Source organism: Castanea sativa, chromosome 6 (assembly GCF_040712315.1).
Source record: "Castanea sativa cultivar Marrone di Chiusa Pesio chromosome 6, ASM4071231v1".
NCBI lineage: Eukaryota > Viridiplantae > Streptophyta > Magnoliopsida > Fagales > Fagaceae > Castanea > Castanea sativa.
Genome location: NC_134018.1, coordinates 40,241,185 through 40,313,273, shown reverse-complemented (window position 1 = coordinate 40,313,273; position 72,089 = coordinate 40,241,185). Strand labels below are relative to the sequence as shown.

General features: G+C 36.9%; 2 protein-coding genes and 1 pseudogene across 2 annotated transcripts; all 3 read left to right on the top strand.

Annotated features, from left to right (window-relative positions):
• Window positions 1-27,183: 27,183 nt before the first annotated feature.
• Window positions 27,184-27,849, top strand: LOC142639946 (uncharacterized). The gene has a single exon (XM_075814068.1). It carries the CDS (start codon window positions 27,184-27,186, stop codon window positions 27,847-27,849), a length of 666 nt encoding a protein of 221 aa, XP_075670183.1.
• A 1,225-nt stretch (window positions 27,850-29,074) lies between these two features.
• On the top strand, window positions 29,075-29,515 carry LOC142639945 (uncharacterized). Its single transcript, XM_075814067.1, has one exon. It carries the CDS (start codon window positions 29,075-29,077, stop codon window positions 29,513-29,515), a length of 441 nt encoding a protein of 146 aa, XP_075670182.1.
• Window positions 29,516-54,506: 24,991 nt separating this feature from the next.
• On the top strand, window positions 54,507-59,360 carry LOC142639943 (putative disease resistance protein RGA4; annotated as a pseudogene).
• The last annotated feature ends 12,729 nt before the right edge of the window (window positions 59,361-72,089 follow it).

Genomic DNA, 72,089 nt, shown 5'->3' with positions numbered 1-72,089 from the left:
TTAGATCACCCTCCCTCACCCTTAAATCAACTGTACGGCGGTGTCGTGGATTGTGGATCAAGCCGCCCTCACCGATCAAGCCGCCGCCATCGCTTCTCATTTGAAGACTCCATTGCCACTCTGAAGACACCATTGTCGCCGGTTTGAAGCCGCCATTGCCACCTCGGTCTGAAGCTGCCATGCCGCCTCTATCTCAACCCATCTCAGCCATGGCTTGAAGCTACAGCACCGCTTGTCTGATGCGCATCTTAGCCACGGTGCAAAGCCGATCTTAGCCACTACCGCCAATCTAAAGCCACCACCGCCGACAAAGAAAACCACCACTGCCAGATCTCTCAACCTTTCTTATCTGTTTGTTTTTGTTTTTAATCTGATGTGTGATGGTTGTGGTTGTGGATCTATTGTGGGTATTTGGTTAGAATTTATTTGGTTTATTTGGAGTTGTGTTTTAGGTTGTGGAGGATGCAGTGGTTATTGGTTGGTGGCTACTGGTTGTGGCAGTGGTTGTTGGTCGTTGGGTGGTGGCCATTGCCATTGTTTGTGTTTGGTATATTGGCAGAGTTTTGTGTTACAAATATATTATTTTAATATTTGTATATATTTTAATGTTTAGAATCAAATAATAGAATATGTGATAAATGGTGAATGGTAAAATGATGTGTTAAAAAAATAAAGTAGCCTTTTGGTATGTCAAAATGATATTTTTTATAAGAGATATGATGAGAATGCTCTAAAGCTTAGCAAGTCAAAAAAGAAAACTTGTCTGAGTTATCCTAAAAGAAGACTCTCATATGCACATAAATAATTCTTACATAAATCAAAGTTAAAAATTGGTGCCAAATATCAAATTACCTCACAAAACCTTTTTTTTAATTCTCTCCGGTAGGATATTGAAAAGATCATACATGATACATGCTTAGTAAACATGTAGGAAAAACACGTATTATTTTGTTTATATTAACTTATTTCTTAAGACACAATTAATAATAAGAATCTAAATTGAACTTTACACAATAATTTGAATTTTTGAACTTTATCTTCATTTTCCATGTCAACCACTAACATTTCCACCACCCTCACCTCCACCTGCACCACTAACTTTATTGTATTAAATTATACTAGCCTTTGAGCACACGCGCGCTCAAAATTTCTTCTTTTTTTTTTGTGTAAAGGTTAATAATTTGAATCCATTATAATTTGGAATTAATACATTTTCCAATCACAAAATACCTAAGGGTGTGATGAGTGTTATGCGTTTTAGATAAATAATTTTTTCATTATACTCATAGATATTTTTGTGATTGGAAAGTTAGTTTTCTTAATTAACTTGAATCAATGCAATTTTTTGGTGCATTACTAAAATTAATATGTACCCTTAAGCCTTTAACCCATGCAATCTTGATACAATGTCTTATATACTGCTTTTGGGTAACCCTCGTTAAAGTAATAAGCCTCATTACTTCAATCAATATTATAAATTCATTATCAATATTTACTTTGCATAGTTGTGCCGAACAAATAAATATTTCATTGATAAAATGTTGTATTCAATACAATTTCATTTGCAAAATATTATCACATCTCTTGACTTAGCTATTCAAATAATCTCCTCTCATACATAACACTTGGAATATTGCTTTAAAAATTCACTTGTATGCAAATTCACTTGGATGCAAATACATTTTGGATGCAAATTCACTTGGAATATTACTTTAATGAAAGCTTGGATTTGTGTAAGAACATAAGAGCTTGTTCATACCCCCAATAAAAATTACTACTAGATCGCCTTTACTCTAAATTAGACTAAGTGCGGAATAAGAGTAGAGGAAGAGCAATTACCGAAACTACTCTGGTGCATACATATGAACAATAAACAATAAAAGCAAAGCATAAGAGTAAGGGAAGAGAGATGCAAACACAAGATAACACCAAGACGTGTTATCGAAGAGGAAACCGAAGCACTCGGCAAAAAACCTCTCCGCAACCCTCCAAGTCAAAATCAATCCACTAGAGAATAAAGTTGGAGTACACGAATAACAAAAGACCCTCTAAGCCTAGTCTACCCAATGTACTTAAGCCCTCCAAGCTCCTACTACCAACGGACTTCTCGGAGTTATGTCTTCTCTAGTTTTCCGGATCCCGCAATAGGCCTAATTGCAACCACCAAGCCTCACTGGCTTCTTTTGGCAAATCCCCAAAGCTTTCCAAGCTCCAAAACACTCTCTACACTTTGAATAGATGTTGGTTATGTTTGGGTACAAATCTCCTCTCAAGGTATGAAAATGGGAGAGGGAAAGAGAAGAGGTTAGAATGATTTCTCACTAAGAATGAGTAGCTCTCTCTCTAAAATATGGATGTGTTTTGTTGTAGAAAACCTATCTAGAGTTTTTCTCTCTGAATGGTCTCTCATACATTTGCGGGTAATGAGAGTATATATAGTATGAATGAAGGATAAGAAAGTCACACTTAAAATCTTCTAGACAGAGAGTTTTGCGGGTATCTCACAGGTTGGCCCTTCTTGTGAGACACTTGCAAAATTGACAGCCTAGCACGACTCTTCAGCTTCTAGTATGTGCTTCTCACGTGGCTCTTTCGCGAGTAGGCTTCTCGCGAAATCCACTTGTTCATCCAATACATGCTCGATTCTTCACCAACTTAATACTAAACCCAATACAATAAGATCCCACAGAATACAAGGAACAAAATTAATACAATTACAACACTTTTTGTCATGGAATAAAGGTAACATAAAACATAGTTGTAAATCACAACTTTACATTTAAAAACTTAACTATTGAAATAATCTCCTTTCATTTAGAATATTACTTTAAAAATTCACTTGGATGCAAATAGTAGTATAGATTTTCAAGGAGCTTCCCCTATTTGGACTAGATTTTTACATGGGAAATAATATTACCATTTGCATTAAGAGAAGTCCAAACAAGGGAAGCCCTTAAATATCTATACTACTATTTGCATCCAAGTGAATTTTTAAAGTAATATTTCAAGTGTTATGTATGAGAGGAGATTATTTCAATTGCTAAGTTTTTAAATTAATATTCCAAGTGATTTTGCATCCAAAATGCATTTGCATCCAAGTGAATTTGCATCCAAGTGAATTTTTAAAGTAATATTCCAAGTGTTATGTATGAGAGGAGATTATTTCAATAGCTAAGTCAAGAGATTTTATAGTATTTTGCATATGAAATTGTATTGAATACAATTTTATCAATGAAATATTAATTTGTCTAGCACAACTATGCAAAGTAAATATTGATAATGAATTGTATCAAGATTGCATGGGCTAAAGACTTAAAGGTACATATTAATTTTAGTAATGCACCAAAAATATGCATTGATTCAAGTTAATTAAGAAAAATAGCCTCACGCGAGTGCTCAGAGGCTCTTCTATTTTTTTGGTAAATGTTAATAATTTGTATCTATTATAATTTGGAATTACCACACTTTCCAATCACAAAAATACCTAGGGTGTGATGAAAAAATTATTTCATCTAAAATGCATAACACTCATCACAACCCTAGGTATTTTGTGATTAGAAAATGTTTTAATCTCAAATTATAATAGATTCAAATTATTGTGCATGTGCTCAGAAGCTAGTAAATGATAATGCCCTATGAAATGGAAACTATCAAACCAACCAGCTTAAGTCAAAGTCTTCCGAAAAAGGGAGTAATTATAGTAAACTCACCTATAGTTTGGCCCAAAATCATTTTGCCTACCTGTGATTTAAAAAATGTTACTTTACTTACCTGAGGTAAGCTCGGTTTGTCTCCTGTAATCCACCTTTGTTAAAAATGATGGTAAATTTTTCCTGCCTTTTTATGTCTCTCTTCTCCCAAAACAAAATAAAAATATAAACACGAGAAAATGGATCAAAAAGTGGTATTGACCCCTCTCTCAATTCACACAAATCTTGAACACGAAGAACAGAAACCCAAAAAAATCAAACTCAAATCAGCCTCTACAAATATATATATATATATATATATATATATATATATATATATATATATATATATATATATTTACCTTGTTGTCTCTCTTTCAACTCAATGGTTATGAATTTGATCGGAAAAGAAAAATCAATGGTTACTAACTAAAAAGATTGGACATTCAATGAAAATGAAATTTCCACATATGGACACTCCTTCCTCCCAGCTTACCTTAAGAATTAAAGACGTTGGAATTAAAGACACACCCACCACATATGGACTGTCATCTCTTTTCTCTTTCTCCTCTGCTATCTCTTTCTCACTCTTTCTCATCTATTCTCACTCAAATGGTGGTGTTGAAGAGAATGATCAGCCACCACAACGAAAAGATCGACCATCAAAACCAAGATCGAAGGTCCAATGAAGCAAAAATAAAGGAGGGAGAGGTTAGACAAAGAGATGATGATGAATTTGTGGTGTGCTTGATTTGGGTATGATTTTTCTAGATTTCATGTTCAAGATTTCTAGGTTATGTCTGATGGTGATTGTGGGTTTGATTTAGTTTTAGTTTTTTGTTGCAAATCTGAATGTGCTTAAGAAATTTCTATTATCACCGGTAATTAATTTCCACATTCACCTATGACCAAAGACCACCGTGATTGGCTTCGCCACCCCCAACTTTGTACTACTTTCTACATTGCCATCACCCTTACCTAGACTCCACCAAATGATGGAAAAATACATGTTTGTATCGCATACAAAACATACGTAGCAGAAAATTAACGTATCTACTTCATTCGCAATTGATAACATGTACTATGTAAATTTCAGATTCAATAATAAGAGAGCGTACCTTGGTGTGGTGAAATTCAAAACAAAGGATTAGAAGCACTTGGGAACACTTTTAATCTTCACTCTGATTCCACTTTACGCCTAAGAAGTGTGGTCTCTTAATCTATTTTTATGAATTTGTTTAAGGGAGATTGAAAGAGTGTCTAACACTCACATACACACCATTTCATATTCATACAAAAAATTGTGTATGTTTGTCTCCTTTTAACTAATTATCTAATTGGGTTAGCCTTTTGGCCCTTTCCAATTAGGCTTTAGTATGTGGCTTGGAGTGGGACCAAAAGAGACCAATAAGACACTAGCTCCAATGGGTCTTGGGCTTTTCTGTCAACTCTTGACAAGTCCAAAGTTACCATTAACTATATCTAATACCACTATATAAATATAGTTGCACTCTAGGCCTTATTTATATATTATATCCTAAGACTTTATTATACATGCAACCCCTTCATAAAATATTCGTAGTAATACAAAGTCATGAATGTAAACTGCCACTTTATAAATTACTCTATCTCATCCTTGAGTACCTAGTTTAATCCTTTAAAATTATTCATTATATATTTATGAAATCCAATTTCATAAATATATATTTTAGTAACTTCTTACCAAAGTGGTTAGGCCTAACTCTCTGAATAACTGAACCCATTAAACTTATCTCAAGGGAATATTTTATATCTTGATTAAGAGACTATGAATTCCATCTTGAGAATATATCTTCCATCAACACTAAATGTTGCTGCCCAACATACTGAGGTTTTGACCGTTACTTTAGATCTCACTCCTGATATATTAAAACGACCTATATTTCATGATCAAGTCCATTATCCTCTCAGGAGTAAGAGTTCATGTAAATCGAATTCATAAAATTTATTATTCATTTGACAGTCGTTAGGAGAATAATAAATTTCACAGCGGTCCAGTTCAATATTTCTTAACTCTTAAAACATATTAACTAGAAGTCTCCACGTCCATGATCAAGACAAATCATCTTAGTTGATATGTTATAGTCTTCGCAGATGAAATGCCAAATTTCATCACCGACTACGAACTATAATTCTGAGTTTACAAAGAACTTGTGATTTATATCCTCTATGACTTTTCACATAAATCACATACTATGCATCTCATGGACTATATGATAATGTCCGAATATTCATGTTACTATTATTTTAGATAAAAATAAAACAATTTTATTAATCACAATATTAAGTCATACATCATGTCATATATAATGTCATACATAATATCATACATAGCATTATACAATAGGATTTAAGGGCACTAATCCTAACACCAAATCCCTCCAGGCAAAACCAAACCAACAAGGTTTTTGTCAACCTCTCTTGACTCTATTTTTGTTGTCCTTTGAAGTTGAGAAGTGGATTTTGATACGTCGGTGTTTTGGTGGTTTGGCGCTGAGGGATTTTATGAGAAATGGGAACTCTTTTTTTTTTTGGAATCGGGGAAGGAAAGGTAGTTGTGGTGAGTGAGGGAAGGTTGGAGTGGGAGTACATTCTTCATGTTCTAGGTGTTGAACATACAAGTTTGTGGGTGTATGTTCTAGGTGTTCAACATTTGAATGAGTTTGATTTTTTTTTTTTTTTTTTTTTTTTTGAGATAATAGGTAAGACTAAGCTAAACTCTCACACACAAGGGGAGGGAGAGATGGTTATAGAAGCTTACACTAGTGTATATCCAAAAGGGTCAAACTCTTGAATACATAGCAGAGGCTATAAACCACATTGAATGGTTTTGATTTAGTTTTAGTTTTTGCTTGCAAATCTAAATGATAGATGGGTTTGAACATTTAGTTAAAAATTGAATATTTGGTTGAATGTGTTTGATTTAGTTTTAGTTTTTGGATGAATTCTTCCTTCCTCTTCAAAATTTTTACATCAAAAACACTTTTTGATATTGTTTTATCTTGTTTTGTATGTGTTTTATTGTTTTGGGAGGAGAGTGACATAAAAGGAAAACAAATATAAGTATTTACCCATGTTTTTAACAGAAGTGGTTTATCGAAGACAAACGGAACTTACCTCAGGTGGTTAAAGTAACATTTTTTAAACCACGGATAAGCAAAATAATTTTGGGTCACACCACTGGTGGGTTAACTGTAATTACCTAGAAAAAATTATATAAACATGACACCTTTTAAATTAAAACATGAATATTATTTTTTGGGTTTTATATAGTTAGTTCAACTAATAAAATTTCTTGTCATTGAATAAGAGATTTAGTATTTGAACTTTACCTATACGACCACAAAATGATTAGTATCTTAGTTAGATGATAAGAGCAATAACCATAAAGTAGACATTATATGTTAAAATTTTATAATATTTTTGTCCTTTTTGAACTTCAATACAAACACTGCTATCTTACAATACTTTTTCTTTTCTTTTCTACTTTTAAACTTGTGTGTGTGTGTGTGTGTGTGTGTGTGTGTTGTTTGCGCAAGGTGGTTGGTTGAAATATATTCCCAGTTCCTTTCCACTTATTTAAACTATCAATGATTTTTAATTAACTAAAACGAGTCAGAATTTCAAAGTATTTCATTTGACAGGGAATATGCAAATCTATTTTCGTATATGTATAGATATCTTAAGTAGGGTTGTCCATCAACCTGGAAGACCCAATCCACCCAACTGAACCAACCCAACCTGAAGACCCATAGTCGGACCCAAATGCTCAAATAGGACAGATGTGGGTCTGTTAGTTTAAAATACCAGGTTTTCGATTCAGGTTCGGGTCTCACACTTCTTGACCCATAGAAATTGACCCGACTGCCCATAAATTTAAAAGGAAATCATTTTGGTTTCCATCATTATTCATGCCTAATACTTGAAGAGTCTGATATATTTTTGGCCAAAACTTCAGATTCTTTTTTCAAGCTCTCTCATCTCTCTCGCAAATCACTAACCCTATTTGTCAAATCACTAACCCTAGCCACTATCGTCAACTTTCCCAACTGCCATTGTCCTAGGTCGAGTCACTCTCAAGCCCCACCAATGGTGGATGTACTGATCTTGTGCAATCTAATCTTTGACATAAATTATCCTCTAATCTACTTCAAATCTCCTTCAAGGCTCTAATCTTGTGAAATTTGATGGTGGTTGAATTGATCTTGTGATGGATGCAGTGATGGTGGGAGAGGGAGTGGTCATTGTGTGGCTTGTGCCAGTAGAGTCTTATATCTCCTCTTTCTCTCTCTTCGTATCAATCTTAGATCTGGGTTTGTGGTATTTTTGGTGCTATTTGGTTTTAGTCTCAAATATGGGTTTGCTGTGTTTTTTGTGCTATTTGGTATTAGTCTCAAGTCTGGTTTTGTGTTATTTTTTGCGTGGTATTATTGATTTCTCTAGCTTTGGATTATGGTTGTGATTTTTTGTTTTCCTAAGTTGATTTCTTCTGAGTTGCTGTATTTCAAACTTGAAATTGCTCGATGACTTCGACCTACTCAATCGATGACCCAAGCCACCAGGTCTAACCCGAATGTTCGGTCGACTGCGGGTTTATTTTTTGTTCACCTGATTCAATCAGGTTGGTTACAGGTCAACTCCAAACCTAATTTGATCCAACTCGACCCATGGACACTACCTTATAAAGCTAGTGTAATACTTGTTGAGAAACTAGTATAAAAGTGACGGAAGCTTTTTTTTTTTTTTTTTTGGCTGAACGGAGGCATTTAGAAAATATGTCAACCAACAACATGCTAATACTTTCAAATTTCATTTTTCTACAGTAGCTAGTGTATTAGTGTATTTTCATTTTTCCTTGTAATCTTTAGTTTGGAAATTCATTTGTGAGAATTTCAAAAGCCTTGATCTTTGATGGTGAACCAAAAATTGGACTATCTCCAGTTTGTCCAGTTGTCATCCAGGGCCAGAAAGGTCGTCCAAGTGATATATTAAATGTTCAAAATTGCAATAGAGATCTAACCTAAGAGTGCCTCCAAAGGAGGTCATCCAAGTGCAAGAAGGTCGCCCAGCATGAAGTCACCTGGACGACCACCCAACACTTAGAAACTTTCAGAATAAATCTCTATCCAAAAACTTATAATTCGAACCACGTTCTATTATTCCAAAGTGGGAGCAAAATCCCTATTCATCACTCTAACTTCCCACTAAGTTCTTTACTTCCAATAGCAGTTGTAGAAGTTAAATTTGAACCTTTTAACTTCCACCCACGTTGGGGAAGTTACTAAACAAGTAACCACTCCAAAACTCACTATAAAAGGACTCAGCCATGTCAAATCAAGGTAAGTTTTTCACCACTTATAAAGTTGGAATTCCTGAGTTCAAGAGAGAAAACCAACTTAAGCATCGGAGGGTTCTTGGCCGGTTCATTCCTATCACCTTTGATCTTGTGCTTCCTTCTTTTCAGGCCTTCCAAACAATCTCAAGCCCATTGAATCTCGAAGCATTCAGCCTACTGATTTTCTGTGTATCATCAATCTCGAAATTGAAATCACTTGCAATCGCAGTTCAATTAATGCAGGTAAGTAGTATATTAATATATTGGATAAATTACAATTAACACCCTTAAGGTTTGGGATAAAGTCGAACAAGTCCAAGATATTTAAAAACTAATTTGATGGGACTGACGAAGTGAAACATAGACGAGGTGGCCTCACGGACGAACCTAACCCGTTATCGTCATCATCAGAGGAAGAGTTAATGCCATTAAATGCTGCCAATAAAGCCTCAACCGTTACAAGACCAGCTGGACGAACCAACGGGAAGGCATTAACGCCCATTACTCCCCTGAAGACGTTATCAGAAGAAGCATTAATGCCTCAACGGATATAATCCCCAAGGGTATATAAAACCCTCTCAACACCAAAACAAGGTACACACAAAAGACTACATCACAATTTTTACTACTTTTATTCCTGATATTTCAACAACTGTCTTTTTCCGTACTGACTTTGCCATCGGAGGCGTTGTGGCAGGCACCACACCGGTGGCCCCTCGAATAAGTTCTTGTTCGTTCAAGGTTGTTAGGGTACTGCCGGATATCATCTGGACGAATCTCAGAGGAACCGACGAGATACTGCTTCATCAGTTTGGCGCCGTCTGTGGGAACGACTTTCTCATACAACCAGAACGTGGTTCCTACCAGCTCCAGATGGAATCTAACCAGGACTCAGTGGCCTTGGCGCAGCAAGTCCGAAACCTCGCAGCCACCATCGAAGAACTCACCAGACAGAATCAAGAGATGAGACAAAGGATGCAGCAAGAGGAGAACTGGTCAAGAGCTGTCCAAGAGGACGAGGGGGATAGCCATGGAAGAAGTGACCGACGGAGAACGGTAACCCCAGAGGAACAGCATTCTGACATCCTCCAAGAGATGAGGAAGGAGATGGATGAATTAAGAAACGCTATCAAAGAAAAGACCGATCGAAGCCTGGATAAAATGGTCAGAGCGACGGACTCCCCCTTTACCATGGCAGTCCTAGAACGACCGGTACTAGCGAAATTTCGGCTACCTCAGCTTGAGCCTTTTGACGGGCTCAAAGATCCCCAAGATCACCTTAACACTTTCAAGACGACCTTAGGCCTTCAACAGCCCCCTGACGAGATCATGTGTCGTTCATTCCCCACTACGCTGAAAGGAGCTGGACGAGAATGGTTCACGAGATTGCCCACTTCGTCCATCGACAACTTTGAGCAGTTGAGTAGTGCTTTCCTGCGCCATTTCGTCGGGGGGCAACGCCCCAAAAGACCAGCGGATCACCTACTCACTATTAAGCAAGGAGAGAGGGAGACCTTGCGATCGTATGTAAAACGCTTCACTCGGGAGACTCTAGAGGTGGACGATGTAGACGATAAGGTCCAGCTAACGACATTTAAGGCAGGGCTTAAGTCCAGAGAATTCGTCGTCTCGTTAGCAAAGAATCCGCCCCAGACGATGGCAGAGATGTTATTGAAAGCTCAAAAGTACATGAATGCTGAGGACGCACTAGCGGCCATCGTAGACGAGGGGAAGTTAAAGACGGAAGGAAGGAAGGAAGACGAACGTAGGGGACAAAAGAGGGAGCGTCCAAGCCGCCGGGGAAGTGACACCGACAGACGAAAAGACGAGAAAGCTCCACGACCGGTAAAATTCACGCCCCTAATTATGCCTGTAGACAAAATTTTGACACAGATTCAGGATCAACACCACTTAAAGTGGCCGAGGCCTTTGCACTCGTCACCAAGTGTGCGGGACAAGAGCAAGTACTGCCGATTCCACAAGGACCACGGCCATTACATAGAAGATTGCCGAGATCTGAAGGGACAGATAGAAGAATTGATACAGAGAGGAAAACTTCAGAAGTACGTAAAGAAAGGGGACTCCAGCAGGTTCAGAGAGGGCGACACGAGCCAACGAGAGCCCTCGTCCAAAAACGAGAATCGCCAATCCCAACCACAAGAAGTGATCGGGGAGATAAGCACGATAGCAGGAGGACCTTTCATGGGGGGATCGTACAAGTCCCTCAAGAAAGCATACCAGAGACAAGTAAACAGTGTCCATATGGAACCCCCATTGAAACAAAGACGGACGAACCACGATATATTCTTCAGCGAAGAGGACGCAAGGGGAGTCAGGCAGCCCCATAACGACCCTCTGGTGATAGCACTCACAATTGAAGGGTTCAATACTAAAAGGATCCTCGTCGACAACGGTAGCTCTGCAGACATTATGTACCTATCGGCCTTCCAACAGTTGAAACTAGGTCCTGGTAGATTGCGTCCGTTTGAATCCCCCCTCGTCAGCTTTAGCGGTGACAGGGTATACCCCAAGGGCATTGTGACACTAAAAGTCACGATAGGCGCCTACCCGAAGCAGCAGACCCGTCATCTGGACTTACTGGTTGTGGACTGCCCCTCTTCGTACAATGTGATCATTGGTAGGCCCACGCTCAACCGCTGGAAGGCAGCAACGTCCACCTACTGCCTAAAGATAAAATTCTCAACTGAAGACGGAGTCGGTGAGGTAAAAGGAGACCAAGTCTTGGCCAGAGAATGCTACCAGGCCGTGTTGGCTGCAGGAGAAAACCACACATGGACGATCGAGAGAGAAAAAGAAGGCAACATGGAAGCCCTGGAAACGGTGGAACTCGTTGAGGGGGAAAGCTCAAAAGTGACGAGGATAGGTACAACCATAAGCCCCGAGATGAGGAATGAACTCGTCCGTTTCCTTAAAGGAAATTTGGACGTATTTGCATGGAGTCACGAAGATATGCCGGGCATACCATGCCAGGTAATCCAGCACGAATTGAAGACAAATCCCGAGAAGAAACCCGTCCAGCAGAAACGACGGGTCTTTTCCCCCGAACGGAACCAAGCAATCATGGAAGAAGTTGGCAGATTGTTGCAGGCAGACTTCATCCGAGAAGTTTACTATCCCGAATGGCTGGCCAACGTCGTGCTAGTGAAGAAAGCAAATGGAAAGTGGAGAATGTGTGTAGACTTCACGGACCTGAACAAGGCCTGCCCGAAAGATAGTTTTCCCCTGCCAAGGATAGATCAGTTGGTAGACTCTACGGCTGGACATAAATTACTAACATTCATGGATGCATTTTCAGGTTACAACCAGATAAAGATGGCTGAGGAAGATCAGGAAAAAACCGCTTTCATCACAAGCCAAGGACTCTACTGCTATAAGGTAATGCCCTTCGGACTGAAGAACGCAGGAGCAACGTACCAAAGATTGGTGAACAAGATGTTCAGCAAGCAAATTGAAAGAAATATGGAAGTGTATGTGGACGATATGCTCGTCAAGAGCAAGGAAGAGTTGACTCACCTGGACGACCTGGGAGAGACATTTAATACCCTCCGAAAATACCAGATGAAGCTCAACCCTAGTAAGTGTGTGTTTGGGGTAGCTTCGGGAAAATTCTTAGGGTTCATGGTATCCCAAAGGGGAATAGAAGCAAATCCGGAGAAGGTGCGAGCGATACTCGACATGGCATCACCCAAAACCATCAAAGAAGTCCAAAAGCTCACGGGAAGGATAGCTGCACTGAATAGGTTCGTCTCTAAAGCGACGGACAAATGTCTCCCATTTTTCAAAAAATTGAAGCAAGCGTTCGCCTGGACTGACGAGTGTGAGGCAGCTTTTCAAGAACTCAAGCGCTACCTAGGCAGCCCGCCCATCTTGAGTCCCTCAAAAGCAGGGGAAAGCCTTTATTTATACCTGGCAGCCTCATCTACAGCCGTCAGTGCGGCCTTAATCCGAGAAGAAGACAAGAAGCAGCTCCCAGTTTACTATGTCAGTCAAGCCTTCCAAGGAGCAGAGGCCAAATACCCCAGGATTGAGAAGATTGTTTTCGCCCTAATAGTGGCTTCACGAAAGCTACGACCATACTTCGAAGCACACCCTATCCTTGTAATGACGGATCAACCCATCAGGAAATCCATGAGCAAGCTTGAAGCAGCTGGGAGAATGGTCCAATAGGCAATCGAACTCAGCCAGTTCGACATCGAATACCATCCCAGAACGGCCATCAAGGCACAAGCTCTAGCGGACTTCATAGCAGAGTTCACCCTCCCAGACGATGGTGACGGCATGGACGAGGTGGAGCCGTGGACGATTCAGACTGACGGATCGTCAGCCAAAAAGAGGGGAGGAGTAGGGATCATTATAAACACCCCCAATGGAGAAAAACTCCAATATGAAGTCCAATTAAAATTCTCGGCAACCAACAACGAGGCTGAATACGAAGGCATATTGACGGGACTAAGACTTGGCAATGCTCTCCGGATTAAGAACCTGCTCATTCAGAGTGACTCGAAACTGGCGATAGGGCAGATCAGGGAAGAGTATGAGGCAAAGGAAGAGAGGATGCAGAAGTACCTCAAGTTGGTTAGACATCTAGCTCGTGGGTTCGACAAGTTGAACTTCGTCAGGATCCCGAGAAACCAGAATGCAGAGGCAGACGAGGTCGCCAAGATGGCTTCGTCCATAGAAGAACCAACGAACAATGAGATTCTCATGGAGATTCATAAATACCCTAGCATTGAGGAGGTCCCAGTATTCCCCATCCAGAACATAGGTGGTTGGATGGCACCAATCGTTTCATACCTTCAAGACGGGCATCTCCCTCATGACTCAATGGAGGCCAGGAAGATTAAAGCAAGGGCGGCCAGATTTACAATTTTGAATGGTACCTTATACAAAAGAGGGTTTTCCCTGCCTTATTTGAAGTGTGTCGACGAGGAAGAAGCTAAGTACGTCCTCCATGAACTCCACGAAGGGATTTGCGGAGACCACGCCGGGCCCAAATCCTTGGTAAACAAAGTTATTAGAGCTGGATATTTCTGGCCAACCATGCTGGCAGACGCTACAGAGCTCGTCAAAAGGTGCGATAAGTGCCAGAGGTTTGGGAACGTCCAGAGGCTACCAGCAGAGAAGATGACAACGATTACCTCCCCGTGGCCATTCGCACAATGGGGGGTCGATATCGTCGGCCCGTTACCCCTTGGAAAAGGATAGGTACGATTCTTGCTCGTCGCTATAGACTACTTCACTAAATGGGTCGAAGCAGAAGCAATAGCAACGATCACAGAGGCAAGAATCCGTAGCTTCGTGTGGAGAAATATAATTTGCAGGTTCGGGATTCCGCGAACGATCATTTCGGACAATGGTCGACAGTTCGATAGCCAGGGATTTAAAGACTTTTGCTCAGGGCTAGGTATCAGGAATAAGTTCTCGTCACCCGGGCACCCACAGTCAAACGGACAAACGGAGGTAACCAATCGAACACTGCTCAGAATCATCAAAGCACGACTAGACGAGGCTAAGGGCGCGTGGCCAGAAGAATTGCCCAATGTCTTGTGGGCCTACAGAACAACAGCGAGAACCCCCACGAGAGAAACACCTTTCAGGCTCACTTATGGCGCTGAAGCAGTAATCCCGGTCGAGGTAGGTATGTCCAGCACCAGGCGAGAAGTATTCCATGAGGAGAACAATGACGACCAGCTCCGAATCAATCTGGATTGTTTAGACGAGGTTAGAGACAAGGCCTCGGACATGATGATGAAGTACCAGCAGAAGATGACTGAATACTACAATAAAAGGGTTAGGCTCAGAAGACTGGATATTGGCGACCTGGTCTTACGCAAGGTGACGGCCGCAACTAAAAACTCCGCCCACGGGAAGCTCGGTCCCACGTGGGAAGGACCTTACAAAGTCGTGCACTACTCCCGTCAAGGTAGCTATCATCTGGAGACCTTGGACGGACAAAAACTCCCGCGACCTTGGAACATAGAACACTTGAAGAAGTACCACCCACAGATATAGATCAAGAATGTACCAATTCCTCAAAATTAATGAAATGATGGTTCAAATGATGTGTTCATACAGTTACCAAGTATCGGAGAGTTAAAAAAAAAAATGTCTAAGTAATAAGATTCCGCATCGACGGATGTACATTACTGACGAAGGCAATGAAAAAATGCCTAAGTAATAAGATTCCGCATCGACGGATGTACATTACTGACGAAGACAAAAGCAAAGAACTTTTGTCTAAGTAATAAGATTCCGCATCGACGGATGTACATTACTGACGAAGGTAATGAAAAAATGCCTAAGTAATAAGATTCCGCATCGACGGATGTACATTACTGACGAAGGCAATAAAAAAAATGCCTAAATAATAAGATTCCGCATCGACGGATGTACATTACTGACGAAGGCAATGAAAAAATGCCTAAGTAATAAGATTCCGCATCGACGGATGTACATTACTGACGAAGACAAAAGCAAAGAACTTTTGTCTAAGTAATAAGATTCCGCATCGACGGATGTACATTACTGACGAAGGCAATAAAAAAATGCCTAAGTAATAAGATTCTGCATCGACGGATGTACATTACTGACGAAGGCAATGAAAAAATGCCTAAGTAATAAGATTCCGCATCGACGAATGTACATTACTGACGAAGACAAAAGCAAAGAACTTTTGTCTAAGTAATAAGATTCCGCATAGACAGATGTACATTACTGGCGAAGACCAAAGCAAAGAACTTTTGTCTAAGTAATAAGATTCCGCATAGACGGATGTACATTACTGACGAATACAAAAGCAAAGAACTTTTGTCTAAGTAATAAGATTCTGCGTGGACGGATGTACATTACTGACGAAGACCCAAAAAAAAAAAAAAACGCCTAAGTACAGAAGAAGGCTTAAGTAATAACGTTCCCATCAAATGAGTGAACATTACTGACGGATACAAAAAAAAAAATTTTATAGCAGAACATGTGAAAGTAGATATGATATCATAAAAGCCAAAATACCAAAGGCCATTGTTTGTACGAAAAACAAAAGAGAAACCCATAAACACTGGGCTGAAAATACACATAGAAACCTTTAAAATGTTCTGGAAAGCAAGCCTTACAACGTAGGGCACAAAAAAAAAAAAAAAAAAAAAAAAGAGGAAGATAATTTTTTGCTGGTCAAAAACAGGTTCAAGTGTCCGGATCAACATCGTCTTCAGCGGGGACTTCAGGAGCAGAAGCTTCAACGACTGGAACATCAACAGCAGGAAGGCCTTCAGGAGCGTCAGCAGCCGCGGCTTGAGCAGCCTCGTCAACTGAGATTTCCCTGTCTACCTCCTCCATATCCAATGTCTCCAGGTCGATCCCAGAAGAATGCTTGAGGCAGTACCTCCTTAAAAGCTCGAATCCTTTGAAGTACCAGCTGAAGAGTACAGAGTTGTACTCCTCCGTCTGCTGGAAACCTTCAATCGCTCTGGAGGCAACGACCTTGATCTTTTCCTTCGCAGCTGCCAGCTCCCCGTCTTTTTCAAGCACGAGCTGCTGCTCTACCTTCAGCTCGTCATTTAGCTTCCTAGCTTCCTCCCTGACTTGTTGGGCACTCTCCATCGAAGCAATCAGTTCCCTCTTCAGCTTTGAATTCTCCATCTCCAAGACCTTGATCCTGGATAGCGAAGACTCAACCTTAACCTCCTGAGCAAGATACTCAGACGAGAGGTGAACAGTCTCCCCCAGCACCTAAAAATATACATGTTAGTTTATACACGGCGACATTTGGCTCAAAACAAACCAGCGTAAAAGACATGTATGTTACCTGGACGAGCTTCTGGAGATGACGACCCATCAATTCACTTGTGGGCATGCCCGAGAACACCTTTAGGTCTTCTGCAGTCACGACTCCACGAGCCCGGTCCATCGCCAGCTTCTCGTCATCCCAAATGGTCGACGAAGATGTAGCCTCCTTCCCCCTCTCCGCTGTACGAGGCCTCTTTGAAGCAGGGGTCGGGATCTCCTCTATTGAAGTAGCCGGCGAGGCCGTCCTCGTAGTGTCGGCACCCGAAACCACAGGGGTAGGCGAAGTAATCGGGGTGACGGAGGTAACTTTCCCTTTCACCCGGACCACTTTCTTCCCTATGTTGGACAAAGGTTCGTCCTTCCTGGATCGCATCTTCTCGTACATACCCTTATTAAATTTAGTCGTCATCTCTGCGAGAGAAGAAAGTATTGTAAAAGAACAGAGCAAATAAATACGAATGTAGATCTGACGAACCCAAACACTTACTCTTCTTCCCTTCAATATCGAGACTCCGGAGGACGAAGGGAGATGGATCGGGGCCTAAATTGTAAAAAGCGAGCGTCCAAGGATCTACCAAGTCGTCCCAATTTTCGATAGACTGAGCATACACAATGGCTGCCTCGACACGCTCCTTGTACCTGCTTTTTAGTTTCGGTCTCCTTTTGACTGCAAAAAAAAAAAAAAAAAGGAAGAATTAGCAACGATAACATCGGATTCAACAAAGAAAGGAAAGGAAAGGATACTGACGCACCTAAAGTCGGGGTTCTCCACCGACGAAGCAATCGGGGGATATCTCCCCAATCCTGGTTAGAGGGGGTCTCAAAGTCGTCCCCTGACACAAACACAAATCTGGACTTCCAGTATCTGAAGGACGAGGGTAAGCCCTTGACGATTCTAGTTCTTCTCTCCCAAGGTACTAGCTCATAATACCCATACTCCTTCGACTCTTTCAAACGGTACAAATAAACAAGCTCGTTTACCTTGATCATATCCCCGTTAGCAGCCAACCATATCTCCATACAGTTGACTACTATCCTCCACGAATTGGGCATGAGCTGCCCAGAAGCAATACCCAAATAAGCTAAAAGCTCCATCACAAACGGGTGAACGGGGAGCCTTAATCCACAGGTAAAAGCGGCCTCATAGAAGCACACTTCACGGGGGAAAAATTGACAAGCCCTCTCCTCGTCAGTAGGCCGACGAACCCGAACTCGCTCCGGGAACTGAAACCTTTCCCTAAACCTACCCACGGCATCGGAATCTAGCCCACACGCCTCCACGAGGGCATGGAAAGCCTTAATTTCTCTAAAAGACGACGCGGCAGTATCCCCCTCCATAAGATCACCACTAGACGATAACCCCGTCTCTAGATCACTAGACCTAACTTCAGACATCGGCCGTTGTTTCCTCACCAAACCCTCAAACCAATCAACTGACCGGCAAAGCAGGGGAAACAAATCGCCCAAAACAATGCTTAAGCTACTACCCGCAAAAACGAAACCCTCCAAATTGGGAAAAACACCTAAGGACCCTCCTAAACAAGCGAAAAGAAAGGAAATCGAAGGGCAAGTTTCTCTAACTTCTAAGCTACCGACCATCGACACCCAGACAAAGCACAGGTAAATAGGAAAGTACTGAAAAAAAACAACAAGCAGAAACCAAAAGGAAAAGGGAATCAAACGCTAACAAAGAAGAAAAAAAGAGGAAAGAGAAATGGAATAGGAAACATACCTCAAAGAAAAGAGACAAGAAGCCCAACGCGCACCAGCTCAGGGGGAAATGAAGAAATAGGTGAGAGAGAAATAGCTAAGACAAACTAAGAATTAGAAAAATGCAAGATAAAGCAAGGGAGAAGAAGTTTAAAAACCAAATGGAGGTGAAACCGAAAATCGACGGGAAACCCAAGGGACATAATTCTCCGCCAACCACATCATGCCACGTGGCCACAACCCACGTAACACCGCCACCACGCGTTCAATGCGGCACGGAATCCCAAAAAAAAAAAAACTGTTCGGTTTCCACGACCGTCACTGACGACCGTGAAACCCGGGGGGCATCTGATGGGACTGACGAAGTGAAACATAGACGAGGTGGCCTCACGGACGAACCTAACCCGTTATCGTCATCATCAGAGGAAGAGTTAATGCCATTAAATGCTGCCAATAAAGCCTCAACCGTTACAAGACCAGCTGGACGAACTAACGGGAAGGCATTAACGCCCATTACTCCCCTGAAGACGTTATCAGAAGAAGCATTAATGCCCCAACGGATATAATCCCCAAGGGTATATAAAACCCTCTCAACACCAAAACAAGGTACACACAAAAGACTACATCACAATTTTTACTACTTTTATTCCTGATATTTCAACAACTGTCTTTTTCCGTACTGACTTTGCCATCGGAGGCGTTGTGGCAAGCACCACACTGGTGGCCCCTCGAATAAGTTCTTGTTCGTTCAAGATTGTCAGGGTACTGCCGGATATCATCTGGACGAATTTCAGAGGAACCGACGAGATACTGCTTCATCATAATTGATTTGATCCATGAACCATATGCTAAATACAACAATTTCATTTCTAGGAGCATATGGTTTAGGGACCAAATTAATTATTTTTGAAATATTTTGGACCTGCTTGATATTAGCTCAAATCTTAGAAGTGTCAACTATAATTTACCCTAAATTATTACAAAGTTTTTTTTTTTTTTTTTATCTAAGTAACATTAAACCTAGTTAATTCTTAGTTCGTATACTTCTAGAATTAGTTATTCCATGTTTTTTTTTTTTGCAAATCTCTCATCGTACAAAAAAAAAAAAAAAAAACGCCTTTCAGCTAGGTAATTTATGTTAAGGATTTTTTTTTTCCTCAAAAAAAAAAATTTGTTAAGGGTATTATCGGGTGACAAATTAAGAAAAATCCCTAAAGCCCACAAGAGTTATTTAAGCTTGTAACTCATAAAAATGGTCCACACAAAAATACCAAGTCAAAATCGGTGGAATCTGGGCCCACGATGTCAGCTCAAAAAGAAAATAAGAAACATTTATAAAGCCCATGAAGGTCACAAGGCCATCTAACTAAAATGGCCAGACTGGCCCACAGGGTCCACCATCCAGCCAACAGAATTTTCGGCTGGACCAAGATATGAGTCATGGGTTGGGTTTCTTCCTTATCACTGAGTGGACCAAACCCACCGATGAAAGGTACGACCAATAAAAGTGAAAATAGGAGATGTGAATTAGAGAGAAAAAGAGGCAATCAATACCCCTTACATCAAAGTCTCTCAAATGAGCTTAGAACACTTGTGAAGCTCAAGGGCCCATGCCAAATGCTATGTGTAAAATACATGAGCTTGTAAGAAGAACCCCATGTGTGAATAAAAAACTTTATCCGAATTCACAGTTCTTTCTCATTAAACAAGAATCAGACAGTCACACTTAAATTTAGCAAATTGGGAAGGGGAATTCCCTTTGGGGAAGTAGTTTTATAGAGCTTAGTTAACCAGGTTGCTATTCTTGGGAAAAAATTATAATTAGTGCCTCATTTTAAGGATTAACACTACTCAATGGAGTAATTATGGAATACTACAATACGAGAGTACGAAAAATGTATGCTTTTCCTATCATATAACAGTGAATCTTGCTAATTATATTCATAATAGGATTTACTAATTATGTGAGAGGGAAAAATATGCATTTATAGTACTCTAAAATATTCTATAATTATCCTTGCTCAATGATGATGAATATTAATATCAATTTCCCCTGTTTTGAAATACTCAACCTACTTTCCCCTCATTTCACTGATTTTTGAGTGACGCCAACGTCTTTAAGAACAAAAAGCACCCCAATGTGAGGGATATAGATTCAGGAAGGGAGAAAAACAAAAATTCATAAACTTAGACACTTATACACATATTCTTGCACTTTCTTGCACTTTTAAATATATTCAGCAAGTATGAGGCACTTCCTATTGAGTTCTTGATTAGGCAAACATGAGTGTTTTTCTCCTTCATCATGCTACTAGTTTTCCTTTTCTTTTGAGGTTAATACCCAATTTTTCCAAGTTGTGAGAGCTGGTTGCAAGCATTTTCCTCTCTTTTTATGGTGTTTTTAGTATTACATAATCATTTCACACCATTAGCCTTCGTCATCATTCATGTGGGCGTAAGTAGAAATTTGATTCTTTGAATTAAATCCGAGTTAATAAAAAAGTCCAATCAAATCTTAAAACATGGGGGATTCAATAAAAAAACCCCAAACAATACCTAACTCATTCAATCTTAATTTTGAATTGAGAAAATATATTCAAAAATATATATTTAAATAAACACTTATTATAGGTTTAAGCATTATATGCACCTCCTTCCATGCTTCTTTACCACTAATCTATAATCTATAATAAATATAAAATATAAGTAATTTGAATTTTGGTTAACTCATAATTTTGTAGCGCATAAACTTTTGATGCCTTAAAAAAGCAAACACAATAACAAAAAGATGACAATCATATTATGTTAAATGTGCATTGCATGGATTATTAGGTAGTTAATACATACAGAACCCGGAGAAAAATGGGCTTTTGCCCTTTCTTTTTAAAATATCTGGCAAAATGCATGTGGGGACTGTAAACGACTAAATTCTTAGTTCGAAATAAATCAAACAAATAATATAGTTTCACAAATGCGAATTTGTATTGATGAATATGTGATACAATTCTCTGTGATTACAAAAGAATGATCCTCTGATTCGATCTCCTTAAAAGATTTGTTGATTGGAATTGTGGTGATGTGATTTTAATTCGAACACAAGATATCCTTCAATTTGGCTGAGAAATGGATCGAAGATCTTTGAAACAGAATTACAATGAATCTCTGGCTATGAGCTTGTCAGAAATTATTTGTTCTTCACGTTCTTCGTGTGTTCTTCTTTTTTGAAGGTTTGTGGTGGAAGTTCTTCAGGGTTTTAGAGGCTAGAATCCTTAGAGCTTCGCTGATTTGTGGTTTGTTGAGGTTTCGGGAGGCTTTTGAGCTTGATTCTAATGACCTTTGAGATCTAGACAAGTAGTTTGAATGATTTTGCTTCGAATGTTGTTTGTATTCGAGGTTGAAGTTTTTGAAGTTCCTGGAGGCTTCGGGGTTTGATTCCGGCAGAGCTTCTAGATTTCTGAACTCACAATATCTTTTTCTGTCCCCCAAATGTCTTAGGAAGGCTTCTATTTATAGGAGTTTGAGGGTGGGTGAGCGACACGTGGCGGAGTCTAATGGTGACACATGTCACAGCCTGATTGGTCCGCTTATGTCACCGTTTACACGTGTTGGATTGCTTGTATCATCGCTTACATGTACAGGGCTGCTTGTGTCATCACTTACGCATGCTAATGCGTTTCATGCCTTTATTTCAATGACACTTGGCAAATTTCTATTGGTTTCTGAATAGTGATAGCAAAACCTAGCAGCAGTACGTGACGCTTTGTAATTGGTTGTATTTTGTGGACTTGGTAGTATGATGTGTCAGCTTGTAATAGGTCGGGAATTTTCCCTCTCTACAGGGACAAAAGGCCCAAAATACATTTTTTGGGCCAATGGCTTAGCCGAGAACGTTTGATTGTCCGAGGACGGATTAATAGTAATAACAATATCGAACTTACAGCCCCGGAAGCAAATGTAACAGGTGATGTGAATGTGAATAACCCGAGGAAGACTACCTCCTTGGCTGAGTACAGCAAGGATCAAGTGGTACGTCATGTTAACTAGAATGATATTCTAAAAGGTTTTGGAGATGAAGATATGTGGAAAGAAGGGGTACAAAGAGCAAGGGGGTAAAGAAAAAGATCTTAGAAAAAGCTGCTACCACTGCATCCGCATTGAATACTCTGTGCCAAAGTCTCTGGCCGCATTTATGAGGAAGTGATACCTAAACAGTGATTTTGAGCCTTACAGCTATGATCTAGGGACTTCTAAAAGTGGGCGGATGGGACAAGTAGGAAGGTGGGGCAATCTGAATCATGAGGAAGAGGAAAGGGACTATAAGAGGATAGAAGGTCTTGTAGAGGAGGTGAGGGAGAAAATATTTGAAAAGAATCTTTAAAGTGAGAAGAAATATAAACATTTGATTTTCGGCTTGAGTCTGAAGATAAATTTCATCTTATAAACTTGTTCATTTATATGGTTTTGTGGTCTTGGGTCATTGCCATGACCATTCAAACTCATTAGAATTAAGATTTCTAGCCACACTCTACAAATTCATTGTATCGAGTTCTTTGGGCCTACGTCCTCCTTTTTGTTGGGCTTGGGCACAAAATTGTGACCTTACAATGCCTCATGTATGAAATTAATTAGGAAAATATCCCTATTTTGAAACTCGATTTTCTAAAAATCAAGTTTCAAATGTATAACTTGATTTTTGAAACATCGAGTTATAGCCAACGTGCACTTAGAAAAAAAAAATTTCTAGAACTTGAGTTCCCTGAACTCAAGCTCCATGTAAAGTACTCAAGTTCATGGAACTCAAGTTCCACTTGAATTTTTTTTCAAGGAACTCGAGTTCCATGAACTTGAGTACTTCACATGGAACTTGAGTTCCAAAAAAATATATATATATATATATATATATATATATATATATATATATATATATATATTATTTTTTTTTTTTTTTTCAGATCACTATAACTCGATTGTCCAAAAATCAAGTTTTAAATTGAAACTCGATTTTTAAAAAATCGAGTTTTAAAACAGGAGCATTTCTCTAAATAATTTCAAATATGAGACATTTTGCTAAATATTTTTTTTTTTAGAGAGCAAAAACTCATTTTCACCTACGGAACCGTTAGATAACATATAATAAGAATGCAAATCGTATGCAAAATCCCCCTCAGTAAAGCTGAATTTTTAAGCCACTTATAATCTTAATGGAACCCATTAGATATCGTTGCTAGAACCTAAGTCTTTCTTATCATTTTTTTCTCGTCGCTAGTAAAAACTTATACAAGGTTACTTGTCGGTTTCAAACATGGATGGCAGTAGAATAATGTATGTGAAAATGTATCATATTATGGGGTGCTCACCCATCACATTATACACTAATATTACTTAATTACAAATTTGACTTGAAAGTCCCCACAAGAACAGAGGAAGAACCAAAAAGCTAAAGAGAAAGATTTCCTATACACATATCTTACAAAACAAAACTAAATATTGGGGCATACGACCTCATCAAACCCTTTTTTATTCTCTAAGTAGAAAATAGAAAAAATATCATACATGCTTAGTAATATGTAGGAGAAATGAGCATTATATTTTTTACATTAACTTATTTTTAATAAATTAAGAAACTAAATTCACACAATCAATAATAAGAAATCAAATTCAACTTTATACAGTAATTTAAAGTTTTGAACGTTATCTCCATTTGCCATGTTCCATGTCAACACCCACCTCCACCCCCACCCCCACCCCCTCCTCCACCACAACCCCCACCCCCACCCCCTCCTCCACCACAACCCCCACCCCCACCCCCACCCCCACCCCCACCACCCCCACACCCACCCCCACCACCACCCCCACCCCCACCACCAACTCCTCCACCACCAAAAATCCCACCCCCACCCATACCACCAACTCCTCCACCACCAAAAATCCCACCCCCACCCCCACCCCCACCTGTACAAGCAAATATTACCATTGATATAATAGAGAGGGACATGGTAATCATGCCCAACAAAAGTAGGCCACTCGAGCTCTCTACCACAACACCCGCATCATCTGCATGGGCACCAACAAGGGCAACAAAATCTCTCGCCATTTTGGGACCTCGTTCTCTCTTGCTTGGCTGTGAAATGTTACCATGTATATATACACTCCTTTAACATTTCATTATTCATTATAAAATTATTTAGGAAATCAGTACCGTATTGAAGTTTGCTTTTATATTTCTGTACTTGCAAAAAAACATTACTTAAATTATATGATAATGACCAAGAAATGGCTTCAAAAAATAATAATAAAATCCCCAGGAAACCGAGTCCAACCACCTTGATTATTTAAACATAACACGTCTCAAATTTCAAAAGAATACCGAATTTTTTTTTTCAGGATCCAACTTCAACGCAACACCATCTATTTCTTGAAATTTTTATTCCCAATTCCTTTCCAGTTATTGGAACTATCAATGAAATTTAATTATCTAAAACAGGCTGGAAGTTCAAAGTATTTCGTTTGACCTGGCATATGCAACTCTATTCTGGTTTATTTATATATCTCAAGAAATGAATATCTTTTTTGGTAGTGAGATATGAGGAAAAATAAGACAGATGATTTTCCCACTAGAAAAACACTGCCATATAAAGCTTGGCATGTCAAACAAGGAAAATTGTCTGAGTTATCCATGTGTTATGCTATATTGCTGTTGGTCAATGACTGTTTTGTACTCATTATTTTACATTTACTTTCATGTATAAAAACATGGACATTCTCACATCAGTTATTAATATTAATGTAAAATAGTAGAGGTAAACAAATGTAAGAGGATATTTTACCACTGCTATTTAGAGCACAATTTTTTTTTTTTTTTTTTATATACAAGATAGAATTTCTATTCTAACCTAATCTAAGTATATATATGTGTAAAACTCCCTCCTGGAGACTTAAACCCCGGTCCTTACCCTTCATACTCCACAAGCATTTATATTTGTGGAATGACCACCGCACCAAAAATGTGCAGTGGTAGCACAAATTAATTTGAATAAAACATTCTAATAGTTTTTTTTTTTTTTTTTTCGTTTCAGTGAAAAGTAAAATTTCATTCGTTAAGAAAACATTACAAGTTTACAGCATTAGAAAGCACACTATACAGAAAAGGCAAACCTTCTTCCACCAATATTTACTTAATTTGTGCAACTATGCAAGCACATCTTTCAGAATAGTAGAGGTCCATTAGCTCTGAAATCGGTGTACCGTGCGGTCCTTACCTAGAATTAGGAGTTGAGAAGGGGAGGAATAATATTAATAAATAAATAAATAAGAAAAAATAATAAATCAGTACCAATGTGATAATTTCATCACCGACAGGGATCTCTGGGCTTCTGGCCTTCCCCACATTTGAATTAATTCCAGGGACACCTATCCCTCTTCCTACTGTAGGCCCTCTCCGCTCTCTTAGTCATCGCCATTTAATCAACCCTACTCTCAATCTTAAATATAAAAATTGTAAAATTTTATTGAAAGCTATGGATAAGAACTGTTTTTTGAGAGAGTTTTTAACCTAAAATTTCAGATTTCTTATTCACTACAAAATACGCGAGTCTTAGGCCGCGTTTTTTTCAGCCGCGTTTGTAAAAATGTGGCCTAAGACCCTGTTTGAGCCACGTGCATCAAACGCAGCCCAAGATTGGGCCTGTAGCTGCGTTTATTTCAGTTTCAGCTGCGTTTTCCTGGAATGGGCTAAAGCCGCGTTTTTAAAATGCGGCTTTAGACACTCTGAAATGTTTTTTTTTTATTTTAAAAATATATGTCTTGAAGCCGCATTTATAGAACACGGCTATAGGTCTGTTTTAAAGCCGTGTTTATTAAAAACGCGGCCATAGTCACCCCTGAAGCTGCGTTTATAGAAACGTGGCTTCAAGCATCCCTAAAGCTGCGTTTATTTAAATGGGGCTACAGCACCTACTATAAATTTAATAAAAAAAAACAAAAAACCAAAAGTCACTCTCCATTCGGGCTCCGTCTAATTCAAAACTCTCTTGTCTCTTCCCTTTGAACCCTAAGTGACTCCATTGCCTCCAAGCCTCCATCTCTCAAGCCCTCACCCTCCATCTTAATGACAAGTCTCACTCTCACCGTAAGAGATTTTACCAGTTGAGTTAACTGAAACCCACAAATAAAATCTATTAAGTGTTAAAAATGTAAAATAAAGAGGGAAGCAAAAAACCAAAAAAAAATAATACCAAATTATTGAATTATCTCAAAAAATAAAAAATACTTGAATAATCTCTCCATTTCTTTGCCCTAGAGTCTGGCGGTGCTGGTCTCTTAGGTAGAGAATTTTGGTTTTCTACGTTTGTAGGAATTTAGTTGCCTCCTCGTGACTCTGTTACATAGTAGGCACAGTGTTTCATGATGGATTCGTTGACTGCAAATTGGAGTCGTCTTTCTCTTTCGGAAGAAGAGGGTGACAAGTTTAATTTTTAGCGAGTTCGAATCAAGCAGGGTTGCACCCTTTCAGCAAAGTTTTTTACTAAACGCCAATTGAATGTTAAGGCTATTATCAAAACCCTACATCCTCTTTAGAGACCGAAACAAGGCTTTCAGGTTCAGGACATGGGGAACCATATCCTACTATTCACGTTTGATGATGAACTTGATGCGGATAGAGTCTTGCTTGGGGAATCCTGGACTTTTGATAAGTATTTGATAGTACTACGGCGCTATGAGGAAGATAATTCTTTGAGAACTATTTGTTTTAATACTACTAGGTTTTGGGTACAAGTTCATGACTTACCACCGCGTCATATGATTCAGGAGGCTATGGAAGCTCTATGCCAACCGTTAGGTCAGATTATTCCCTCTCTGGATAAAACTGAAGTGGATGATGGTAACTTTATGAGAGTTAGGGTGGAACTTGATATCACCAAACCCTTATGCCGAGGTAGGAAGGTTACTTTCGATGAGGGCAAAGATGGTTGGGTTTTGTTTGAGTATGAGCGTTTGCCTACCTACTACTGTTGGTGTGGTTTACTGTCACATGTTGGGAAGGATTGTGATCGTTGGGTTCGAAGCAAAGGTACCTTGGCCTCTGAGGATGTGCAATTTGGAGCATGGCTAAAAGCGGAACCTACTAATATGTCAAAATGGAAGGTGGTCATGGTGGAAGGTTTTGATAATTCGAAATCTAACTCTCCCAAGGATCATTTTGAGCATGTGGCTAGACAGGAGCAGGTGCAATGTGACGTGGATGTGCATCAGGCAGCCCTAATTGATGATTAGATTCTGATGGACAGTGAGGATATTGGGGTGCTTAATGATGGGGTTCAATCCGTGGATGTTAGAGATATTCTCCTTAATAAAGATAAGTTTAGATCTCACCTTAAGGAAATAGACACAGACATTCAATTCCAAAATTTGGTAGAACACAAGACTGTCTCTACTTTCCCTATAAATTCTGAAGTTGGTAATACAGGGGTCGTTCTTGAAGCCTTGGGCTCTGCTCTTGTTGATTCTGGCACTCATCAAGTGGGTTCGAATTTAGAAGGTCCTTCTCAGCTCTTGTGTTCTGACTCTCATTCTTCAGGACCCGTGGAGCTAGCTAGCAATGTTCCTAATAATTACAAAAGGAAATTTCAAGAGGATAAGACTCACAGTATGATTCTGAACCAGGGGAAGAAGGCACGAGGGGTACATGAGATTAAGGAATTCAGCAAGGTCTTGGAAGATGGTTTTAAATCGATGGTGGCTGCTTCGTAGCGCCGTCGAGCTCAATAAGTCTACTTAGTTGGAACTGTCGAGGGCTTGGAAACCTTCGAACAGTTCGTACACTCTAACGAGTGGTGCAACAGGAAGCTTCCAGTTTAGTTTTTCTTATGGAAACTAAACTTTCAATGGAAGAGATGAAGAAGAAAAGAGACTTAGTTGGTTTTCGGAATGGATATATAATCTCAAGCCAAGGGAAGAGTGGTGGCCTTGCGCTTCTTTGGAACCATGGCACTGATGTAGCTATTTAGGGATCAAATAAGTGGTATATTGATTCTGTAATCGATGGTCATTGGCGTTTCATTGGTTTTTATGGCCAACTAGAGGCTAGCAAAAGGGAGGAGACTTGGAGATTGCTTGAAAGCCTTGGTCGAAATAACAACTTGTCGTGGATTTGCATGGGTGATTTTAATGAAATTCTATAGGCTGATGAGACTATTGGTGGCAACTCCATACTTGAACGGCAAATGGACCAGTTTCGTATGGCCTTGAACCGCTGTTCTCTCTGTGATTTGGGGTTCCTAGGTCCTCGGTTTACCTGGCATAAGCTTTTTACAGATGGCAAAAGCATTAGATCTAGGTTAGACTGAGCGTTGGTTTCCTTCAGCTGGATTGGTAAGTTTTCTAATGCCAAATTGTACCATATTTCAAACTCTGCCTCTGACCACTACATTCTAAGCCTTCGGTTAGGACAGGTGCGTGTTCCTTTCAAGGGTCAATCCAAACAATCCACTTCGAAGCTATGTGGCTTCGTGATCCTAAGTGTCATGATGTCGTCTCAAAGGCTTGGGAGAGAGGTCTAATGTCTAGTTCAGGTTGCCCATTATCTAACTGTTTGCAGGCTTGTCGAGAGGACCTCACTGATTGGTATAAGAAGGAATTTGGGCATGTAGGGCGTCGGATTGCCCAGTTGCAGAAAAAACTTCAATTTATGGAGGCTTCAGGTGCAGCAACTAGTGAGGAGATTCAGTCAGCCAAAGCAGACTTGAACGTGTGGCTGGATGCTGAGGAGACCATGAGGAAGCAGCGGTCTCGCAACATGTGGCTCAAATTGGGCGATAAAATAACTAGTTTTTTCCATACCAAAGCCTCTAACAAGAAAGCAAGGAATTATATTATGGGTTTGACTGATCTGAATGGTGTTTGGCAGGAAGATCCTAGTGTAATTGAGGATAGCTACTAACTATTTTTCCACCTTGTTCACGACCTCTACTCCTACTCAATGGAAGGAGCTGAATGCAGCCATTGAACTTGTGGTATCCGAGCCTATGAATTATCTTTTGACTAGGGATTTTCAACCTTTGGAAGTGGCCCAATCCTTGAAGCAAATGCACCCCACGACAGCCCCTGGTCCAGATGGTATGCCTCCGCTCTTTTATCAAACTTTTTGGCTTGTAGTTGGCGATTGTGTTACTAAATCTGTCTTGGATTTTCTTAATTTGGGTATTGCTCCTCCTAACTTTAATGAGACTCATATTATTCTTATTTCCAAAATTAAAAATTCAAGCCGTATGTCTAATTTTAGACCCATTAGTCTGTAATGTGGTGTATAAGTTGGCATCTAAAACTCTGGCCAATCGAATGAAATCTGTGCTATCTACCATTGGTAGTGAAAATCAAAGTGCCTTTACCATGGTATTGGTGGCTTTTTAGACTATGCATCATATTAGCCAAAAGCGGAGAGGTAAAGTACGTGAAATGGCCTTAAAGCTTGACATGGGTAAAGCTTATGATAGGGTGGAATGGACTTGTTTGGAAAATATTATGCTTTGATTAGGGTTTTATAGAAAGTTGGTGGATACTGTATTATCTTGTGTTTCATCTATTGTTTACTCTGTGTGCATTAATGGGCAACCTCGGAGGCGAATTATTCCTTCTCGTGGTCTTCGCCAAGGAGATCCTCTTTCTCCATATTTGTTTTTAATCTGTGTAGAAGGGCTTTCAGCTTTGCTCCGACATGTTTCAGAAAGGAATTCCCTTACTGGTATCTCGGTTAGTTGCCATGCCCCTCGTATTACTCATTTATTCTTTGTTGATGATAGTTTGATTTTCTGTAAAGCAAAGTTGGAGGAATGTTAGGAGTTAAAGCGTATTTTCAATTTATATGAAGCTGTTTCTGGCCAACAATTGAACAAAAATAAAACTGCACTTTTCTTTAGTAGAAATACTCCTCAGGCCATTCAAGAAGAAATCAAAAGCCGGTTTGGTGCCCAAGTCATTCACCAACATGAGAAATATTTGGGTCTTCCATCCCTTGTAGGGTGCAACAAACGTAATACCTTCATTCAACTTAAGGAAAAATTGGGCAATAAACTTTTTGGGTGGAAGGAAAAATTATTATCTATTGCAAGAAAGGAGATTCTTATTAAATCCATGGCCCAAGCTATTCCGGCTTATTCCATGAGATGTTTTAAACTTCCTGATTCAATTTGTGATGATTTAGCAGGAATGGTGAGAAACTTTTGGTGGGGGCAAAATAATGGGGTGAATAAAACAACCTGGTTGAGTTGGGAGAAGATGTGTAGGCCTAAGGAAGAAGAGGTATGGGTTTTCGGGATTTGAAGGCTTTTAACATTGCCCTTTTGGCTAAGCAAGGGTGGCGTCTTCAAACTTGTTCGAATTCTCTTTTCTATCGAGTGTTTAAGGCGAAGTACTTCCCTAACCATGAATTTATTGATGCTAATATAGGAGGTGCTCCATCTTTTGTTTGGAGAAGTCTAATGGCTGCGCAAAAGGTTGTGAAGGATGGATGTCGTTGGCTGATTGGCAATGGTGAAAGTACTAGTGTTTGGGGCGATAAGTGGCTTCCTACACCATCTTCCTTTCAAGTTGTGTCTCCTGTGAGAATCCTTCAACCAGATGCTCGGGTTTCAGAATTAATTGATCACCAAAATGGCACATGGAAGATGGAGTTGGTTCGCCAAATCTTCTTTGAACATGAAGCTGATTCTATCCTTGCTATTCCCCTTAGTCCTTTTCCCCATGATTCTCAAATTTGGGCTTATATAGCTTCTGGGCGGTTTTATGTTGCGAGCGCATATCGGGTTGCTCTTCAAGTTGCTTCTCAGAGGAAAGGGGACTGTGGAGAGAGTTCAGACCCTCGACAAATTCATTCCTTCTAGAAGTTTGTTTAGCAGCTTCAGGTTCCAAATAAAATTCGATCCTTTGTGTGGCGTGCTTGCAGATATATTTTTACCAACGAAAGCTAATTTGATGCAGCGGCATATTCTCCAGGAAAACATATGTGGGGCGTGTGGGCTGGAGGTGGAAGACTCTGGGCATCTGTTTTGGCGGTGTTCTAAAACACAGGAAGTCTGGGCAGTATCGGGTTTGGTACGGGATTTGAATATAGACAGGATTGGTCCATCTATGGATTTGCTATGGTTGCTAAAATTTCAACTCAAGTTGGAAGCAAAGTCATTGGCGTTGGTTGCTGTGATATCTTGGTACGTCTAGTATTCACGGAATCAAGTGCGTCTGGGAGGTGCTCGGAAATTAGCTTGGCATATTTTTCCAGTGGGCTCGGTCATATTGGATGAGTTTCAGTTTGCAAACCATCTCCCTACCCAATCTCGGTTTGTGTCTGAAGTGTTGTGGTTGCCTCCAAAACCCCCTTGGTTTAAGGTAAACGTCGACAGTGCGGTTATTTCTTCTCTCAAATTTGTGGGTGTAAGAATTGTGGATCGAGATTAGTGGGGTACTGTTGCTGCAGCGATGAGTAAGTTGGTCAAGGCTCCATTGGGTCCGCTTGAAACAGAAGCAAAGGCTATGGAGGAGGCTATCTAGTTTGCTAGAGATACTGGCTTTCTTGACGTTATTTTTGAAAGCAACTCTTTCACTGTGATTCAATCCCTTCATGGTAGTCTTATTCCTCCTGTTAGTATTGTCAACATTATCTCAAGTTCTCTTCAAGCTATTTGCCACTTCATGCAAGTGCAATTTGTCTATGTCCCTCGCATGGGTAATAAAGCAACTCATGGCCTAGCTCAGTATGCTAGGAACATTTCCAATTCTGTTACTCGGATAGAGGAAACACCTTGTGTTATTGAACGCTCTTTAGCACTTGATGTATTGTGTTTATCCTCGTCTGAATAAAGTTTTAATAATCCTATCAAAAAAAAAAACCAAAAAAATAAAGTTTGGCCAGCTTTGCTTATATTCACCCAAAAAAAAATCCTTTAGGAGCTAAATCTTTACTTGGGCCTACAATATACATAGGTCTCTTGGACCATTACATACTAGACACAAACTTAAAATTGGCTAAAAATCATATTTAAAATCATATTACAGCTCACAATCAATCAAAATGTGCCAAAATTAAAATATGAAAATGTAGTCGGACCCAAAATGAAAATCAACTATTAGTTCATTCGGTATATTGTTTTTTAATATAATGAGCATACTAATTATTGGTGCAAACACAATAATAATGGAAATAACACAACGAGAAACTGAACAATACTTCTGAATATTATTAATTTAAAGAAGAAAAATTACACAACACTATTTGGACTAAGGCACGACTCTCGCTCTCTTTAAGGACATTCATGCCCTTGGTTGGCTAAACTTTGTAAGAGGTGCAGACCTTCTCTAACTTGTCTCCCCTAGGATACAATAGCCCAACAAGTGTTGTATGACTAGAACAACCTCTGCACAAAGTATTCAAGCCCAAAACTCCACCAGAAAAAACACCATTCCTTGCCAAGAACCTCTCTATATTTTAATGTATATTTACAATAACTTGGATTGGGCTGTCAAGTAGGAGGATCCAAAAGGCTGATTCATTTTCATTTTTTATACCTCCACTCTTCACCTCCCCATTGCATACGTATCTAGCCCAATATCTGATTCAATTCATATTAGTCCATTTATCACCACAATTAAAATGAATAAAATATTCTCTCTCCTTTTCAATGTGGAATTAAACATTTTTATTAACTCCTCATCTTCCATATTCACTCCTACATTTATGTTGTAATATTTATTCATTTTAATTAATTAATTTTAAAATGCTCCAACATTCCCCCACTCATTTTAATATTAAATTTTTTAGTTAAAGAGAGATTACCAAGCCAAGACATGCCACTATGCATCATGAAGATGTGCTCTGCATTGAACTTTCACTTAGTAAAACAACAATTTCAACTCTAGAGTCGTAGTGGTCTCCGACTTGAACTAGGACTACTTTAGGGAAATTAAGCCTCATTGCTTACACATAACAACCCAAGTATTGATATGAGCTTTTATAGCTAGAACTTTACAGCCATGTGCTGATCCTAGTTTCATGAGTGTATTTGAGATTAAGTCCAAATCTCATAGGGAGCGGCCCCACCCCCACACCCACATAGGTGAAATTTCACTACAACAAAAGTGGGCTGTTGTGAAGAAATCTAGTGAAGATAAACAATTTCGTCACTAAATGTTAGCATTCGGTGAGGAAAAGAAGAGTTTGTCACCAAAAATTTAAAATGGGTGACGAAATCAATATTTTGTCACTATAGATGTTCAAATTGGTGACGAAATCAATATTTCATCACTAAAGATGTTCAAATTGGTGACGAAATATTTATTTCGTCACTATAGGTCATTAAAAAAAACACAAATGTAAGGAGACAAAATATTTGCATCACCAAAGGCCTATCTTGGGTGTCGAAATTCTATATTCGTAACCCAAAATTAAGATTTATGTGTTTTAGGTAACAAAATAATTTTTCGTCACCTATTACTACAAAATTATGAGGTTTCTTTTTATTTTAAAAACAGTTAAGCATTACAAGGGGGATCGAACCCATGAGCAAGGGTTATTCCACCTAAGACCCAACGAGCAAATTATTGCACAGTGTGTACTATTTGTATGAATATAAAATTATTTATTCTAAAACTAGTAGATATTTCAAGTGAAAAAAAAAAAAAAAAAAGACCAAATACCCTCAAAACCTAAAAACAATTATCAAAATATCCCTAAAACCTAAAAATTGATCAAAATTCGGAGTGTCAAATGGGTGGGTTTGAGGTGGGCACAATTAGGTTAGGTATATAAAACCTATTTACCCAGCCCAACTAAATTATTATGGGTAAACCTCAACCCACCCAATTACCCAATTATCAAAATTACAAAAATGCCCCTAAAGTGAAAATGACCAAAGTTCTCTAAAATCTTCAAAAATGACCAAAATACCTCCGAAAACCTAAAAATTACCAAAATAACCCCAAAACCTACTAAATGACAAAAATACTCTAGAAACCCAAAAATGACCAAAATACCCCCAAAACCTAAAAATGACCAAAATACTCTCTGAAACCTAAAAATTGATCAAAATTAGGGGTGTCAAATGGGTGCGTTTGAGGTGGGAATAATTAAGTTGGGTATATAAAACATATTTACCCATTAAAACCTATTTAACTAATGGCTTCTAACCCAAACCCAACCCAACCAAAGTGCCCCTAAAGTGAAAATGACCAAAGTGCTCTAAAATTTTCAAAAACGACCAAAATACCTCCAAAAACCTAAAAATTACCAAAATTACCTCAAAACTTACAAAATGAAAAAAAAAATACTCTAGAAACCCAAAAATGACCAAAATACCCCCCAAAACCCAAGAAATGATCAAAATACCCCCAACACATAAAATTACCAGTTTAACATTAACATAATTAATTATAATCTGGGAAAAAATTGTTAGCAATTATCAGTAAAACAAAGAATAAAATTTTAATTCATTATTTCAATTATATTTATTACATAAAAGGTCAACCAAAATCTCTAAATATATTAATATTATTTATATATCACATCAAAAGATTATTATATAAAATTTGAGACTATACTATGATATATAAAATTTTAATATTATAATATTTATATCAATTTTAATGTGAAGGAAAGAAAAAGACATGATAGTAAAATTAATTTGATAACGAGATGAAAATTATAGGGAAATTGAAACATCTAAAAATAATGTTTTCCTTTAAATATAGAACGGGCTAATTTTTATCATGCATGTTAGTTGTGTGTTTCAATAAGAATATATTAAACAATATGTAACTATTTTTTTTATGAAGTTACAATTGCATAAAACGAAGATAAAACCTCCTATTTGAAACATAAAAGGAAAACATTGTATAATTTAAGGATGAACATAAAAAATTATAACCCAAATGTTAGATACAAAAACGTTGATATAATTATTAGAAACTTTCATATACACAATCAATTTCACAATCATGCAAATACGAATAAATATTTGGATTACAATTGGAAAAAGTTTATATGAAATAACCAAATTGAATATCACCCACTAATCAAAACACCAAAAGAAAATATATCTGCATATACATCAAATTAATAACAAAAATTTTTAAACACTAAAAATACACAAATCAATCTTTTGCCTTAAATTTTGTTCAATTTTGAATTTACATATACAAAAAAAAAATGTAAAATTAAAAGTATTTAAGAAAATCAAAGAATAAGGTTAGAGATTAATAGCAAAGTGTGTGTGTGTGTGTGTGTGTGTGTGTGTGTGTGTGTGTGTGTGAGAGAGAGAGAGAGAGAGAGAGAGGGAGAGAGAGGTACCTCTAATAATGGAGAACAAAAACAAAAATAAAAATGAAAATGTGAAACAAATTTCTCATCAAAATTACTAAGCTTGTTGGTTATAAGAAGGATAATGAGAGAACATATACATACATACATACATACATACATACATACATACATACATACATACATACATACATACATACATACATACATACATATATATATATATATATATATATATATATAGTAGGGAAAACGGAATGAAACTTATTCACTAAAAAGGAGGGGATGAGAAAGACGAAAAGTAGGGGAAGATGATGAAACATTATACATGTAGATAATTGAAGTAAATGTAATTGTAATTGCTAAAATAATTATGTGATATAAAAGCAAAAACACTTCCTACCATTACCCAAAAGCATATATATATACAGTTTTGTGTCAAAAAAAAACAACAACAAAACCAAAAATAGTAGAAAAAATAAAATGACTTCTAGGCTTCTTTTCTAATTGTAATGTATTTAATTATGGTTCCAAATAATATATATTTTTAAATCTCAATAGATAATATCTAATAGATAATTAGATTACATATTTATTACTCAATTAAAATATTTTTTCAACAAATTACTTTTTATTTAGAACAAAATACTTGAAAAACTTTTGGAAGAGGAATGGTTAGGAAAATAAAATGGGAAAATGAAAAATTAAGAATTAGTGGTCATAAATAAAAATAAAATGTGAACTTAAATACCATAATAAAAAAGCATTTATTTCTTTCAAAATTTTTAAGTATATACCACGTGTCTAGTATTATGGCAAACATGCTATTATGTACAATTAATTTTTTTACATGTGGCATTGTTTATCCATATCATACAAATTAAATATAGGAAGTTGTCACGTATCATTGTAGTATGCTTTGAAAAGGAATAATTGTCACCATAGAATGCATTTACTAGTTTTGGGATTTAACTTTTATAATATATTATAAATAGATAGTTTACTCTAGGTGAACCTCCATTAAAGTTTCAAGTAATAAACTCACTAGTTAATAAGATAACTTTGATAATATTAAATATTTTCCTTCTTTTACATACATAAAATCTTGTGACCTAATTTTCAGGATTAGATAATTTGAGAGATGAAAAATGATAAAATAGTAGAGAGAAAGTTGATAAGAACAATTAAGCATGTTTTCTATCCAAAAAATTGCTACAATTTGGTGCGATCACTTGGCATAATCATGGCTTCTAAATCCAACTTTAACTTTTATTATATAATATATGATTTTTTCAGTAATTCATGCATCACACAAGAATGCTAGTGATATACTATTTTAACATTTGATAGGTCTTTATCAAATTTATTATATAATATATATTTTTTAAGTATTGTATTGAAGTTTGCTTAATTAGTTTGTGAGAGTAACATTGAAGTGCGTATTTACGTTTCTGGTGATTTGGGTTTGAATTTTGTCTAGCAACACCAAAAAAACAATTATTGTCTTTGTAAGTTTCATAATTCGTATCTCCTTTAGATGACATATTAGCATGTCAGTTCTTTCTTGTGAAGGCAGGGTGCGCAATACTTAATCTTCCTGAATGCGATTTTAGACTCAAAGCCGACACAAGCCTGGGAGTACGTGGTGCCTCTTAAAAAGAGGCCAATGGACTTGCCACCAAGTTATAGGTCCAGGAACCAAAACATAACTCCATGAAGGTCTTCCTACCAAACAAGGTCCAGAGTTAGGGTACAAGATTGGAAGAGAAAAGGCACCCCAAGCCCGCCAAGCCATAGCTGGCCTTCATATATTGTTGCTCAATTTGGACAGAAGGTATGTTCATACTAAAGGCTCAAAAGTGTTCAATTGTATCTAGACCTAAGTGTAATCTACAAGTCATGTGAACAAATATAGAAAGTGAAGTAGACATGTGATCACAGAACAAAGGCATGAAAAGGATTTAGACAACAACATCAATATATGAACATGGTGGAGATCAGAATATCAACATTAGCACGTAAACATGCAAGCATGAAGCACACAAGCGTAAAAGCATATGAACATGTGAGCATAATGGAGATAAAACAATAACATCCAAGTATGTGCATGTGTAGACCCAATCATGCATATGCACGAGCACATGCACATGGATACCAAACAGAATGGCAAGTCTTACTCCAAATGATGTTTAAGTCTTATGAGAACGAGGGGTCGTTACTTGAAATGGAATCTTCATTAATTGATGTGTGTCTTCACTATATTAGACCTGAGTTGTCTTAATTTAACATTAAGAACCTTGCATCTTTTAAGACCTAAAAGAGTTTTGATTAATTAAGGCTTGATTATTTGACTTCTTATGTTACCATTTAAATTCAAATCAATTATCTTAATTGCATTAAAGTCATTTTTGAAATACTTTCCTCATGTTTGAATAGCCAATTAATCTCAAATGCATTGAATACTTGTAGACACCTCATTTTGTACCCGTTAATAATATTTGGTTTCCAGCCCCAATGATGAGTTTTACATATGTCAACCAAGGGTAATTAAAGATTTCACAATAGTTTGGAAGTAATCACAATTCAAAAGTGTTCAAATCGCTTTGAAAACGATTCTGAAAAATGACATTTGCTCACTATTTTGACCATAACTTTTGATCTACAAAGAAATTTTGAGTGAGGTTTGTTTCATTGGAAATTAGACATCCTGGGCTTCAATTTTAACATATATTGTACCTAATTTGAATTTATATTGAGTGATTTATGATCATTTGAAGTCAGACTATTAGAGTTGTCAGGAATTAAGATATGCGTATGCATGAATCAAGTGAGCATGCACACACTCGAAAGATGCATACACGCACTCATTTTCTGGGCAGAGGAACATCCATTTTAAGGGCCCAAAATATCATTCTTTGATGAGGGTTGGCCCTTAGACCCTTGGGAACATCCAAAGACCTCTAAAAAGCCCCAAAAATCCTAAGTTTAACTTATAAATACTCGCCTTACATCTCCAATGAAAACCCTAGCTAGAGAGAGTTTATTTTTTGCCTCTATCTTCTCTAAAACCCTAGTTCTCTTTTCTAAAAATCATACACCATTTTTTACAGATTCAAATCCTTTCTTTAGTTAATTCTAAAGTAGAAACTAATGTTCTAATTTGATTTCTCAAAACCTTTTCAAAACTAAACTTTGTTCTTGAGTTGTGATTCCTAAAAACTATTGTGTTCTTTAATTATTCTTGTTCCATCAATCTAATTTTTGTGTTGTAGGCACTGAGGGGTCGATTAAACAATCTCTAAACTCATAATCTTAAGCAAGGTGAGTGTTCTTCCCATGAATTATTTCTTTGTTTAATATGATTCAATTGAGTTTCTTAATATAGTTTCTTTAATTCTTATATTTGATTTGTTTGATGTTTTTAATTATGTTTCATATGTTTTAATCTGACCTTGGGTTGATTGTAATTTGTTTTTGTTTTACTTGATTTGTTATTTTAGTCTAATGTAAAGTTTTAGATGATTACTTATTGGCGAAAATACATTTTGGATCGATTCCCATTTTGGTCCCTATTTTGATTTTGCTACTATTCCAGTCCCTAAAAATAGAAAATCAATTCTATTTTGGTCTCTGTCATCAACCCACTAACAAAAAACTCTTACGTGGTAGACGGAGTGCCCTGCTTGTTAACATGGCGCCGATGCAACCATTAAAATATTATTGAAAAAAATTATTTTGCATTTTTAAATGCCACATTAAATTTAAATTAATAAAAAATTAAAACAAAATTTTTTAATTCCTCAATTTTAATTTTAATTAAAAAAATAAAAAACAGACAAAAATTTTACTTTTTTTAGTTTTAAAGATTGAATCTCTATTCACCAAAAAAAATGAAGCTCTCTCTCTCTCTCTCTCTCTCTCTCTCTCTCTCTCTTAGCTTTCTCTTTGGATTTGGGTTTAGAGAAAGAGATGTTGGTGGGTGCTGGGTTCGACTAGGTTTGCTGGGATCTGGGCTTTCTCTTCGGCTTTGATTGATATCATTGGTGGGTTTGACAAGGTTTGATCAGATCTGGGTACAGAGAAAGAGATGTTGGTGGTGGCTAGGTTCACTGGGATTTGGGCTTTCTCTTCGGCTTTGATCGGTGATCGTTGGTGGGTTCAACTGGGTTTGATATGTGATTGTTGCTTGAGGTGGGTTTGCTGGGTTTGCAGGGTTTGAGATTTTTTTGTTTGGGTCGGTTGTGTTGTATTTTTGGATTGATTTGGTACTTTAGGGCTTTGGATTGATGATTTTGCTGGGATTTGAGAAAATGGTGGCCTTGAGATTTATGGTTTTGTTTTTGAGCTGAATTTTTTGGGTTTTTATGTGTTTGTTTCCTAAGAAAATTTTTGGATTTGTTAGTTTGTTTGTTGGGGAACAACATGAACTTCATGTTGTTGGGGAGAGAAGGAATGTTCTTATGAAAAAAAAAAAGAGTAAAAAAAATTATATTAATGTTTATTTTAGTTTTTAGTTTGAATTTTTCGACCTGGCTTTTTTGTTTTAATTTTATATTAATTTAAATCTAACGTGGCATTCAAAAAATGCCAAATAATTTTTTTAATAATATTTTAATGGTCACATCAGCGTCAAGTCAATAAGCAAGACATTCCGTCTGCCACGTAGAAGGTTTCTGTTAGTGGGTTGACGACAATGACAAAAATAGAATTGATTTTCTGTTTTTAGGGACTAAAATAGTAGCAAAATCAAAATAGGGACCAAAATGAAAATCGGCCCAAAATATAGGGGCCAAAGTGTATTTTCGCCTTATTTATTTTATGTTAGTCTAGCATATTTATTTGGTTTGTTCATGGTTATCTTTTATGTTGATGCTTTGTTTTGTTTTCTTTATGTTAATTTAGTGTTTAGGGTTTCTAACATGTTTATTTGATCTCACATGTTATATCTTTGTTTGATTAAATCTATAAACATGTGATTTTTTAAATATGTGCTAGAAGATACGTATGCATCTTGAGTATGCGAGTGCATGGTTTCGACCATGCATACGCACCTCGAACCCAGATTAGGGCAAAAATATTGTTTTGTTTATTTGATTATTTTTCCTTGTGTTATTTGATTCTGTTTGACTCTGTTTAGGTTAATTAATTGTGTTTTTTTTTTATTTTCCATGTTTGTTTAAGTCCTTTTGCCATGTTTGGTTTATTTGATATTGATTCCTTTTGTGTTTATTTAATTGTTATCTTTTTTTTTCCTTTTTTAATATATTTGTTTGATTGTTTTTATTCATTTTCTTTTATATTGTGATATTCAACATGTTGTGTGTGTTATTTTATTTAAGTGCATGATGTATTTTTAGGTTAAGACTAAGCTCTCTTAATAATTTCTTTATTTAAATATGGCCTAGCAACACATAATGGTGACTGGCCTACAAGTCGAGCAGTCTTGGGTGCCTAACACCTTCCCAAGTCATACTCAAATTCTGGACCCATAATCTGGTATGCCGACCCATGCATGTAAGCAAGTAGCCCAGAAGGCCTAATATGGTTCTTAGACCTAATCTAGGTAGCGACTCCATTTTTCATCCTATGCCCGGTCCACTCCAAGGCCGAGGCGCACTCCCTTACGCCCACAATACTAGTTGAATATTGACTTTAGGTTTTAGAAATATTTCCTTACTTATCTCTAAGACTTTTAATTGCCTTATTGGGTTCAAGCTAGAATTAGAGAGTGGATGAGAGAGAAAAGAGAGAGTAAATTAGGATTAGACATGGAAAAAGGAAAGAAAAGAAGATTTTTTTGTGTGGATATTTTGCAATTATTGCAATTACACAAAAGGAAACAAATCTATTAGCACATAAACACAATTAAAATAGATAAAGCAGATAAGGAAAGATAATAATCATGACATTAATGACAAATAAAACAGAAAATGCAAGAAATCTTATTGAAGCCCAAACTGGCGTAAGCTGTAAGAAAGGTGCGTACGCACTTGAGATTCAAGGCAGATTCCCAAAAAATGACCAAAATATGAATCATAACCATTCAAAGAGTGCATACGCCACTCAAGAAGTGCGTAAGCATCTTCCAAGGTGCATACACACCTTGAGGCAGATTAGGGTTTATACATGCTCTCAATCAAAATAGCAAAGAATCAATCAAACAACTAATGCAAAGCATGTTATGGTACAAAATAAGCATATCAAAAGATTAAAAAATAATCAACAGCATAAAAGAACAAGAATCGAGGAGGAGAGTGTGAATCATAGGAAAGACCCACATCTCCTTCTCGTAGCATTTACAATGATGTTATTTTTTACTGGCCCCTTGGCTAAAATTAACTACTGCAGTTGTGTGTGGGAGGATGACTTGAATGACTTAATTAGGGTTGACTGGATAACCTTAGGTGGTATGTTTGAAAGCTTGAATCTAATAGAAGTTTTGAATCAAAGTGGGTAAGAGACTATTTTCTCACCAAATGATGGTTGAAAATCAATCTAATGCTCACTCCTTTTTTCCATTCTAGCCTAAAACTCTTAGTTTGAATATTCTAAGGATATTTCAACAAAGTTTCTGTAGGGTAAAAGTTTCTAACCATTTGGATGTTGAAAATGGAGGTATTTATAGGAGAAATGAGAGTCTAGGGTTTTAATGGTACATTTGGTAACTAGTTGTTCAAGCTGGTTGCCCTAGAATCTCATCAAAATGGAAATGGAGTGATTTGAGGTTTTCTGTCCAAAGAGTGTGTAAGCCACAAATTGGGTGCATGCGCATCATATACCCGACATACGCACTCTTTGTCAACATCGGCCAAATTAGGTCAAAATGAACTTTTTGGGCTTTGGGCTCATTTCTTACTTCATAGTTGGGCTTGGATTTGGATTATATTGGGCCACTCTTAGGGTTCTCATCTTCGTAGGACTCCATACACAATGTTGATTTCTTTAGTAGCGATTTGATTTCTCATCATTGGGACTGAAGGGCTTAGATATAGGTCAAAACTAAATGGGGTGTCTACAGTCTTGACATGATGATAAAATATAATTTTCACAAAGCAGACACAATAGGTTTAAATCTTATCATTTTTATATAATAATTAAAAATAATAGTGGAAAAAATTTATGTGGGAATATATTAATGAAAAAAGTGAATGATTAATATAGCATAATTGGTAGAAAACCCACATGCTTAAGCTTTTCTTGTATTTAATATTAAATATGATTCTATAATTTCTAACCATCATATAAGGTTAAGAATTGTTAATTGATTAGTTGAATTGCTATAAGCTAAAATAATGCCTTTGTTTTATATTGAGACCTATAAGCCAAAGACTCCCATAATTAATGTGGTCATGTCATTTATATGACATGCATCCATATATCCAATGCATGCATGTATTAAGGGTCCGTTCGGTTAGAGAGATTTTAGGGATGATGGAAAATGGATGAGAGAAAAGTGAGGAGAAATATTTTTGATAAGTGTTTGGTTAGATGGAGGAGATGAGAGAAAATTGATGGGGCCCAAGTATTTTATCCCCGGGCCCACCATAAAGTTTCCTTTATTCTTTTTCTATTTTTTTTTATGTTTTCTATTTCTTTGTTTTTTCAACTTTTCTTGTATTTCTCATTACGTGGGGTGTGGTGGGCGACGCCGTTGAGGGCTGACTCATGCCGATTCGGCTCCAATGAGAGCCGGTTCGTGCTGAACCGAGCCGATTCGGATCGTATCGACCGAATATTGATACTAAAAAAAACATACATTTTTACGTTTTAAATGATTTTTGCTGAATGAAATGATCTCGTGGCAGCAGTCACCAAAACGTCGTTGGTTTCTTGAAGGAACCCACTTCCTCACAACTGGTAGCTTCTCCGTTATTTTGCTTCCTCTTCTTCTAGTTTTTTGTGTTCTTTGCTTCTTCTGGTTTCTTTTAGTTTTGTGAGCCCTTCACACGTGAGTCACTTATTGGGAAAGCTGAAAGTTTTAATTTTTAGTCATTTGTGTTGACTTCTAAGCCACCCCCACTCCACGTGGCTAACCTATGTCTCACCATTTTTAATTTTCTTCTTTTAATTTTAATTTTATCATTACTCTTGTTATAATCTAAAAAACAATTATTAATTTTTTATTATTATTGAGTGATATTTGGAATTTGGGCTCGATAAGCTTGACATATTAGTTGGAATATGAACTTATAATTATAAAATTCTTAAATATTTATATGGGTTTTGATGAATAACCTACAATATATAAAAAAAAAAAAATAGCTATAATCCGAAACGGCATACCAAAATAGACCGATATTGAAATACTCCGTTCCAATTGACAAACCGAAACGGGTTCTAAAACGGTATTCAGAACATTGATTTTTTTTGTGCCTCTCTAACCAAACACGTGAGCCACTGAGCCACATCTTCCCTTTTTTTTTTTTTTTCTTTTTTTAATGGGAAGCTTAACTTATTTTAGGGATAATTACACTTTACCCACCTGTGGTTTGCCTCTAATTCGATTTGTCTACCCGTGGTTTCATTTTTGACACTTTACCCACCTGAGGTTACTTCCGTTTATACTCCGTATGCCACCTCTGTTAAAATTAAGGGTAAATAGGTATTTTTGCTCAAGTTTTATGTCTCTCTCCTCCCAAAACAAAAAATAGCACAAAAATCCAAGAAAAAGAAGATCAAAAAGTGATATTTATCTTGAACATGAAGAACATACCAAAAAAAAAAAAAAAAACCCAGATCAACCTACAAGATCACTAACTTAAAGAAACATCTTCGAAAAATTCCTACGCCACAAACGAACAAGATAACTATCTTTTGCTTTCCGCCATTAAAGAACGCCTCAATAAGTACGAACGAAATCTCTGTGCTTTCAGTTTTTTCTTTTGTTTTTTGTTCTGAAAAGTAGCATGTGAGATTTGAAATCTTCGAGAGTAGAAATCTGGATCGAAGAAAATCATATAAGCTTCTGTGTGTATATATATATATATATATATATATATATGTGTGTGTGTGTTTTCTTTGCAACCATTATATTTATTAATTCTGTAATTTTTTTCGTCATATCAAAAGAGTAGGATTGGTGATGCCCAAGATCGAAGTGAGATACGAGAACTTGAATATTGTGGCTAATATTCATACCGGCACAAGAGCTTTGCCAACTTTGTTAAATTCTACTCGTGACGTGATTGAGGTTGATTATCATTCTTAATTAATTCTATAATTAATTTTTAGGCTTCAGATTTATTATTTATTTATTTATTTGAATGCAGCGTATCCTAACCAAGTTAATGATAATTCGACCAAAGATTAGAACCCAATTTTCATGGAGGGACAAGGAATTGATTCGGCTTCAGTGGCGCTTCTTGCCAACTAGAGAAATGATTTTTCGAAGATGTTTCATTAAGTCAGTGATCTTGTAGGTTGATCTGGGTTTTTTTTTTTTGGGTATGTTCTTCATGTTCAAGACAAATACCACTTTTTGATCTTCTTTCTCTTGAATTTTTGTTCTATTTTTTGTTTTGGGAGGAGAGAGACATAAAACTTGAGCAAAAATACCTATTTACCCCTAATTTTAACAGAGGTGGGTTACGGAGTATAAACGAAAGTAACCTCAGGTGGGTAAAGTGTCAAAAATGAAACCACGGGTAGGCAAATCGAATTAGAGGCAAACCATAGGTGGGTAAAGTGTAATTATCCCCTTATTTTAATACCTACCGCATATATCATTTATTTTGTTTTTGGGCTGACCAAATATGTGAGCCACTAAGCCACATCTTTTTTTATTATTTATTTATTTATTTATGAGAATTTTCATCTATTTTAATACCTCTGTCAATAATTCAAATGTCAAAAACTTTTGTGTACTTATTACTATCAATTTATTTATTATTATTATTATATGAATTTTCTATTATTATTATATATAAAAGCATGCTTAGCCATATATAAAATATATAAATAAAAATATTTTTAATAATTTTTTAATCACCGCACCCTATTTTTTTCAAAAATTACCGAGTCTCGCACCCGTACCAGCACCTAAATCTGAAAATGTACTCGTGCTCCATAGGCATCCACTCAGCATTATTTTATTTTTCTCTAAAAAGTTTTGAATGCAAACACTCTGGTCCTCTGGAATTTGTAATACGACAGTCGTTTCTATTAGTGCATATTCATATGACAAGTAGTATTGGTTAAGTGTTGTAACGATTATTTGAAGTAGTAGACACGTGTATATATTTGAATGGATATTAGATATAGTCAGTCTATTATCCACATATAATAGCCTTTGTAGGCTCTGTTTTTCCCGCCATGCTCTATTCCTCAAAAAGCAAAGGAGACTGGGCTAGACTTTTAAGGCAAAATGTTGGACCTACATTATTAATTTATTATTCATTTGGATCTGCCTCTGAAATCTCTGCTACTGCCGTGGAACTTCAAAAATAACCTCCTACTCTTATGCCGATGGAGGAGGGGTTTATCTTCAGCCAACTTGGTCTTCACCCACGCACCATTTTGGGTCCAGGTTTGGGGCCTACCTTTTGAACATATGACTGAAGATGCTGGATGTGATATAGGGAGCAAGATAGGAAGAGTCATAGAGGTGGACAAACGGTCATGGCAAGCAGACCAAGCTAAGTTCATGCGAGTGAGAGTAGACTTGCCCATTGAGAAGCCATTGAGAAGGGGCGAATATATTACAAATATGGATGGAGAAAGATGCTGGGTCTCTTTTAAATATGAGAGATTGCCCACTTTCTGTTTTATCTGTGGAAAAACAGGACATGATGAGAAGCATTGTGGTTCAGTGACTGAAGATCTTCCATCGAAGAGGCAATATGGAGAGTGGATGAGGGTAGGTAGCAGCTCTAAAGGAACAAACGAAGGTTCCAGAGCCTCCGAAAACAGCAGTAACGAACCAAGAAGTGGAGGCGAGTCGGAGAAGAAGCTCCAAGCTACGGTGAGGGAGCTGGTGGTTTCCGTTCAGGCGGCAGCTTGGGCAGAAAGGACAACCTCGGAGGAAGAGAAAATTTTGAAAATCTGGAAAAACAGAGACATGATGCAAAGTCAAGTATATGTGCAGCAAGTAATCAGAGTGGATGGGACAAGTTGGGTTCTGAGAAGCAGGAAGTAACCAAGGGAAAGGGCATTAGCATTACACAAAAGGTAACTAAGAGTGGTTTAGTTAAAGAGCTGTTCAGAACCAACGAGGAAGGGTTAACTACAATGGGCCAGCCCGTGAAGCCCAACACGGGTGAGCAAGAAGTGACAAGTCCACTTAAGCCCAAGCTGAATAATAAAAACTATGAAAGCAGAGATGTGCAAGCCGGCCCAAGTAAAGAAAAAAGTGGAGCGGGTAAGGGGAATTTAAAAAGGTTTGCTAGGGAGATGGGAAAGGCCCAAGGTACTGGTATGAATACTCAAGAGACAGTAGTAGGCACGAAGAGGCGTGAAAACACAGAGGTCGAAACTGAAGGCCAGCTCTAGAAGAAAAGTTGTGACGGTGAAGGTAAGGAATATGAGAATCTCTATGAAGAAACGGCGGTGGCTGCTAGGCAGCACCGCCGAGAAAAATGATTTCCTTAGGATGGAACTGCTGGAGGCTTGGGAACCTCCAGACAGTTCGAGTGTTGGGCGAATTAGTCCAATGATGGGATCCCAAAATTGTTCTCCTATCGGAAACAAAAATTAAGATAAAAGCTATGGAAAAAATAAGTTTCGTTAATGGGCTGATTGTGCCTAGAAAGGGTAGGGGTGGAGGTTTAGCAATGCTGTGGAAAAGGGAAGTTGATTTAGAAATTATGGGATACTCTAGAAGCTTTATTGATGCGGTAATCTCAGAAAAAGATTCAGGTTTCAGATGGAGAACCACCGGTTTTTATGGGAATCCAAAGGCACATAAAAGGAAGGAATCGTGGGATGAACTGGTGGCCTTGAATAGGAAGTTTCAGCTCCCTTGGTTGTGCTTTGGTGACTTCAATGAGATTCTGTCTGGAGAGGAAAAGTCGGGGGGGCCTCAAAGACCCCAAAGGCAAATGGATAGTTTCCGGGAGATAGTAAATGTCTGTGGCTTTAAAGATTTGGGGTATAGCGGTCCTGATTTTACATGGTGTAACATGCAAGAAGGGGAAGACCGTGTATACCTGAGGTTAGATAGAGCTCTAGCCACCACTGACTGGATGGACTATTTTAATGGAACCAAAGTCCTCCATTTGGTAGATTCGACTTCAGACCACTGTGCCTTATTGATTACCGACTCCTCAGTTGTGCAGCCTTCTCGGAAGCGTAGATTTCAATTTGAGGAAATGTGGACAAAAAAAGAGGAGTGTAAGGAAATTTTTAAAAATGCTTGGGTGGGGGGTTTGCACCAAGGTACACCTGAAGGCATAGTTGCAGGCCTGCAAAGTTGTGCTGCAGATTTGGCAAGATGGAATAAGTTAGTTTTCGGTTACGTGCCTAAGCAAATTCAGAACAAAAGGAAAGCGCTTAATGCTTTAACCCTCCAAGATAGAGATGGAATCATGGGAAAGGAGATAAACAGCTTAAGAAGGGAGATTAACGACCTTCTTGACTGCGAGGAGATTTTTTGGCATCAAAGGTCTAGAGTTCTTTGGTATGGCCAAGGGGACCGCAATACAAAGTATTTCCACTCTAAGGCTTCACAGAGGAGGAAGAAAAATTCCATTAGTGGTTTATGGGATGAGAGTGGGAACTGGTGTGATTCAAATGAGAGCATAGCTGCGACGACCATTTCTTACTTTGAGTCTTTGTTCACTACATGCCATCCCAGCCGGATTTCTGAGGTCACTGACACGATCTCCACTAGAGTAACCGATGAGATGAATCAGAAACTGATCTCAACCTTTACAAAGGAAGAAGTAGTAGCTGCACTGAAACAAATGCACCCCACAAAAGCCCCAGGGCCGGATGGTATGTTTGCTATTTTCTTTCAAAAATACTGGGATGTGGTAGGGAATGATATTACATGTATGGTTCTGAATGAGCTAAATTCCAATATGTCCATTGCTGATATAAATAGTACCAATATTACTCTGACCCCAAAAACCAATAGTCCATCCAAAATGCCTGATTTTAGGCCGATAAGCTTATGCAATGTAGTTTATAAGCTGGTATCTAAAGTAATTGCAAACCGCCTAAAAAACATACTCCCTTAAATTATATCGGAAAACCAAAGTGCCTTCCTATCGGAGAGGCTCATTACAAATAATGTATTAGTTGCTTTTGAATTGATGCACTACCTTGAACATAAAAAAGAGGGGAAGGAGAATTTTATGGCGGTCAAGCTCGATATGAGCAAAGCCTATGATCGGGTGGAGTGGGGTTTTATTGAGAAAGTAATGGAAAAATTGGGTTTCCATGAGAAATGGATCCAACTTATAATGAAGTGCATTTCTACTGTTTCTTATTCTGTGATTATTAATGGAACGGTTCATGGATGTATTATCCCTACAAGGGGCCTCCGACAAGGGGACCCCTTATCTCCTTACTTGTTCATGTTATGTGCAAACGGATTCTCATCTTTAATTAAGGATGCAGCAAGGAATCAGATGTTGAGTGGGATCTCTATTTGTAGAGGAAGTCCTATGGTTACTCATTTATTTTTTGTGGACGACAGTCTTTTGTTTTGCAAAGCCACTGAGCAAGAATGCCATAAACTCATCGAGATCCTGGAGCTTTACGAAGCTGCCTCTGGCCAGAAAGTTAATGCTGAGAAATCCTCAATCTTCTTCAATCATAACACCCCTCCGGAAAAAAGGTGTGAAGTGTTGAACATCCTGGGTCCAATGCAAGACACTAGGCATGACAAATATCTAGGGCTCCCATCCATTATTGGAAGATCAAAAACCGAAGTGTTTGCGGAAGTGAAGGAAAAAGTTGGAAGGAAATTAGCGGGATGGAAAGGGAAATTATTGTCCATAGGAGGGAAGGAGATCTTGATAAAGGCGGTAGCGCAAGTGGTTCCCACCTATACCATGAGTTGCTTCCTAATCCCGAAAGGCTTGTGTGAGGAGATTGAAGGGATGATAAGAAATTTATGGTGGGGGCAAAGAAAAGAAGAGAGGAAAATTGCTTGGGTGAGCTAGGAGAAAATGTGCAAAGCAAAGTCAAATGGTGGAATGGGTTTCCGGGATTTCCAAGCTTTCAACCTAGCAATGCTTGCCAAGCAAGGTTGGAGACTCTTGTCGAACCCGGACTCCCTCTGTGCCAAAGTCTTTAAAGTCAGATACTACCCAAATGGAGACATTTTAAGCTCAAAGCTTGGCTGCAGTCCGTCATATACATGGAAGAGCATTTTTAAAGGCCTAGAGGTGATCCGGAAGGGTACCCGATGGAGGGTTGGCAATGGAAGGCTCATTCACATTTGGGAGGACAAGTGGCTCCCCACCCCAACAACCTATAAAGTAATTTCTCCTCCTCGACCTTTTGATGACTATCCTATGGTTTCGGCCTTAATTGATGAGGATTCTAGAAGATGGAAGGTTGATACATTAAAGTCTTTATTCCTTCCTTTTGAGGTTGAAACAATCCTCAATATTCCATTGAGCTATAATCTTCCTGAGAATAAAATAATTTGGGTGGGAAACAAAAAGGGAGAATTTTCTGTAAAAAGTGCGTATTATGTTGCCCTTATTGTAATAAATCCATCAGAAAGGGGTGAGTGCTCTCATGGTGACCCTAGAACTCCCCTTTGGAAGCGGATTTGGCAGTTACAGATTCCCCCAAAAATTAGAATCTTCACCTGGAAAGCTTGTGCTAATGCCCTGCCAACTATCTTAAATTTAAGGAGAAAAGGGGTGAATACGGATGGAATGTGCCCTGTGTGTGGTTTAGAGGCTGAATCTATTGGCCACGCTCTCTTTTATTGCAGTGCTGTGAAGGGAATATGGAACCAGTGGAAGGAGTGTCCAACTGTCATTGGAGCTGAAATGTTGGATTTCCCTCATATGGCTTTAAAAATGCTAAATGTTGGCACCCCTAGAGATATGGAGTTGTTGTGTGCGGTAGCTTGGGCTGTCTGGCATAATAGAAATCTGAGGGTGTTCGAATCGGTCAGTTAGGGGGCTGAGCAAGTCTGGAATCTTGCAGCTAGTATGCTTGAAGACTTTAAGGAAGCTGCAAAGTTTAGTTGGTTGGGGTCTTCGTCATGTGAGATTAGTTGGAAAAAGCCTCCAGCTGGGATGTTCAAAATCAATTCTGATGGGGCCACTGCAGATGATGGGAGGCGATCGAGTATAGGGGTGATTATAAGGGATTGTAGGGGAGTAACTGTTGCTGCACTATACCGTGTTCTCCCAGGGAACTTTACTGGGGAAGAGACCGAAGCTCTAGCAATTGAGGCGGGGATTCTTCTTGCAAAGGAGCTGGACCATCAACAGATTATTATTGAATCAAATTCACTATCAGTGGTTAATAGCATTTGGTCCAAGGATTCCAATGGGGGTTTCGGCCACATTGTCAATGGTATTTTGAGCTCTCTTGATGAGTTTAGCAGTTGGCAGATCTGGCACCTAAAAAGGGACTTCAACAAGGTTGCACATGAGCTGGCCAAGTTTGCTAGAAGTGATAATGTTAATCAGGTGTGGAGGGGCGTGTCTCCCCCTGTTGTGAGAAATTTGATACATTTAGACTGCTTGTAGCTGGGCTGCTTTCTGTGCATTGTTATAGTTCAGTTGCTGGTTTTAATGGAATTTCTCTTTTCAAAAAAAAAAAAAAAGAAATCTCTGCTACTTTCCCATGCGTGAGCATGATTGTTCTAAGAAAATTGGCTTTAGCTTCTTAAATGCAAAAAGGGAGCTATATGGGTCCCAACGGTTTTCTTTTGTTGAAAAAGGGCTCAACAGTCAACACTCTCACGTGGTGCCTACTCATTTTCCTATGCACGATAATGGTAACATTCCAAGAAATATTGTAATGTTATACTTAACATAATTAACATTGCTTGTAACTCTTAACTACTACAAATATTGCACCCCCACAGGTTCACTCTGTTTTACAAACTGAATTAGTAGGCGCTCATTAATAAAGATCCATTATTTCCCCCCCCCCCCTCAAAAAAAAAAAATAAATAGATAAATAAATAAAAGAAATATTGCACCCCCAACCTACTTAATTTTCAAGTAGATTATAAATGAACCAAGTCATTCATAAATAGTTTGGACTCAACTCAATAAAAAGCTCATTTATGTTTGTTTGTTTATTAAAAAATCAAGTTTGTGCCTACATTTTTCTGCTTATTTAATAAACGAGCTAAGTCTAAGTAGAAAAAAAAAATATTCATGAACAAACTCATGAACATTGGTGCTCGACACAAAACAAGTTGACCCTAAACTCATTTATAGGCTTGGTAATAAGCTTGATATAAGTTTGACAATTAAATCTATATCTTATTATGATTTTAAGTAATTAGGAGTAGTAATTGCTTGTCCAAACAAATAAGCTTTATATAGGCTTGATAATATATTTGTGTTGGATGTCAAACTCAAAAACTTGATATAAGCTCGAGTTTAAGTTTGTGCTCAACTTTAATAATGAGTCAAGTCAAGTTCAAGCTTTTAGACTTTTTAACGAGCTTGACTTCAAACATTTATTATAGGATTGGTTCAAACTCGAGCTAAGTTTAAACATTTTACATTCGTTATCAAGCCAAACTTAAACATTTTATATTTGTAATTCGTTGTCAAGCCAAATTTGAACACTTACTACTTGACAAAGGTCAACTCATTTATGGTCTATTTTCAAATTTTGTGGGAAAAAAAAAAGTTATACTAAAACATTTTAAAGAATGAGATAACTAAATGATTAGAGGAAATAACTAAGAGCATCGGCAACAGGTGTGCCAAATGCTAAAACACCAAATACCAAAAATACATCTCCATCACATATGTCATATATCAAATTATTTTAACACATCTTATAGTACACTTCTACCAAATGGTGGGTGTTATTTTAGGTTATTTTAATAAGCGACGTATTAAAATAAAGAAGGGATGTAAGATATAATGTTAAATGCTATACTAAAATAGATAAAGTAAATTTTTAATATGTTAAAATTTATTTTAAAAAAATTAGACCATTTGGCGCTAATGGCTCTACCTTAAGAATTTTGATGGATGTAATGTATGATATAGTAAATTATTTATGCCATACCAGATGGTTTTTAATGGGGGCACAAATATATATATATATATATATATATATATATATATATATATATATATTAATCGTGTAAAGAAGGGCCAAGGTAGGTTCACACGGTGCTCAAGACTTTGATGCAATGGAAAAGAAAAATAAAGCTATGTTTAACAATCATTGCTGTCTCATACTACCACTACAAACGTTACAAAATTGTTGTAAAAGTTGTGCTTTTGTACTTTTTCTTTTACCAATTCCACATTTCCCACGAAAACCCAGATAGTCATGGTGGAAACAAAATCCTTGCTTTATCATTGTTTTTATTAAATGAGTGGGAAAAAAAACACACACACACAAATCACAAAATAGAAAACAATAATTGATTTTTTGTTTTTTATTTGCAGTAGTGGACACGTGTACAGAGTTGATTGGGTATTAGTATTAATTAGTCTGTTATCTACATATAATGGCCTTTGTAGGCTCTGTTTTTTTTTTCTCGCCATGCTCTGTTTCTCAAATATATATATATATATATAAAGAACAGAACAGAAACGTGTGTATTTATTCAAAGGATTTTGTTAATTTGTGCCTTTAGGACACACAATAATTATTTATTTTTGAAATAAAAAATTTATCGAAAATTGAAAAAGTATTAACAGCTTTTTCTATTCCTGAAAAATTTTTCTACCGGACTCTTATTCAAAAAGCAAAAAGACTGGGTTAGACTTTCAAGGCTAAATGTTAGTGCTACATTATTATTAGTAATTTAGTATGCCATATATAAAACACTATGTTACCAGTTACCACTACACTTGGCTCTGCATCTGAACACTCTGTTTCTTTCCAATGCATGAGCATGATTGTTCTAAGAAATCTTGCATTAGCTTCGTTCATGCAAAAAGGGAACTATTGGGTCCAAATGGTTTTTTCTCTGTTCAAAAGGGCTCAACAGTCAACACAATCACATGGTGCCTCCTCATTTTCCTATGCATGGTAACGGTAACATTCCAAGAAAATTCATAAAGTTGTGCATGATAACGGTAGCTTGAACATTTTGTGCAGAGGTTGTTCTAACCATACGACACTTGTTGGGCTGTTGTATTCTGGGGGAGACAAGTCAGAGACGGTCTGCACCGGTTACAAAGTTTAGTCAACCAAGGGCTTGAATCTCCTTAAAGAGAGCGAGTGCCGCGCCTCAGTCCAAATATTGTTGTGTAATTTCTCTCTTTAAATTAATAAAAAATTCAAAAATATTATTCAGTTTCTTTTTGTGTATTTCCATTATCATTGTGTTTGCACCAACACTATGCATGATTGATGTAACTTTCTAAGAAAATTCATAAAGGAAAACTTGTAACGGTAACTTTCTTCCCCTTTAAATGTTGGGTCCTCCTCGTCTCCTTCTTCACTGCAACATTACTCTCTAGCTTTCTTCTCGCTATTTTAGCCTTCCTTTTCACTCTGTTGCATAATGAAGCACTTCAAGCTCACTCTCGAGCTTTCCCCTCGTTCTTCTAGCCTTCCTTTCACTCAATAGAAAGTTTTTCTCATACTCTCTAGACTCTAGCACTGAACCACTTGAAGCCCACCCTCTCCTGCTTTCCCTTTCGCTCTTTTAGGCTTTCTTTCTCTCACTACGAACAAATGGCTGAAGCAATCCTCTGCGGAGTTGCACAGACCATAATTGAAAATTTGGGCTCTGCGGCTTTTGAAAAGTTTGGGCCACTGTGGAATGTTAAAGATGACATTGAAAGCTTCAAGAACACAGTGTCCAGAATACAAGCTGTCCTTCTGGATGCAGTGGAGCAGCCGAACCGCAACCATCAAGCCAGTGACTGGCTTGAAAAGCTCAAGGACGCTTTTTATGATGCAGATGACCTGTTGGGTGAGTATAAGTTCCACATTGAATTAGCTTTGCAGCAAGAAGAGACTAGTGGGAATACTGCAGGAAAGGTACGCAATTTCTTTAAAAGTATCCCACTTGTTTTTAGAAATCGTAAGATGAGTCTTAGAATAATCGAATTGAGGCAGAATCTAATTGCGATGGCGCAAGATAGAAATAACTTTCATTTTAATGAGGGTCATGTGAAGCCTCAAGTGAGTTTGAACAGGGAGTCTATCCCATGTTTGCCAAATAAAGAAGTTATTGGGAGAGATTATGACAAAAATGCCATCATAAAACTTTTATTGGAGCCTAATAATGATGAGAATATATCAGTCATTGCTATTGTGGGAATTGGGGGGTTAGGCAAGACCACACTTGCTCAAAATGTATACAATCATGAAAAAGTCAATACATATTTTGAGCTAAAAATATGGGTGTGCATTTCAAATGTCTTCGAGGTGACAACAATTGCTAAAAAACTAATAAATGGTATTGATAAAGATGATAGCATGGAACTAATGCGAAAGAAAAGTCGTAAGTTTAATCCTGAAGTCCTTATGGGTCAAGTCCATAACATGGATCCATTGAGGGAACTTGTTAACAAAATTTATCAAAAGAAATTTTTACTTGTGTTGGATGATATATGGAACGAAAATTATAAAAATTGGAATGACTTTAAAAGCCTTTTAATCAGTGGTGCAAAGGGAAGTAAGATTCTAATAACCACGCGAGTCCAATTGGTTGCAAAGATTACACGTCCTGTTTCAATATATGATCTTAAAGGTCTTCCTAAAGACCATTCTTGGATTTTATTTGAGAAAATAGCATTTAGAAATAGGCTAGAGACCAACAACACTAAACTAGTAGAAATTGGAAGGGAGATTGTAGACAAATGTCAAGGAGTACCCCTTGCCATAGAGTCCATTGGAAATGCATTATATTATGAAAAAAAAAGATGGGTGGTTAAAGATGAAGGATAAGGTACAAGAAAATGTAATTGAACAGGAAGGTGGTAATACCTTTTCAATTCTAAAGTTAAGTTATGATCATCTTCCATCATATATTAAAGGTTGTTTTGCCTTTTGTTCTTTATTTCCTAAATCTTACAAGATTTATAGGATGACATTGATTCAACTATGGATGGCACACGGGTTAATCCAATTGCCAAATAATATAGAGCAATTAGAAGATGTTGTAGATGAGTGCTTCAAGAATCTACTTTGCAGGTCATTTTTTTATCAAGCTTATTCTTATCCACAAGTGACATACAGGATGCATGATTTATATCATCATCTTGCACTATCAAGTGCAGGGGCAGATTGTAAACTTGACTATTTAGATGAAAAAAATCGTCATGTATCATTTTCTAGTGACTCATCTTTTACTAAAACTTTAAGTTTAATTAAAGTAAGCAACAAGGTACGTACAATTCTGTTCACACATGGTGAGTATGCATCTGGTGCCATGGATGAGTTAACCTTGATTACACTAATTGAGAGTTTCCTAAGGTTGCGTGCATTAGATTTACATGCATTGAATATTAAAATAATGCCAAATTCCATAGAGAAGTTAATACATTTGAAGTACTTAGATCTTTCTTTTAATCCTATTGAAACTCTTCCTGATTCAATTATAGCATTGTTGAATTTGCAAACACTAAAACTTCAAGAATGTCATAATCTTGAACAATTGCCTAGGGACATCACAAAATTAGTTAGCCTCAGACACCTTGATGATAGGGGATGTTTTAAGTTGAGATTGCCTCAAGGATTACAGAAACTGACTGGTCTTCAGTCATTACCGTTATTCATTGTGAGGAATAATGGTGGACTAGGCGCATTGAATGGGCTAAACAACCTCAGAGGAACACTTGAGATCCAAATTTTAGAACAATTGGAAGATGCTAACTCAGAATGCGAGGTCAAAAATTTAAGGGAAAAGCAACATCTTGAGAAATTTCAATTAACATGGGCTCACCAAGAAGGATATGATGAGATGTTATTAGATAGCCTCCAGCCGCATCCAAAACTCAAAATTTTGGAAGTGTGGTGGTTACACTGGTGTGACATTTTCAAGTTGGCTTCCTTCCATCAAAAATCTTGTTAACATCACTTTAAGGACATGTGACAGATGCAACCACTTGCCACCATTGTCTAAACTCCCATTTTTAGAAAGATTATGGCTTGATGGATTGAAAGATTTGGAATGCATATCAGATCGTGATATAAGTGAGGAAGTTTCTACTCCATCCTTCTTCCCATCGTTAAAATCTCTTTGTATTAGGGAATGCCCTAACTTAAAGGGATGGTGGAGGAGCGCATCAATGACAGATCATCAACAACATCTGCATAACCGGTTACTGCCATCATTTCCTTGTGTTTCTTCTTTTTGGATTCTTAATTGTCCTAATATGACTTCCATGCCCTTGTTCCCTTATCTCGGAGAATACCTAGATCTAAGTAACGTTAGCTCAAAGCTTTTTCAAGAGACAATACTTCCCTCTTCCTCCTCTTCTTCGTCCTCTCATCTCTCCAAATTAAAATTTATGGCTATAGAAAATCTGCCAGATGTTGTGTCTCTGCCAGATGGGTGGGTGTCAAATCTAATTTCTCTCGAGCAATTATACATTTACTCTTGCAAGGAGTTAAATCTAGAAAGTGATGTGGACGGAATGGAATGGCGACATCTCAATCGCCTCATTCATCTGCACTTCTCCGGCCTTCCAAAACTAAATTCCTTACCTGTAGGTCTTCAACACGTTACAACCCTGGAAACGGTCGCTATTGAAAATTGTGAGAATCTGAAAACATTGCCTCGGTGGATTGGGAATCTTATCTCACTTAAATGGTTTACAATTTACAACTGTCTCAATCTGAAATCACTGCCTGACGAGATGCGCGATCTCTCGTCTTTACAAACACTGGAGATTCTCGATTGTCTCGAGTTACAGAGAAGATGCGAAAAGGAAACCGGTCAGGATTGGGACAAGATCGCACATGTCACTTCCAGTACGCATTCTATATACCCATTTTTTTGTTTTGAATTTTTGTTTTCTAGCTGAGAAAACAGTTGAAAATGAAAGAAAGTGAACTTTTTAGAATTCTATTCTCTATCATTAATTGATTTCAATACAATTTTTTGAAAGAAGAATGAATTTTTTCTTTTGGATTTCAAAAATATAGGAACCAGTGTATATAATTGAATGGGGCTCACTTTAGCAAAGCTTTTGGTATTCTAAAGTTTTCTAATAATAATAAAAATTTCTGAGATGTATAGAATCTTGGCCAATTTGATTGATTTCAAAGCAACCAAACTGTTGAATTGTTTCAAAGTTCTATTATTATTAACATGATCCAATTCGATGACTTGTGTTCTGTCAACAGTTTATATTTGATGAATCATCTGCGGAATATGGTGCCAATATGCCTCGCTTGGATACTTTTAGGATTTTGGATGGTGGAGTACGAAAGGTACTTGGTTACACTCTCTATAATCAAAGGTTATTGAATATTTTGAATAAAATTTCATTCCATATATTTGATTCACACATTAAGAAGGACCCAAAAGGAAAAAGTAATTAAAATGAAAGATGCATATATCCCTATTTCCTTCAATAAACTTTGAATAGCTGGATGAGGGTTATTCAAATGTGAATTCCTTTCCTCTTTTTCTTTGTTTTTCTTGTATTATGATGATTTCTCACTTGGTTTGATCCTAGATGCAGAATAAATTGGAAGCACAGAACAAAACTAGGCGTAAATATCTGAGCCTATTCAAAACCTTTAAAAAGAACATTTTGTCTCTATTATGATCTTATTTTCTACCATAGTTTAATGGTCTACAGCTTAACATCAATTTTTTTTCCTGTGATTGGAAGCATACACAATTTTAGTGGAATTTCTTTGTACATTGTGTTATGTTCCCATGGCTTGCTGTTACAAACTTGGGAAGAATATTTTTTTGGCCATTTTGTCTCACATCTTAGTAAAAATGCCTTGCCCAAGTCTCAAGTCCTTAATTTTTCCAATAAACTTTGAATAGCTGGGAGAGGGTTATTCAAATGGTAATTCCTTTCCTTTTCTTCTTCATTCTTCTTGGGTTATGACTTATGATGATTTCTCACTTGATTTGATCCTAGATGAGGAACAAATTGGAAGCACAAAACAAAACCAGGCGTAAATATCTGAGCCTATTTTAGAACCTTTTATAAAGAACGTTTTGTCTACCAGCACTATTTTTAGTAATTTGTTAGACTTTGCAAAGTATTTCTCTGTTTGCTCCTTTGTTTGGACTAGTAGAACCTCCAATTCTGCAGCCCACATTGCTGCTAAATTGGCTCTCTTTCACTGTATGCCTTTTCCCTTTAATAAGGATAATCTTCCACCTGCTTTGGCAGTTGCTTATAAGGAAGATTATCATGCTTGTTCCCGGTTTTCTCAGTAATGGATTGAAGTTTATCAAAAATCAAAAAAAAAAATTTCATGTGATTGGAAGCATACTCAATTTTAGTGGAATCTCTTTGTACATTTTGGGTTATGTTCCCATTGCTTACTGTTACAAACTTGTGGAAAATAATTTTTTTGGCCATTTTGTCTCACTTGAATAACTAATTCATGGCAATTTTCACAATTCCCTATCACTGTTAAGCTTTGCCTCTAGCAATATGCATTTGAAAAAATGATCTGAACTTAGTTTAATGGAGCACAAACATATATATTATATATAAATTGGTGTAATCATGCAAACAAGGGCCAAGGTATATGTTCACATGGTGCTCTAGACTTTGCTGCAATGGAAAATAAAAATAAAGCTATGTTCAACGATCAGTGCTGTCTCACACTACCACTAAAAGTTTTCAAAATTATTGTAAAAGTTGTGCTTTTGTACATTTTCTTTTACCAATTCTCCATTCCCCAAGAAAACCCAGATAGTCATGGTGGGGAAAAAAAATCTTTGCCTTATCATTGTTTTTGTTAAATAAAACAAAATGAGTGGGTAAAAAAAAATAGAATTTATTTTTTATTTTTTATATTTGCTTGAATATAATTGATTTGAATTAGTTCATCATGAAGTCAGGTATCGAATCCACTCAGCATTCTTTGCCAAGGTTCCGATTTGGAATGGTGGAGCAGTGGTGGAGCGGTGGTGGAGATATTTGGGGATCTCTTTAAACGTTTATAGAGAGAATATTACGCAATATTTATTTATTTTATATATACCATGCTATATTTATTACTAACTTCTTTTTTTTACTAGAGTGAGAAGAGGGAGAGAACAATCGAGAGAGAAAAGATGAACTTGCAGGGCATGAATTAGAATTACAAACAAATTCTATTTGGATAAGATTGTGATAGTTTCTATCTTATCGTAATCTATATGCAATTTGATAAAGATTTGGTTTGAACTTTTTTTTTACAATAATCCATTAACAGTAATCCTTCTTCACTGAGAGAAATATATCCCTCAATGATTTTCTCTGATTTTTTGTTGTTCATGTTGTTTTTGTGTTTTATTAATATTGAAATGGTTTAAAACCAAACGGTACACTACAAGAAAACTGGGCTATTGCGGCGGGCCAAAACCGCCGCTAAAGCCCCAAAAACCGCCGCTATAGGTACATTTAACCTATTGCGGCGGGGGCTATTGCGGCGGTTCTCCCCGCCAGGCTTGTCGCGTCGCTGTATCTCTATTGCGGCGGTACAAAAACCCGCCGCTATAGATACGATTTTCAGCGGCGGTTTTAGTCTATTGCGGCGGGCATAAAACCGCCGCTATAGGCCCGTTCGAATTTGTTTCAAATGACTTTTAGCGGCGGGCTATTGTGTTCACATTTAGCGGCGGTCAAAAAGCGCCGCAATAGGTTCCCATTTTATCTATTAAATGGGAACCTATTGCGGCGCTTTTTGACCGCCGCTATATGTTTGAACCTATAGCGGCGGGGAAAAATCGCCGCAATATGTTCACATTTAATAGATAAAATGGGAACCTATTGCGGCGCGGTGTGACCGCCGCTATAGGTTCTTTTTTTTTTTTTTTTCCAGTGGGCTTTGAAACTACTGTTTACATCAATTACAAGAGACAACCTGTTTCAAAGAACCTGTTTTGCATCAAATATATTATTGAAACCTGTTACAAAGAACCTATATATATATGAAATGTTTGTTAGAATAAAAGTAAAGCGATTACATTTATGATTTTCTAATAAATTAAACCATTAAAAAAATTGGTGTTATGTTGCTTAACCTATTGAAAAAAGTATCTTCTCAAAAACTAAATTGAAAAAGGTAATCATATATATATATATATATATATATATATATATATATATATATTAGTTAGTTAAAATAAAAGTTTAGTGATTAAATTTATTATTTTCTAATAGATTAAACTATTAAAAAAAAAAGTGTTGCTTGGTTGCTTAACCTGTTGAAAAAAGTATCTTCTCACTCAAAAAAAAAAAATATATATATATATATATATATTGTTGAAAAAAATAATAATTTATTTATCAGTTATGATCATATATCAGCCAATTAGAAAGGAGAAGGATATGTTATGCTAACTAGCTTATAACCCGCACAATGTGCGGGACACTTTTATTCATTACAAAAGACAAATTGTAGGTGAAAATTTAAACATTTTAGAGTTAGATAATACCAAAAAATATATTTTAAAAAAACTTGCAAGAAAGAAAACTATGAAATCTAATCTTGAAATAGACCAAAAAAAAAAAGAGTCTTTCTTCATCACACATGCACTCAAGCACATCAAAGAAAGTGATTCTTTTTTTTTTTTTTCTTTTAACTCCAAGAGTTAATTATTTCAACCATGTTCCAAATTTCGAAAAGATATTCAAAATAAATTCAAGGTGGTCCAAGAGAGATAATAGGTGTATTTGTTTTTGCTAGAAGCAAGTATCGGTGTCTTCAACTAACAATAATTAATAATTAAAATATCATGAAATTCAAATCCTATAGTAGTAATCTATGAATTACATCAAACTACAATAGTAAGTAGTCTCACAGAAAAAAAAAATTAAAAACAAAAGAATATTGCAAGGAATGCACCAATTGGCAAAATTTTAGACTATGTAAAGATGAAGTCTTTACTTTCATATATACAAAGTCATTCTATCACTTTAACACCACAAAAAATGCCATAACTCCTTATACTGTTAGACAATTTTTTTGCAGAAAATAAAAACAAATAAATTGAATAGTTCCTTCATAATTCAATAAGAATATCCTCAATGTACAACATAATAATTCCATACATTCTAAAAGAAAACATCAGAGAGAAAATTTGGATTCCATCTTACTTTTGTTGTTGAGTTTGAGCTATTTGTCTTAAAGCTTTCCTCTTTGTATCCTTGCACTTCCTGCAACATGCATATTAATCCAATTGAAATCCCTTTCTTGGTATTGAGCAATGCAGACTGCAGGGTGCTTTACTCTTTACCATCTACCTAATTCTTTATAATGGTTTTCAATTGATTTGGACATCAATCATTGAACTATTAAGAAAAATATTTATAGTTACATATCTTTAAGTTAATCAAACCCAAAAACAACTCTACTGTAAGCATCGTACTGATATCAAATGTTAAAACACAAATGTAATACACACACACATATCTAACTCCATCTAGAGCTTTGGTGTGATTCCTAATTGACCAAGCCATCTGTTAAATCTAACGCATTTCTAATATAATTATGCACCCCAATTTTTAATTCAATTACCAATTTGCTGCTATCCTATCTTTGTAGCTCTTTGAATCATCCTTTTATTCTCTACCCAAATAATAAATCATTTGTCCCCGGCTAGGATAAATAGAGGTATTCAACTTAAATAACTAAAAATCACTATAATGTAGCCATTAAAGTTGGGTATAAAAGTCAAGCATCCATACCAACTTGCAGATTAACTATCACAATACTTCAATACATTGACTTGCTAAACAAAATTACTAAACAAACATACAGCTGTAATTTTTTTCATTTGGTGTTCAAGTAATAACCTTGAAATAATTTTTTTTTCATGCAGTACAAAAGAAAAGGGATCGAATGAGGTAAATAGCATAATGAAATAGATAAATAGTACCTAAAAGAAGCACTAACAGAGAACACAATATTTTATAATTGTGCACTATATATTCTCTTCAGTGGTTTCATCTCCTCCCCATAGGAAACTCCAGATCAATATAACACTACCGAAAGTCTCGAACAAAAACAATATCATGCACACCGTCAAATTGTAGTACTTTCAAAAAGTAGCAAGACCAAATACCATACTTTACTAAAAACATAAACCAATATTGTGGCTTCTTCAATGTGTGAACCCTTTATTTATAACCTTTTTCCACCCATAATTCTCTTCCAAAATAGACCTTAAAGTATAAGAGGATTAAGAAAATCGACCAAAGAAACTTGGTACATTACACTATGAATTAGGCAAAACAAATACTTCTATTATTCACAAATTGAAAAAGAAATCATTTCAATTGAGTTAAGTACCGTATAAAGCCTTGAATTATTGAATTTTCTCATGTGATCGCATGATAGATTCTCTACCGATCATCTCAACTTGCTGAAATTTCATGGTATTTAAATATTATAAATGGTTGCAATTCTCTACTTATCACCACAATTCACAAACATTAGCAAAGTAAACTAACAAATTTAATTTAAACATAACAATTTAAAACCTTCAAAACTCGGTTACAATTCCTTTTACTATTGTTACACTTTTGTTTCATAGTACTAAAAAGATGCTCAATGAATTTTCAAGAACAGCATACAACATGAAAAACCCAAAAAACCAAATATTGTACAACATGAAAAACCCCACAATTTCAATCCCCCTTACAAATAAAACTATTGATTGGCGTAAGAGGATTTTGTTAAGCAAGCACAAACTCCGAATTGAGTCCAATTCAACTTTCCGTAAATTGTTCTCAACCCCCTTTGTATACTCTCTTAATTTCGTACCTTTCGTATAGTACGTTTGCAACTACCTACATTATTAAAGAGATGGGGGAATCATTAATACATAAACCTCTAAAAATACACATGAATCCTTTTTTTTGTTTGGTAAGCAACAAAAACCAATTTACATAATAAAACATGATGAAAATGTACAAGGAGAAAGCAAAAGAAATAAAATAAACAAAGAATTGCAGCTTAAAGGAGAGTTGATAAAACAAATATATATCTAAAGGAATGAATTTTCAAAGGAAATGATATGGAATTACTTACATCGTCATTTTTGCATTCTTCCAGTTCTTGCTCTAGGCCATCCAATGATATATCATCACTGTCAAACATGAAAACCAAATGTATTTTCAAGATGCCATATTCAAACTGGAGGCGGATGAACCGGGTAATGTCATCATATAACAGGAATGAGCATATAACGTATTCGTAAATGAATCAAGACTATGCAGAAACATAAGGATGAATCGTACCTAACATTTGCAGATTAGAGAAACGTTTGAACACAGCATAAAGAAAACAAAGCTCATTCAAACACAATCTTAACAAGTCGTAATACTGACCAAAAGGCACAAGAATGGTAAATTAATCTTGTTCATATCTTTTAACATATAAATAATAATAAAATTTGTTTAATGCAACACCTTAAAAATAGTGTTCGTATGGTAAATCATTGGTCCATGTCATTTCTTTCAAGATCAAGCAATTAATGTTGAAAATTCATATTGTTTTTAGCAATAAACTAAAAAACCACGCTTAGGTGTGCTTTGTGCTTCTTCAAGAAGAAGCCAAAAAAGGTATGCCTAAAGCACGCTTCATTAAATGAGCTTTTTTTTTAGACAAGTGAAGCACTTAGACCTTGGGGCTTTGAGCTTTAAGCTTTAAGTGCAGTTTTAATAACTCTGGATGTTCCTCTTAATCTTATAGACATAAGGTCTCCTTTTAGATTTTCTCTAAGGCATCATTAAAGAAGGAATATTTAATGTGATGATAAGAGGTCAAAAGCGAGTAAAATGCTACAAACAACTTAATATATCTGTTCCAATTGAAGGAAGAACCAGCAATTATCATTACTCCCTCTCTCTTCACATAGTTGTATTTGCAATCAAGATTAGCTTTCTAAGAAAGTAGGTTCCAATTTTACAAAAGCAATACAAAGTACTTTTTCTCAATTTGTGAAATACGGGGTTCATACACATTAGTCACCGCAAGAGTTGACATAAATGATCCCCTCTAAACAATGTCATACTGTAAAAAACCACCTCAACCCAGTCATTACTAAATTGCAGAAAAAAAAAATTGAAAACCAAAAGAACTAGACAACCACCAAACTGTGCAATCACAAAGGGCACTAATGAGTGTTGTTTGGTTCCCCAAAAACTGCAGGAAAAAATTTTAAAAAAATATTTAAAGTTTGAAACTTTTGTTTTTTCATATTATTTGAGACCCATTAAAACTAAAACTAAGCCTAATAAAATCACTTTACCAAGTACAGTTGAATCTTTCAAGCTGATTTCTTTTGATACCAAACCAGCTAAAAAACATAATACCCACCAAATTCTAGGATTCTACTTTCTTAGCAAACAAATGAATCAATAAGGAAAAACCCAGATAAAGAATTACATTAAAATAAATAAACAAAAAAGAAAAAGAAAAAACAGTTGAGCTTGAGAGAGAGAGAGAGAGAGAGAGAGAGAGAGAGAGAGAACCAACCTGCAATTGCTATGAGCTAAAATAATGGTGACCCAAGAAAGAGAAAAGCAGATAGTAGTTAGGGACGCACTGGAATCACAGCAGAAAGATTAGAAGCAGAAAAAAAGGGTCTCCTCTCCATGATCATCACATCAGTAATGAGCAATGGTGGTGGCATTTTGGTTTGGGAAATGAATGAAGAACAAATGGAAGATTATACTACGCATACAGTTCAACCTATACATTCCCTACGGTTCATCCCATTCTTACTTCTTATCCTAGACCCGAACCGGCCCACCTCATTGACCCAATGCCACTAAAATGACTGAACCATGCACTGATGCAAATTTAATTGAGGCCCAAAAAAGTAATAATAAATAAATAAATTGGAGGAAAAAATATATTAAAAAAACCACAAATTAACTTTAAATTGAAAAGCTCATGTTGCAAAGGACTACTCATTATCAAAAACAAAGATATAATAATTTTTTAATAAATATGAGTTAATTAAGTGTCCACAATTAACTGGCAAGGATCCTGCCAAAGGCCCTCATGTCAGCAAAGCAATACAAATGCTTGCCATAGAGTTCCACTTATTGATTATATACATATATATATAAGAAATTTTATTGAGAAAAGACTATTTCATGATCAAAGGACACAAAGGAGACAAAATAATTAGAAAAAAAGAATTATGAGCTCCACTTATTTAAATTTTAAAAAAAATCATCAAAAATAATAATAATAATAATAAGGCACATTTTCTTCTAAAATTTTGCACAGTATCTTAACATAATGGTTTTTTTAGTTTCCGAAAACAACACATTGATTTAAAACTTTTAAAAAAATATTCAACAAATGCCCAGCATATTTCTTATTTTGAGAAGTCAAAAATGCAATGAATGTCATCTTCAGGGTACTTTTGCGGGTTCTGCAAACGGAAACAAAGTCCACAAAAGGTCACATATCTACAAGCCGTAAGCTATAAATGAAACTAGACTAAAATCCAAACAGAAAATGGCCGGCCAACACAGGATGACCAAGTTGCATTAAAAGCAAGAAGCGAACAACAAAATCAAGAATCAAAGACAAATTTCCAAGACTGCAATAAAGTACACAGATTCATTGAAATCAAGAAAGCAACAATAAAAACACGGAAGGAAGACAAAATATCAAAATCCCTAAAACAAAAATCAAAACAAACAATTTAAAAAACTTACTGTTAGTCGGCCTTGTGAGAGTGTCTTGAGTGAGATTGAGAGTGAGAGAGAGAGAGGGAGAGACCTAAGGCCGCCCTATGATGGAGGACCGGGCTTTGTTGGCACCGATTCTTCTCTATCGACAAATGCCTGCAAACCCATACCAAAATCAGTGAATCAAACTATACTCTACCACAACAATCAACTAATTTGCAGAAGTCATCAATCATCAACTGTTTAGGTCACATTGCTAGATTTCCATATTCAAATCTTGTGAAAATAACGAAACAAAGGACCCTCAAGTCATGAGTTATTGATTTCCATCGTTGCCTCACAACAAGAGGTGTAGATAAACTATACTCTCTAAGATTACAACTATAGGTGTAGACAGACTAGGTAAAAGTAATTAGTTACACACGCACCTACATGAAGCCACGACCTCACCCTCCAAGCCTATTCTATTCTTTATGGATGGAGAAAGTGCCATTTGAACAAGAGCTCATTGGCAATGATTGTCAAAAACATAAAGCTCCAGAAGCTCGTATCTTACCGAAACGATCTTTAATGATAAACAATCCCACAAGCACCACCTAGCATTAAAAACCAAACCGCTTTAGGTGCCACATACCCAACCACTTTGCTAAGGCCCTACTTAGCATAAAAAACCTAATGCAATCAATTTCTCCAAAGACTCCATTTAATCTTAATAAGTAGCCATATCTGGTGGAAATGCGAAACATCCTCACGCTGAGTCAAAAGTATTATCCCAAACATCTCTAAGGTCTCAATCGTTAAAGAAAAAAACCCTCATAATACAAATTTCCTCACTCCACAATCTACCAATCACAAATAATGCTCCTATCCCTAACACCAACAAGCCCTCTCTTTCTCACACAAAAAGCTTTCAATTTCTCTTTAATCAAACATATAACGATTTCAAGATTTAAACAAACACATAAATAATCAAAGAAATTGTATGTGTTGAGGATTAGGTACATTTACCGAGGACCTCAATTGGAGAAACATACAAATGACGGGATTCTCCATGATAGCAAGAAAGATTGTATTTTGGCTAGGTGACAATCAAGGCGGTGCTTAGGCAAAGATAAGTTAGCACGAGATAGATTTCATCCATTTTGAAGAGCATCAAAAGAGAGTTATAGAACAATTTTGACTACATAACACACACCAATTTTGTTTAAAAATTACGACCAAGATAAATCAAATAAGGGTAAAAATATTATACCCTCTCTCGAAGCCACTCTTGAATCATGCGAGGAACGTGGCAGAGGTACCTCCTCCTTCCCTTCGGGTGGTCTTTCTTCTAATTGCCTTCACACTCCAGCTTATCTAAAAACCAAAAATAATAAAAATAACCTCATTTGCCCCAAGCACAACCCAAAAAATATAACTCTTGCAATAAACACAATCAAATCAAATCAGAAAATATTGTTTTCGTTTGTTAAAACTAAAACCAACAACAACCCAATACCTCAAATTCATAGAATATTCAGCAATAACATCAATTACCAAAATACAACGGCAATTCACAATAATGCAAACACAAACGAAAATCACATCCACGATGGGCAAGGACCATTACCTTAAATTCACACAAACAAATCCAAAAAGCATTTCAGCCCAGAAACATCAGCAACACATACACATCATAGCTCCCACAAAACACAAAAGAGAGTTATAGAGACAGACAGACAAATAACATCATCAATTAGAGAACTTAGAATTATAATGAAATTCGCCTAAAGCGCTGCATTGAACCACACAAGATCTACACCACCGATTCACTCGAAGCGGCGACCCGCCGTATCGAGACACGCCCTATCTTGCTCGTCCTCTCTCTCTCTCTCACCGATTTCCCATGGGTGCGAGTCACGGTTCGGCGGTCATTGTAAAAATTATATTCGAAAAATTTAGAGTACAAAATATAATATAAAATACAGTTTAAAGTGATAAAGTATAATTTTTTTTTTTATTGGGTGGCTTTGCTGGCCTTGCTTCTGTCTTAGAATTATTGGATTCTCTTAAAAAAAAAAAGACAAAATAAGAGCAAAGGGTGAAACGGAAAATACTACATTGTAGTGTATAGGAAGGACAAGGGTCTGGTCAAGTTCTTTGCCAAACACATTGGTTCTTTCAGACGGCAAAAGTGACCTGATCTATATATATATTTATATTCTTAGACGTGTCAAGAATTTATTACTGTAGGCTGGCTGTGAGTAGACCTTCTAGAAGCCAGCCAATAACTTTGTAGTACATCCTACAGAGTATATCCATGAGACCAATCGACAATCGCTAAAAAAGCTTTGATAGATGATCATTCAAGAAACAAAAACAAAAAAGACAATCACCTATCATTTCCTCTATGGTTTACTCTCTGCAATCACCATTTTGCTAAAGACAATGATCACATTAACACTCAGCTACCTAAAGGTTTGTTTGTTGCATATAACAACTCTTTCCAATTGTGCCAAAAACTTGTGCTTTATGGTACCAATTCGCCTGAATTTCATTTTACTGCTCATTTTGAAGACCCAAAATTAGAACTAAACTCATTTCATTCTCTAGCATTAGGTTGTACATAGCAAATCCTTCCAAATTACACACACACACATGAATCAGTGATATCAGTTTTTTTTTTTTTTTTTCTTATTCTAAATTTGCATTATTAATGAAATGTATTACACTGCTTATAATACCAAAACAACAAAGACCCTTTTACACTTTCTCCGCAGCCAAACAAAATTGATTTCTAATAATAAACAAAAAATAATAACAACAATACGGATAAGTAGGCTGAGTCACAAACTTAGAGCCAAACAATTATTTTTAGACAAAGTATAAACAGATTGGACATTTTTTCTCCAATCTTTTTATCCCATCCCATGGTGTAACTTTACAATCTCATAACCACATCTATATAAATATATCAAGGTGACCCTTATTCATAAAATACAAGTCACTGCAACTTTTACTACCCCCAGATAAAACTCCCTCCTGCTACTATAATACATAAAAAGACGAATACCACTTCAAGTTACAAACAAAACTACACAACAGTGTAGTCATTTCCACATTCCAAACTGAGAGTATCACAACCCCCTCACCATTCCACATCAAATCATCAATCAACTAACAACACAAACTAAAAACCACATAAAAAAAAAACCCACAAGACCATTCACAAACAGCACACTCATTATCAAATAAAAAAATCATTCAAATGGTTAAGAAGCAATTACCGCCTTGCGAAGCTTCTTGATGAGAGCCATAGGCTTACGCTTCAAACCCCTCTGAAACCTGACATTATAAACACCACACAAAAAAAACAAAAAAAAACAAACGGAGAGTCGAAAACTTGAAAAATAGAATTTGAGTGGGGAATTGTTTGGTTTCCGGAGTTACCTTATCGGAGATATCGCCGGAGAGTAGAGTTGCCGGAAGCGCAAGAGGGGCGCGTGGGTTACACAGTGCTCTGCTCTCACAGTTCGCTGTTTACTCTCTGGTCTTAACCAACTGAAAAAAAAAGAACTGTGATTTTTGGGGTAATATATATCAGAAATGCCCCTAAAGTTTTGATTTTATGGTGGGTCTGGGTCGTGGGTCACAGTTTGGTGGTGGATCGGATTTGGTGGTGGGTGAAATTTTGTGATGGCTGGATTTGGTTATAAGCTGTTTTGTGATTTGGGGATTTCGTGGCTGGGTTTTTGCTTTGTAGTTGGTGATTTGTGATGGATGGGTTTTGTGATTTGGTCCTTGTTTTGTAGTGGTGAGTTGATTTTGGGTTGGAGTTTACGGTGGTGGAAGGTGGGTGGGTGATGGTGGCTAGTGGGTGTGGGTAGTGGTAGAGATGAGAGTGGAGATTTCTTCAGAGAGAGAGAGAGAGAGAGAGAGCGAGCGTGTGTGTGTGTGTGTGTGTGTGTGTAAAAACCATAAGGCGCTAAATGAAAAGGGAAAAGAAAAACCCGAGGGAAAATTTAGGGCTAGGGGTAATTTAAGGCCTATTGCGGCGGGTCATTGGCCCGCCGCTATATCTAAGTTCAAAGCCGCTATAGGTCACTTATTACGGCGGGTCATTGGCCCGCCGCTGTAGTTCGCCGCAATATACTAGAACTATTGCGGCGGGCCAATAGCCCGCCGCAATAGTTCATAATAGTTCTGGTCTATTGCGGCGGGCCAAAAAAGCGCCGCAATAGGCGACTTATAGCGGCGTTTTTAGTGCCCGCCGCAATAGGCCCGCCGCAATAGCCCAGTTTTCTTGTAGTGGTAGACCCTTTGGTAAAACAGTATTTAAACCATGTGTTTTAATTGTTTTATGGGTATTTTGGTTGGACTGTTTTCAAAGGTTTGTGGGTTATATTTTGGTTTGTATTTGGGTTAGAATTGGTTTTGTTTGCATATTTGGAATTAATGTTTTTTATTTCCTCATCTCCATTAGAATTTAGTAGTTGCAACGGAGATTTGGTTTAAAATAAAATTACAAGTTGTTTTGATATTTGCTTTTGGCCATAACTTGATTTTAGTGCTGAAATCATGGCCATTGTAGAAATTTGAATCCTGTGCACTAGCTTTATGCTCAGTATTTACTCTAAGAATGGCACTGTGTTTTGCTATTGGCTAAATTGTTGCATTAAATTATATTATATATCCTGTTATTAACTGTTTTTTAAGGCATTTTACTACCTAACACCAGTAACATCTATATTATAGTCGGATACTGTTTCTTCTGTCGTTGAATATATTTAATGTAATAATATTATCAATTTAGGTTCAGGTTTGGGTATTTTGGTTGAATTGTCTTTAAGCTTTAGTATCTTCCTGCAATCCCATGAGCAAATTGGGTATGTGGACATGCCAAAAACTTTTGCCTTTTAAGAGATTGGTGTGTACCCTTGCAACCCACAAGGAACCTGCCTGTATAAAGAGATTCGATCCATGCTTAGTAACATCAACCTTATTCCAATCCTACTGAATTTTAAGCCCCCACAAGGAACCTGCCTGTTTAAAGAGATTCCATCCGTGCTTCGTAACATCAACCTTAATTGTCCTTTGTGTAGTCTAAATTGGATAGTTATGGTAAGAATCCAGTAATTGTGATAAACATAGATTGTATAATTGAGGTTTTCTATATTTCCCTATTCAGTATGTCTTCATTTGACCATATTTAAGGGAGTTTCTCATCATTTGAAATAGGGAAGTTTTTTTTTTTTTAAAAGCAGTATATTTCTTATAATTGTCTATGGAGTTATCATAATATTTTTATGATATCATGA

Excerpts from the sequence above, each read along its gene's own strand:
- LOC142639946 (XM_075814068.1), top strand. The coding sequence starts at position 27,184 with ATGGGGAACCATATCCTACTATTCACGTTTGATGATGAACTTGATGCG.
- LOC142639945 (XM_075814067.1), top strand. The coding sequence starts at position 29,075 with ATGTGGCTTCGTGATCCTAAGTGTCATGATGTCGTCTCAAAGGCTTGG.